This window comes from Seriola lalandi, unplaced genomic scaffold (genome assembly GCF_002814215.2).
Source record: "Seriola lalandi dorsalis isolate HSWRI2012SDOR001 ecotype SW California unplaced genomic scaffold, Sedor1 jcf7180002054694, whole genome shotgun sequence".
Lineage (NCBI taxonomy): Eukaryota > Metazoa > Chordata > Actinopteri > Carangiformes > Carangidae > Seriola > Seriola lalandi.
In genome coordinates, this window is record NW_019525247.1 from 992,696 (window position 1) to 1,064,582 (window position 71,887).

A 71,887-nucleotide genomic window follows, 5' to 3' on the forward strand; every position below is an offset into this window, starting at 1 on the left:
ATCTCAGCAGAGCAGAGCGAGGGCAGGAGAAATGGAGACAGGGACTGAGATAATGAGCTCAAGCTCCAACCACGTCCTGTGGGTACCAGCAGCAAGGCATGCTGGGAGGACGCACACACCCCTGCAGTGCAGGTTGAGGAAACCCCGCTCATTGTTGCTGTCGGATGAAAACATTACATCTCTAAGGAAGTCGACTGTTTCCAGCTGGAGCAGTTTAATGTTTTCAAATCGGCTATTAATTATAGGGTTATTCTTAAATCCACTTGTTCCTGGATGTCGTCGGCTCACAAGCTGAAAACTGTGCTGTACTGGAGTTCAGTTCAGGAACAATGGAGCTCCAAGTCCCTTTCTGCACTGCTGTTGTAAACAGCCTGAGTTCTGTGCATGATGGGAATTATTATTTATTAATAAACACTAACTGCTAAATAAACATTCAAATTATAAAGGAAACGTACAACTGCAGACATCTAGTGGTATTAAATATTTGCGTAGTGATCACAGCGCTGAAATGAACCTGATTTGTCAGTTGGATGAGAGGAGCAGGCTGGTGGAGAGGGAGAGCCGACAAGCCATAGACGCAGGTGCAGGCAGGAAAAGACCGACTGAGCCAGTGAAGAAGAAAAAGTACCACTTTCAGCCACAGTGGGTGACGCAGTGCCCATGTTTGCGGTACAAGGCAAATGCTATGCTGCATGTGTACTTAGACTCTAAACTTGTTACAGGGTCAACACAGTTTGAGTTTGAAACTTTGGCAACAGCAGTGCAACTGAGAAAGTTGGTAGCACCACTGCTACCAGTGGAAAAGGTAGAGCTTGCACTACAGTATTTCCCCTTATATGTGTCTTAGGCTACGACCACACTACTATGTTTTTTTTTTGTTTTTTTTTCTAATTCTCTTTGCCTACATTTCCTCCTGCTGTCCACACGACTCCAGAGGTTTCAAGCCCCGAAAACTGAGTTTTGGAAACTGCTGAACCCGTTTTACTTTGAAAACTCTGGGGTTGGTTGAAAACAGGGTTTTCAAATGAATAGTAGTGCGGACGTAGCCTTACCCCCTCCACAGACACGGCACAGAGCAGAAGTGAGACGGTTTGACAAAAGTCTTAGAAATCCCTCTGAAACCAGAGAGACAGACGTTGACTCCAAGTGTCTGAAAGCCAGGACAAATTTAAACATACACAGTGTGATGACAGTAGGCGAGGATGCTAGCAGCTCTCCTGTAGCTAACTCATTTGACCAAGATTGGGATTTAAACACACTAAATAGGGGGTCCTATATAACGTGTGTTCCCATTAAACCAGCTGAAGCACTGAGGCCTGAAACGTCCCGGAGACATCAGCCCACATGGCTCCTCCACCACTTTCACACAAGGCTTTTTCAAATACCAACTCCTTTCCTGTGCAGAGGGAAGAAGTGGCAGCCCAGCATTACATAACCGCCTTGTATAGAGGCTATTACAGGACATGCATGCAAACATGAAACGGGCATCTACAGCTATGTGCCTCTCTGTTATTCTTGGCTGAGAGACGCCAGAGGAGATTTATGGCGTGTGTTCATGTTTTACTGGGCCAAAGCTGCAGAGTAGGAGGGGGGGGGGTTTCTCCCCCAGGCTGAGCTCAGACTTCTTTCAAGTGTCGAAGGCTAGTACTAATATTTTTCTGTTAAAGCAACCACTTGCAAATAATGTGTATTAAACCCTTGAAAATGACTCAGTTCTCTTTTAGCTGTAGAGAGAACCAAGTCTTTATTTGGATCAGATTTAGCACTTTACAAGACATCACATGGAAAGTCTTGGACGTGCTGTTCTGCCTTTGTTTTTGTTTTTTTTAAATGAATAAAATAGAAGGTGATGATGATATTTCATTGTAGGCCAATCTGAGCAAAACGCCATCAGTCTAACCCCCCTCCCTTCCTCCACCTCTCTGCAGTCAAGGATCTGATCCACTGGCGAGACCCCAAGAAGTCGGGCTTGGTGTTCGGTCTGTCCATGCTGCTGCTGCTGTCGCTTGCGGCCTTCAGCGTCATCAGTGTGGTCTCCTACCTGCTGCTGGCCCTGCTCTGTGTCACCATCACCTTCCGCATCTACAAGTCTGTGGTCCAGGCCGTGCAAAAGTCTACCGAGGGACACCCCTTCAAGTAAGACCACAGAGATACTACTCAGTACCACTGTCATGTGGATTTGACCTTTTCTGGCGGGTTATTTGGGAGGTTTGATCAACCTGGGTTTCATAAGTCCAGTAAAATACTTCAGTGTTTCTGTCTGAATGTTTATATTCCCTCAAGCAGAGGATTCTCAGCGTATTCTGTTTCTCCCTAAATTTAAGGTATCAGGACTGTCATGTGTTGATATCTGTTGTCCATATTTAGTAAAGTTGTTCTGATACCAATGCTAGAACCAGAAATGATTAGGATACTGCCTAAAATACTGGATCGGGTATCAGCTAGTACACGAGTCTGTGCACCGTTCTGATACCATGTCACTCATGAATAAACTTTGTAGTTTCACACCTGGATAAAATGGCACTTATCCTGGAAATCAACTCCTCTTCACCAATTTGGCAATACATTCTGGAAAGTCCCACCAGTAAAAAAGTAACGTGTAAAGTGTTTTATGGCCTTAATTTGGCAGGATGTTACTAGTGTAGCAAGTGTTATTCGTTCCCAGATTCATTTTGTTAATGAGTGGCAGTCAGATTAGATAATAAAATGCATCCTGCATCCATAGAAGCATCTATATTCAGATATTTACATTTAAAAGCTCAGTCTCTGCGACCCACACCACACAACCACACATGTTAACTTAAGCTAGCATGCTAACTGCAGCCGGAGACAGCAGTCCTTGTTCTGCTCTGCAGCCTCAGTTCTTCACCCGAGCAGAACAAGAACCACCATCACCAGCTGCAGTCCAAGATGGTGGTTCAAGTGACTGAATTTTCAAATCAAAACGCTTAGATATATACATATATCACCTCCATAAAGAATTAACAGCACTGTCCAAATGAATACTCCACATGAACTAAGCAAGTGTTTGTGTGGTGTGACATAATCCGAACATCTGAAAGAAGCAGCAGAAAGATACAAATCACAACTTACAGTCAGGATCTTCACAATAAAATCAGCGTGGAAACAGGAAACAGGATGCAGATCATGATTAAGAGTATTCAATTGCAATTCTACATAAAAAAAGATGGTCACATGATCTTGTTGTCAGATTGGCCACCCCTATTGGTACATCTCTACTATTTACTGCCTCTTGTTTTGGCATTAGCGGAAATTGCTGGTGATGTTTAATAATGCAACAACATGAAGAAAACTGTATTTAAACACATGAATTAACATTGTGAAACACTGAGACTGAGATGAGTTCAGGTTCAAGTAACAGATATACTCATAATGATAGGAAGGTTGTTCAGTGCTGCAGGCTACACACATGCAGAACATGTTGCTGCAAAGCCTGCAGCTCTCCACCCCAAGGAATTCACTGTATGGAATAAAATAAGGAGCATAAAAGATTGATTTGAGTATAACTGGTTCCAGTGCACTGAGCCGTTTTGCTGCCACGAGTTTTATACCACTGCCTCATATAAGACGTTAAACTACACACAGCTGTAAAGACCAGAAAGCCTCTGAATGTGGCCCTCAGGCATCGCCTGATGTGACCTCTGCTTTTATTATTTTCTGCTGAAGCCAGTTAAAGGCCTCATAGATCAGAGCATATCTCCTCCTCAGAGGCTCAACACTAAATCCTCCTGACAGCTCGTCTGAGCTTCTCAACCAGCTGATTCACAAAGGACAAAATGAAAAATGATATGTTAGTGTAAAACAGACTGGAATAAAACTATTGACCCGATTATTCCATGTGATTGTGTTTAAGTTTATAAAATGTCATAAAGTAAACTCCCAGAGCTCAAGGTAACGTACTCAAACTGCTTCTTCAACCAAAGGTTCACAATAATATAATATGAAACGCAAACATGTTGAATGCAACAAATGTTTGGACTTTTTGCTTCATTACTTACAACAAATAATTGATCCTTAAAGCTCCATATTTTCCTCTTCTCCTGCGTCACGTATAATACGGGATCGTCACGTATTTGAAAATAGTATTTTCCTTTATGTTATGTCCTCAAGTGCTGTGTAATGAGTCAAGTAATAATTTTGCATAAGGAATTGGACTATAGGGCACGGCAGAAACACAGATAACAACTTAAAGTTAAAGTTCCTGGTACTTTTTGGTCGAAACGCGACTAATGTTCCAGAAGTCCTGACGGCTGGTTTTAAGGCTCAGTTTCTCAATATAGGCTGTGTGCATTTTCACTGAGCACTTTGACAGTGTTAATATAGAACCTAGACCTGCTTTATAATCAAACAACACATGGACATTTACCTTTAGACTGGATGGACCTTTGAACATCAAGTGATTGTTTAATAGTTTCATCTCTTTGCAGTGAATTCTCAAATAAAAGACAGTGCTGAGATAATCTTAAATGAATCACAGCTGCTTCTACATTGCCAGTTTTTCAGTTGATGTTGCTGTCACTGAAACCAACTCCATTTCAAAGTAAAAGCATACCACAGAACTTGTGTCCCTGGAGCTGCTGAAAAGCTTCTAATGTGAAATATCTGTGCAGGAACAGTTGAGTTTCATTGATGGTGGAGGCAACTGGAAATAATTAGTGAATGAAAACAGTGTTTGTTTTCAGCAGAGTGGTGAGTCTGACAGAAAACAGGGAGGCCTTTTACTAAAATATGATGAGCAGGACTATTACAACATTGGGAATTCAGAATAACAGCCTGTCTCTTATTTCAGCCAGTTTCTAATAAAAGTCTGCAGTCTCTAAATAAATCCTTCTGATAGTTACAGTAGGTGTAAAGTAGAACATCTGTTCAGTTCTGTTTTGAAACAAATCTTAAGCCACAAGTTTCAAAACATCATGTCTGATGTCCTGAGAGACAGAAACTGAGTTTTGAAACCTGAAATCTCTTGACTTGGCCAAGAAATGATTGAGCCACTGGTCTCTGTCAACACCCCTGTAAACTGTCCTCAGATTGTTATGATCAGTTTGTGCTACATGGTATAAAGAAATTAGTTTAAGCGTCTGAAGTTAAATGAAATCCCCCTGTTGTGGTTGTATGGTACAGGCTGGTTACATCTACGTTTTCCTGCAGCACTCTCAGCCCATACACTTAGCCTCGTTTTGTGCTCACCTTCCCCTCCTCTCTGCAGAACCCTCATAGATAAGGATGTTAGCATCCCCCCAGAGACTTTCCGCAAGCACGTGGACGCCAGTCTGACCTACATCAACCGAGCCCTGAAGCAAATGAGCCGCCTCTTTCTGGTTGAGGACCTTGTGGACTCCCTAAAGGTGAGCAACTTTCACTCACTGTCCACTGTCATCTTGAGCTGTGGTCATTTTGTCTGTTCCCACCCTGCCCATAAAGACTCCTCCCCTGGGATCTCCTGATTAGTACGGTAGTAACAACATGAGGAGGGAGTTGGACAGTTTATTGACACAATCAACACAGCAACTACATCATAACATCATATATTGTAATCAGATTTATCATCACACTGAAAACTACACATTTGTCTCTAGAACCACACAGTCATCTGATTCTGAGGCGTTCGACTCAAAGAAATGTGTGAACACCACGAGTGAAAGATTTCGATTTGAATAGAAAAAAATAATCCATATCGTGTGGACATTAGAAACCTCTGAACATGTTACAGTATGTTGAAACATCTGTGAGAGATAACGAGATCAACCCAAACGGAGCAAAGTTAAGTTTGTTGCATCAGCAGTCTGTGGTTTCTAAGTGAGAGCAGACGTGGACTGTGATGTAATGAGTAAATAATCAGATGGAGGTCAAAGTGTAAATGTAAAATGTCATCAATCATCAACAGTGAGCCTCCTCTTCTTCTCTGGCTCATCTTCTCTGGCATTTTAAACATATATATATATAGATAGATAGATAGATAGATAGATAGATAGATAGATAGATAGATAGATAGATAGATAGATAAATTGATTTGACCATCAATATCACCAATGTGACACCTAGTGACAAATTTAGTGACTTCTTGGACAAACCTTAGCTGCTTTTCATAGAAGAAAGTCTCCTGTATTACCCCACACAGGCTTTCCCTCAGCAAGCACACCTCTAAGCTGACGACACAACAGGTGATGTGAATGAACTTCTAACCTTCTCTCTGAATGATCATTCAAGTACATATAGCCAAAATCACTTTTGACCTGTAGTGTATATACAGTGTTACACTTCTACAACATAGAAGTACAAGGAGGTTTCCGCCCCAGTCCCCAAATCCAAAGTCAAAACACTGACTTATGAATAAAGTGAAGCAATTTATTATTACCAGGAAAAGAAGTATTAGAAACAACAACTTCAGGGTGAAACAAAGGCTAAAACCATCCTTCCTCCTGAGCCAAAGTCAGAAGCTCCAGTGCTCTGCTTCCTCTGCCTGGCCCTTAAGCACCTTCTTGAGCCTGGAGCCAGTAACTCCAACAGACTTCAAGAAGTGATGGATGTTCCAGTGAAGCCTCTTCATCAGACTTCCACAGGATCATCTCATTGCCCTCCTTCTTCTTCTCAAAGGCCTCCATTCCCTCTTCTTATGGGACAGTCAGCTTAGCTAGGACGTCTGTCCTAAAAGAGGTGGACCAGAGGATGACATCTGGCTGTAGAGAGGTTGTGGTGATCTCCTCTGGCAATTTGAACTGACTGTTGAGGTCGGCTCTCAGGTTCCACCTGTGTCCAGGTGACAGGAGGGACCGGTCCTTCTGGCTGCTGGTCTGTGCTTCACCCTCTTGCTTGTGGAAGTCTACCTCCAAGACCTCTTTTAGCTTTCTTAGGAGCTAGTTGTGATCCCTTCTGTACTGGCCCTGGGTCAGTGCTGCCATGCAGTGACGGATTCGGCAGGTTTCCTCTGAGCCATACCAAAGGTGGAGGTTTCTGAGACGATGAGAAAGCTCAGTCATGCTTGGGGAGTCTTCCACATGTCAGCACATGTTCCAGCCCTGTTGATCACAGCTACTCACGTTGTCCAGTTTTCATGTTTGTTCCTTGAAACAAACAATCTCCTTATGAATCAACAGGTTGATAGCTGATATTTATAGATCAGAATTGCACTTGCATCCTGTGCAGACTTGTGTCTTGCTGTTAGACCACTTGTAGCCCAAGTTGATGGATTTCAGTGGCATTTCAGTTTTCCTACAAAACAGGGCTGTACTGGAGAGGCACAGAGGAAGACCCACCCATCTGTGTTGTAGTTGTTGGCTTTGGAGTCCATCTACTGAGCTGTAGTTGAGTTGATCTCACACAGTTTCAGGGGCTACATCAGATGTAGGTGAACTGGTACCATCAGACCTTCATCAGGATTTCCCTGTAAGATGACTTCAGTCATTTTAGTCCCATCAGAGCCGTGTGTTTGTCTGAAAGGTCAGCCGGGCATATTTTTCTGCTGTTTCAGGAGCCATTCATTTCCCAACTTCTCCTCTCTTAGTGTTGCTTGGATCACTCCCATTCTGATCTGCCTCTTAACCTTTTAGCCCAGAAATCAAGCAGAGATGACCACCACCACAAACCCCCCTTCTTTAATGTCGTCTTACAGTTACCAGAGAGACTGTTGTCTCACAGTTTTGTGTCCACTGTTCTCCACCTGCTTTGGGAACAAGAGGTGATGGTAAATACTAGTTTCAGGTACTTTTGGCTTTGGTGTCACTGTTGTAAATGATCAAGATGATGTGTCATCACATCACTTAATCAAACATTAAGTCTGGCCTTTGGCAGATGTGGTGACACAAAACACAGCAGAGAAAGAATTTGAAAATAGACAAATAACTAACCACAAAGCTTCAAGTGGAACAAACTGAAAGACTGCAAAGTGGTTCAACCTCATTTTGAGCCACCGACTGGTTTGTGTCAGCCCAGCTCTGCCCTGGATTCACAGCTGACAGACAGACTCTTATCTCATCTCATGTTCACATAAAAGAAAATCAATAACAAAATCAGCACTGTCTCTGCTTCTGTCTGCTGATGTAACTCACCTGTCAAACGGCACATAATAATGAGGACAACCTCACTGTGGCCTTTGTATTGACATTTATGTAAAATGTCCCAAATTGTAAGATACAGTGAAAAAACAAGGAGTTCTTAGAATTCAGGTTCTGGAAAGTTCCTAGTTAGAGGTCGTTATTTTGACCTGGAAAAAAGTTCCAGTTCATCCTTTAAAGTCTCTTCACACCCACACAGAGTCATTCTGACTGATGAAGACTGGGCTCAGATGAAGGTGGGCAGAGCTGTGCAGGAACGTACAGGTTGCCACCAAAAATCAGCCTCCAAAGCTGGAAAAATAAAGCCAACACTGAAGTACCAAAAACTTTTTGAATTAGCTGGGAGTTAGGGGCGGAGTCCGGCACTGCCAAGATGGTAATGGTGGAGCAGCCCACTCTGAGCTTCAAAACCGCCCTTCAGAGACCTGTTGGAGGATGTTTTTGTGTTGGTGTGAAGAGACATGTTTACACCACACATACAGCTGCATGTTCTTTTCACTGTTCAACCTCAGTCTCATCAGTCCATCAAACATGTTCCAGTAGTGTCAGTGTCGCTAACCCACAATCTCCAGTGTGGTTTCACTGACTGACTCTGAGCCTCTCTTCATGTCATTATTGTAACTTAGATGAAGATCTGATCATATTTTAAGACAGATTTGTGCATAAATGCAGATAATTCCATTATGTACAAGTGATTCCACCATCAGTGTTTTTCTGACCTTTAATTAGCTTGTGTGGGCCTCTGTTATGTAACACATATACAGTGGGATTATCTCAGCTATCGGCTAAACTAATGATGTGTGAAGGGTGTATGTGCAGTGTTTGGATGCTGATTCTCTCTGTGCCTCTGTCTGTTCCCTCCCCAGCTGGCTGTGGTCATGTGGCTGATGACCTACGTAGGAGCCGTCTTCAATGGAATCACCATCCTCATCCTCGGTAAGAGCCGTGGGAACCAGGCAACACTCATCAACTGACTGTTTCTGTTTTACCCACTGAAATTCTTACATTCAGGATAATCACCTGTAAACTCCATAAATAACACACACAGCTACATTCTCATCTCAAACATTTTTCTTCTTTGCTCTTGGTCCACTGAGAACTGTAACTCGTGAAGCAAAGGTAATGCTAACACTAACATATGAGTGGTCAGTAAACACTTGAGTTTATGACGCTGTGTTTGAGATTTGTTCTTTTTAATGTCATGTTTTGACCTAGTTCATTATTTCCCTCTGAGAGCAGATTGTAGCCTCAACTGGTCTCAGGACAGTTTAACAAACCAGAGAGGACAGAAAGTAGATCAAAAAAGATTCCATTTATTCATGCAAAGTCGCAGAAAGGCCATTAAATTGACCCGTTGAATTGACTTGTTTACACTTGTGACAGATTCAGACTATGGTTGTTGACACAAGCGTACAAATACCATAGTGCTATTAATGAAGAGCAATATTTAAATTGAAGTGATCGTCCTTTCATTCCTTTTACTCTACTTTTAAATCTTGGAGTAGCTGCACAGAGATTGTTAAAGTTCCAAGATTTTTTTCCTTGTCTCTTGTGTTTGAAGTGTTGATCCATAAGAAAATATATTTGTGGTTTTAAGAACCAAAAACCATCTCGGTGTAGTTTTACATCTCCTCTCTCAGGCTTCTCTCTGGAGCTGTAGTAACAACAGGTCAGTAAGCCAATCAGAAGAGAGGCTCAGAGCCTCCTCTCTTCTGATTGGCTTACTGACCTGTTCGGCTGACTGAGCGGGGCCTGAGAGGTTGGATGGTGGGTCCATGTGGGTGGAGCTTGGTGACTGCTTTGTTGTGACATCACAAAGTTTTGTGGTTTTACTGGAGGGAGACAGATACTGTACTGTACAAAAACAGATAAATATCAGATAAATCAGATAAAATACATGAAGCAAAAACTTTAAGACTGAAACAGTTTTAGTCTCCAAACAACAGAAAACTGTCCTGTTGTAGTATCTTCATTAGAATAACGTTTCACATTGTCCCCGTGCAGAAATCAATCAAAAATATATTTCTAATGGTGTCTGATGTGCAGAGTAGTGACATGAGTTTTTAAAGTGTGGGGTATTGTCTGCAGAGGCTCCACCAATCAGGTGAGGGCAGCCTGTCTCTGTCCTGAGAGGGCAAAATGTCCAACAACCACTCACCACTGCTCAGAGCTCGTCACTGTGAGGACACAGTGGAAACTGGTGGTTAAAAGAACTTGGCCACCAGACCACAGTGTTTGAGATTTTAGTGAAAAGAAAGATTGATGACCTCTGTGGTCGTCATAGTGACTGTGGTGGATGCTGTTGTTGTGTTCACTGTATTGTGAGGTGGCTCTAATATTGTATTCTTACATGTCAGTGTGTAAAATATTAAAAACAAACTCAGACAGCTGACGTAGGTTTTTAACGCCTCATGTGAAAATGAATTTACTCTTTAACATCTAACTCGTCTTTGTCTGTCTCCAGCCAACATTCTGCTCTTCGCTGTGCCTCCAGTCTACGAGAAGAACAAGGTGAGAGTGTGACCCTCCATCCCAGCTCATGATGAATGTCAGATGACACACACACACACACACACACACACACCCTCTGAGAGTAGCACTGACAACACACCCGTCAGCAGTGAGCTCACTGGATGACTCCGGTCCTGATCAGACACTGAAGTCTTTCTGTGTCCCCCTTGTTGCTGCTTAGAGTCGAGCTACTGAGAACATGAAGTCATTGGGGTGTGGGGTCAAACAAAATGGCTGTCAGCATCGCACATGAGTGTGATTTGAAGCTTTGTTTTATTTTCTGTGACTCTCATCGGTCAGTTGATGAGCTGCTCTGTCAGTAGATTCTGGTGCAGAGTTGACGCTCAGACTGATGATCATCATGGTGGTTAAACAGCTGAGGTTCAAACAGTGAGTGCATCACAATACCTGCAGCTCCTCACTTGCACCACCTTGCATAAATGGATATGACACAGAGGTAGACGGTAGGTTTCACTCTCCCTCCGTCTGTTCCTGCTGATCTGGGTTCAGGTCCAGGTGGGATGTAAAGTCCTGTCCTCTGTGTTCTGCTGTCTCTGTGTCCTCTCCGTTGGAGGTGTCTATAATGCTTCTAGGAGGTGTCCTTCTCACCCTGGCCCTGAAGGCCAGAGTTCACCTGCTCTGAACTCAGTGTGGCCACTTGTATCTTTGATCTCCTTCTATTTCAGTTATGTCGACAGTTTGAGGTCCACATTACTCCTTCAACTAGTTTCCAACATTTTCTAGACTTTCATCCATCTGCTGCTGCAGACTGCCAGCAGTGCAGGTCAGAGGTCACAGGTTGATAAAACCAGCGGAATGACCTCAGCTGAGATGAGATCCTGAGGTCATCAAACTCTCCAGACCTCTGATCCTCGTCTAAAAGCCACTGAGAACACAGACTTAATGTCTCACTTTTACACCACAAGGCTTGTGACAGTAGTATTGGCGAGTAGTGAACTACATGTAATTAAACATGTAGTTTAACCACATTTTGCACTAACTTGCTGGTAGTTCAGCTACAGCCATATGTGCATCAAGTAGTTAAATGACTTCTTGCTATTTTTCTGTAGTTAAAACCGAAACTACAAAGAGTTTTGGGCCATAATAGGAAAAGAATGATTTTATATTTATTTTACCATTGCTCCTCTACTGTAATCGACCCCGCCCCCTTTCACCAGCCCCGCCCCCTTATTCTTTCATTCTGACCACTGTGAAGACAGACACATGCAAAAGCCAAGGGTGGTGGTGTCCTACTGAGACAGGATTGGGAAAAAAAAATCTTATTGTGATATGAATTATCCTTTTATAATTTTCACTGAAAGTTTTTTAAAATGATGATGTGATGTTTGAGAATACGATTTGTAGGCCGGGGTGTCACACTGTTTATGGTGATAACAATGCACAACAGTGGGACACATTTTACCTTTATCAGAAAACTGCAGCTATTGTAAACATAACCAAACTGACATTCTTTGTATTTTCCCGTGAATATTGGGGTGTTTTGGTACCACAGAGTAGTAGGGCTGTACTTAGGGTAAAAAAAAATCCAAAATTTCAAGAGTAAAGTATTCATATTGAAAGAAAAAAATTATTATATTATGAGAATAAAGTTGTAATTTCAAGTTGCATGTTGTTTTAGAGGGGAAATATCAGAAGCTGAAAATGAGGAATGTGGAGCATCCTGTGAAGTTTAGCAGAGGTTTTACTAATAAGGAGAAACTTCATCTTTTGACTCATCATCATCATCATCATCATAATATTGAAAAGATAGTGAAGAAACTGAGGCTATTCTATAGTTAGACAGACAAACAGCAGCTGCCAGAAGCAGCTCAGGCTGACACTGACTGTCCTTTCAGCTGTTTGATTGGTTCATGTAATATTCGTAAAAAAAAGTTTTTTTTCTCTCAAAATTTTACATTTTTAATTCTGTTCATATTATGACTTTTTTCTCACAGTAATACAACTTGTATCTTGTAATATTCTCGTAATATGACTTTTTTCTCAAAATTTCAGAATTTTTTTTCCTTGTCTTCGATGTGGCCCTAATACTCTGTTGTAGTTTTGGGGAACAAAACATATCACATGTACATTGTCAATTTGATCAGTTTTACGAAGCAGTTTGAACGACTTTCTCTCAGTGACTTTAGATTTTCTCCACAGTGTAGCTTTGCTATAGTTCGACTTCCTCCACTGTGAAGTCACTGGTAACTCACAAAGCTCTGTTTTCAAAGCAGCTTCCCTAACACTTTGACAGTAGCTCACATTTCACTAGTAGCTAGTAAGACTTCATCTTTTTTGTCTTCCAGACCCAGATTGATCAGTACATCGACGTGGCACGTACTCAAGTCAACACCACAATCGCCAAGTAAGTGGAGCTAAACTTCAGTGAGAGGATGTTGTAGATAATCACCAGCAGTTTTACTGGTTCACTCCACAGATGGTTGTCATGTCTCAGGCCTGTTGTGTTTCTCTCCTGCAGGTTGCAAGAGAAACTGCCCGGAGCTGTGAAGCGCAGCAAAGCTGAATGATCAGCCCCCCCCTCCATTAGAAGCCTCCACATCACCATCATCCTCATCTCCATCACCATCTTAAACCCTCTTACCTCCCCCCTACCCCTCTCCAGTTAACCCCGCCCCCAGTCTAACTGCCCCTCCCTACTCCATCTACCATCACCACCCTACTACACTGAACCTTGCTAGGTAGAAAATCTCTGAGCTACTCGATATTCAATGTAAAACTACTGCGCAGCTTAACTTGCAAGCATTAGAAAAGAACTGTGCCTGTGCAGACAGGAAGCGCATCGCTAGCGAGGAAGTGATGTAACGCCGCGCCCGGACCCCGCCTGTCTGTGGGCGTCGCCACAGGGGAATGGAGGCAGGGTCGAGTGAACTAGACTGAATCTATGACCTGGTTTTCGTCATGTACAGCGAGCAGGGGGTGGACAATGGCTGTTTATGTCACCAAAAAGCAAATGTCTGTACTTAAAACCACATTTCCATGAACGTAAAAGGATCATTTAAGATGGAGACGTTAAAGAAAAACAAAAATGTAAAATAAAGACGAAAAAAAAGAGAAAAAAATGGAATAAAGCAACCTTTTGGGTGTTATTGTTGATAGTCTTATCCTGCTCTCGTGCTCTCCGGCTGTTGTATGGATAGATATGAGTTCATTTTTAGGAGCTGGTCAATGGGTTTGCTGTTATTGATTGGCCTGTTTTTGAGTTTGTTTCCATTCACCTTACAGGCACTTGTGTATGTAAGTTTCTGCAATGCACTGAACTTTTATTTTTCAGACCTTTTTGAGCAGGTTGAAATAAAAGGATTGGAACACTGAGCCAGCTGTGATAATTTGGTCTAGTTCACCCTCTTCTGGAACAGTTACCTGTTTGTATATATACACCTGAGGACGACCACAGGCTCTCTGCTGTATGGAACATGTTAGCCTCGCTTTTTATATCAAAGAAACGTTCCCTCACTCACAGCAGTCCTAACTCCTTTTTGTTCAAGCCACAAAGTGTTGAGACTTCACATTTTCACTTGTAAATTTTGATTATTCTTATCACTACTTATTACTATTATTGATATTAATTAGGATGGCTGCTTTGACTCCCTACTAGCTTGACAACAGCTTTGTAAGACTTCCATTAGTGTCATTGAGCTTCATCATTTGAAAGTGAAGGTTTGATAGGTTGAAAAAATACACTCTCTGATGTGTTATCCCCCCGAAATCACCAAAATGTCCTCCCAGCGTAAAAGTATGAAGTCTAGAGTGTGCCAAGACCTTTTTACATTATCATTTGACAAAAAACACAATGTCAACTTACTGTTTTTTTCCAGAGCTTTGAAATAGTGACAGAGTTGACAGCTCTTACAAAAGTTTTTATATCAAATGACTTCCAAGGTCCCAAAATACCCCAAAAATATTATTTAAAAAAATGTCTTTAAGTTGAAGAATTTAAAATGGAATCACAAATGTTTTATGTTATTTTATGGAAGTCAAGCCAATCGAAACTCCTGTTGCTCCTATATGGGCGGGTCTTGAATCAAGATAATTATTTTGGCACAGTTTAAATTCCATACGAAGCTCAGCAGTGAGCTGAGGTATTTTGGAGGTCAGGGGTTAGAGGGTGATATTTTGGAGAGTGGTTATTATAGAGCTCTGTGTTTGTCACTTTGTTTTTCTCTGACGGCCATGAAGCGCATGTCATAGTATAAACTGGAGAGACTTTCACCCTTTCTATAGGCTGTATCATATTTTGACCCTGACTTTTGTTTGATATGATTATTACTTGTGATTGTTTCAATGGTGTTTTTGAATTCAGTAAAAAAACAAAAAAAACAGTCATATGTTAGCGCTAATGCTACATCTCCATATTGTTTTAAGGGATGAGTTTGTAGAAGGAAATTAAATTACCAGTATGTTAGTGTTGCTTTCAATTTCCAGTACATGTCCCCTGAATACTGAATGAACAACAGTGGAGGATCCTCCTTCACTGCCTCTCAATGCAGTAACGCCTCAGACTACTCAGACATCCTCCTGTGTGCTGAATGTTTTCTCTGGTGGAACATTCCTCTCCATGCATGCCCTCTGCTGTGTGTCTCCCTGATCACCTCACACACACACACACACACACACACATACACATGTCCTGCTTAACTCCTCATGCACGGTGTCTCGCTCGGCCTCTGGGTCGTTCAAACCAAAATGCAACGATCCCGTCCGAGATGCTAGCAGTTAGCATCCGTGCAGCCTCCACAGGCGCTAAGGAAGTAGATTGCGAGTGTGAAAAGGGGGAATCGGGCCTGAATGCAGACACTGATAATGTTATTATGCATCCTGTTTATTTATTTGAATGTGAGGAAGTTGCATATTGTAGCTTTTAAAAGTCTACGTTTGCAAACCACTGGAAAACATTTGTGTTAAATGTTTGGTTTATTTAAAGGGACAGTTCAATCAAATTATAAACATTATCTCTGGCTGTTTTCCAGAATTCAGACAATTGTAGTTACATTTGTAACTTTTGCTTTCGCCTTGAAAACAGTAGAGGTAAATAGATTTCGTCACAAATTTTTTTTTTTTAAATCCAGAATTTTCCAAAATCTTTGTCCTTGTTTTTCTGGATAAACAGTTTTTTGAAGGACTTTTTCTTCTGTTTAAAATGGCTCCAAGGAAAACTTAAACTTCCACTGTATTACAGTGGGGGTGAAAATCTCTGAGGCCCTGAATTTAATCTGAAAACTGAGGTGAATGAGACAAAAGTTAGAAATGTAAACGCAGTGGAAGAAGAATATAGAACCAAATCTATCTGTGGGTTAGAAACCAGTGGAAAGTGTGTTTTGTAATTTGGGTTGAATGGTCCCTTTAATGTTCAAGCTGTCAGTCTGACCTCACCCCACAAGTGTTGTGCTATAACAGCTAACTATGCTAATTATGCACTGCACCTTTAAGTGAAACTTCAGTTCAGGAAAGGCCGTGTTACCTACGTTAGCGTGCGACCAAGGCTAAATAGATCACTGCTACTCAGAGTCGTAGTTAGCTTATTTCTTTAGAGTGTAATATATAATATGAATAAAACATGACACGTTTGAACCTGTTCCCTCACAGCATGTTGCTTTTCTCCTCTTCCTGTTTGTCCCTCTGTGTTTTCATCGGTGTGGGAGTGTGTGGCAGGAGTGTATTTGACTTTGTCTCTGGGGAGTCTTGTTTTGCTTTTTGACTCTTTACTGGTATCTAGACGTTGTTCACTAACATCAGCTTTGTTTTGTATTAGCTATGACTTTGGTTCCAATTTTTGAAGCTTTGGGAAAGATGTTGCAGGAAAAAAAGAAAACCTGAAAAAAAAAAAAAAGTATGTGGTCTCTGTACTGATGTCAACGTGAAATTAATAAAAACACGTCAAAGGATCATGGCTGAGTGCATCTGTTCACTTGGGTAAAGGGCACGTGAGCGCTTTGAGAAAAACACGTATTTTCCCATCATGCCTGCAGTGTGGGAGAGCAGAGGATTTAAAAACCCAGCCAGATGAAATATCCAAAATAAGAAGATTTGACTTTGGAGGCTGCTGTCTGTTATGGTGTTTGGGTGGAGAGATTATAGCTTCTAATTTTAGCCCAGGCCAGAATACTAAAACCAGTAAGTGTTAACAGTCACATGAACACTTGACATCCCATTTAAAGCCTATGTGGTAATTCATAATAGAGCCACATAAATACTGAATGAATGTCAGAAGTGTTAGCTGCTGTGTTACACATGAACGAGTACACTCCGGTTAGCAGGGTGGTGTGATGCTGATCTTTGCTCATCATATATGGGCAACAGCTAGCTTGATTTGATTAACCTGGATTTTAAGGTTCTGGAAAATCTGCAGTTGTTCCTTCAGCCCAAACATCCAGGAAGTGCATCTTATTTACACTTAGCTGCATCATGAACCCTAAACATGAAGAGAACCAGGTGGGATGAGAATACAAAGGATCATTTTAGCTAGCTAAGATCATGTGAGCCTGAATTATTTAAAGGTCCATATAGAATAAAGGTAGATGTTTGTGTGTTTTTGTATCTCTGTGCCGATGACAGTCAGAGCCGGAGGCATATTGTTTTCATGTTGTCCGTCCATCCGTCCCATTCTTGTGAAGGTGATATCTCAGTAACTATCTTCATGGAACTTCTTCATATTTGTCACAAACATCCACCTGGACTCAAGGATGAAATGATTAGATTTTGATGGTCAAAGGTCAAAGATCAAGGTCACAGTGATCTCACGTTTTTGTGAATGCAATATATCAGGAACACCCAGAGAGAATGTCATCACTTCTGGCACACTGTGACCTCACAAAACATCTTTTTAGCCATAACTCACAAATTCATTCACTAATTGTGACACAATCTAACTCAAATGTCTATGAGGATAAAATTAAGTGATGACATTATATATCTTAAAGGTCAAAGGTCAACTTCACTGTGACATCATAACTTTCTATAAAAACACTTCTGGCCATTATTTAACGCTGTAACTCAGGAAGGAGAGACTGAGAATATATATCCAGATACTTGACTGGTTGGAAGAGGAAACAACCACCAGGGAGGTAATTCCAGTTTGATTATAGATCAGGTCTAGGTTCTATATTAATACAGTGAAAGTATCAAAGCCTCAGTCCACAGAGAAATGCACACAGCCTGTATTCAGAAACTGAGCCTTAAAACCAGCCGTCAGGACCTCTGGAACTTTGTGATGTCACAACCAAGCAGTCACCAAGCCCCGCCCACCTGGACCCACCATCCAACCTTGCAGGATTTGGTTTCTCGTATCTGAAATCTGCTATAATTCTATTGGCTCACTCAGAAAACAGTCAGTGACTCACTGAGCTGTTGTTACTAGAGCTCCAGAGAGAAGCCTGAGAGAGGAGATAAATCTACATTGAGATGGTTGGAGCTTTAAGTGATATTTAAAGTATTTATCAAAGTCAAAAGTATCAAAAATATTCAAACGGAGACCAGTTTTTTAAACAGAACTATGAAGACCTGAGGAGCCACAGTGAATTTAATTGGATTAAGATCCAGGTTAACATGATCCTACTCTAGTTTAAAATCCTTAAATCCTTTGACCACTTGCCAGTTTCAGGCCGTTCCTCTGATGACCCTGTTTATTCTATTCCACCTCACTTGGACTGTCAAATATAATAAGACAATAAGACAGTGATCAAGACCCTGTTCTTCTTTCCATCTCTAATGAGACTTTATCCAAGTATTAAAGTAGAATATAAGGTAGACTTAATTTTACACACACCTTATATTGAAATAAAGCTCCCACTCAGGCAAAGTGCATTCATGTAAAATGTGTGGGATATTGGGGGCTTTGACAAGAGGGGTGGAGTGTGTTGTAGTTTTTGTATATGGTCAAGGAAGTTGGGTTTCTTCGGGGAAGTGACATAGTTTTTATTGTTGTCCATCTGCTTAGCATGGTGGCGTGCCCGCTATATGCTGCCTGAAAACTTTAGCATTGATGAGACCTGCAAGGGATTCCATGGCTTCCAACAGAGTAGAAATGATGGCATGGGAGCCATATTCCCCCTTGTATTACATCAGAGCTGAACTGGATGGGTACTTCAGTACCAGTGAGGAGGTGCAGCCCGTGATATGGGAGCCATATCCTGCTAATTGTTTGAGTGGTAGAGCACATCTCTAAAGAGCCAAACATGTTGAGACATGCATTAGTGGACAGGAACCTTAAGGCATTAGTTGTTTTAAACAACACCACAGGGCGTGTTCAAGAAAACACCCCTTCTCTACCCCACCCTTCAAGACCATTTGGTGTTTAGTGGGAGATACAATAGCACAGAGCTATAAAAACCTGCATATATTGTATCTATGTGGATGAACTGTACAGAAGACAGTGTCACTCATGTGTTGATGTACTCCCCTTACATTGTCTTGAAGGAGAAATTAAGAGGGAGTTTTTTAACGAAAATGATACAGTTGCACAAAAACGGCTTGGTGTGTTATCATCTTCTCCACACAATATACAAGAGATTGCGGAAGCTATTTTGCAGAAGTGGCCGACAACACCAACATCTTACTACAAGACTAAAACAGATAACCAGTGGAAGTGAAAAACTTAACTCTTGTTCAAGAATCTCTGAAGATCTGGAGACCAGTTGAAACCACTTTAAAAAGTACCTTGTAAGTTATTTATTTAATTCTTTCTCTGCATCTGTTATACTTTTGTAGGGAGAGGTGGAACAGTGTAAATCGTCTGTCTGCCATGTTTTGATTTGTGCATACATTTACGAGACACGATTAAACACTACGAATAAAATGGGTGATAGGGTTGATAATGTTCCACCACTGCTCTCCAGTCCGGGGTGTCAGGTTCTGTAGGCCTTGACGAATCCTGACCTTCAAAAGAGCGGGATCCTGGACTTGTCTTCAGTCAGAATAGGACTGCACAGAGTTGTAGGTTCTGGGATCTCTGTATGTCTGAACTGTAACCCTGTAAAATATTAGGCAAGACAAACATTGGGAATGTACTTAACCATATATTTTACCTGCATCAGCCCGGTCACTATATGCAGGAGGTTTCACCTGAGCTTTCTTCTTTGAGGATAGTGAAAGAGAACGTCTGTGTCCTCTTCTCTGGGGAATTTCATCAACCAAATGTCTCTCCTCTAGAAAATCAATATTGTGCGATTACTACGTAATTAGACGAACAAATAAAATGACTTGTGAAATAATGTTACAGATTGTACAAGAGACATTACCTAAGAATACAGCTCTCCTTCTCCTGAGGTGTCGTACCTCGGAGCTCAACACGTCTTTGTTAAATACATACATACAAAGATCTTCCTGATGCTTCTTTCTAAAAAAAAAAACTTCAGAAGGTACAGGAAAGAATTCATCTATCTATCTATTTTATTGATTTATCTTATTTTTGTTAAAATAAAAGAAGACAAACCTTAATAAATCCCTGATATTTTTCTACTAGAAAAATGTATTCACTCTAACCAATACACAACACAATGATCAGGATCACTCTTAATAACAAACTGTCATACTCGTGATGCTGCTGAACTACAACCCACACACTGAAGACTATTTTAAAACTTAAGAAGGGACACGAATAAGAGATTCTGTCTCAGGAAAATTGACATCCTCAAAGTCTTATTTAATTTTATTTTTTTACCTCTTTGGAAAATACCGTCCCACCACCCCACTACTTTACCCTCCCCGCATACAGTCGATTACTACGTAGCTCCACAGTTTCCTGATGAGAAACACCTTTAGTTTTATGATACCACCTTTCCTTTATCCCCTACAGCTGATTACCATGCAGCACCCCTTCACCTTTGTATTCACCATTTACAATCTCATTTAAACAACTTCCTTGACAACACACACACACAGACATCTATGCAATAAAATACACAGTGGTCTACACTCACACATAACATTCACATCACACATGCGCATGCTTGTCTACCTTGTATACTATTTATTCATTCTTATCCAGCAAACTTGTTTTTTGTTAAATATAATTAAAGGTTTGGTTTGTTAATCTTGGGTGAAATGAATTTGAATGGAGGGATAATATTGTGTAAATGAGCAGACGGCCTCACAGTGTTGAGTTTTTATTCAAAGATCATAGGAGGAGAGAATGCATATCTCACATGTTGGCCATGTACAGATGAGAGGTGAGCCGACAAAGTTTAAGTGAAGAATGAGAGGCTGGTCATTCACACAGTATAAACACACACACACACACACACACAAACACACACACAAACACAAGAAAATTCATTATCACATCGTCATTCCACTGTATCTTACTTCATTTTAAATAATTAAGTGCTATGTCAGATTTCTATAGTGAGCCAAAGTGGACCAATGAAATGTAAATATGACTGTGTCTCTGCTGAGTGAAGCAGGGAGAGTCTGCCTGGGCTTTATATCCACAAGTCAGGTCTGATCATTCTTCAAAAATTGAACTTTTCAGAATTTATGTCGTCACATTTATGTACAACAGATTGACCGGGCCACTGCTCCAAATATTTTGAGAAAATGTAATGTTAAATGAACAGAGTTGCAATTATTATTTTGAATTTAAAGAGACAAAAATCACAGTATTTCTATATAAAGTTGTAATTTCTTAAGAATAAAGTCATATTTTTTTATTTGAGTATGAAATGTCATATGTTGTGAGGAGCCTGGATTGGTTAAATTACATGTGTTTTAGTTTTCCTCACAGTCTTTTATAATATATTTTGTAAAAATCACAACTTCATTTAGAAGTATTACAGTTTATTCTCAAAATATAACGTTTTCTCATGTTATGATTTTTTCTTTAAAATAACTTTTTCCTCAAAAATAATACAATTTTTTTCTAGAAATATTAAAGCTTTTCCTAATTACTTAATTATTCTAATTGTACAACTTTTTTTTAAATTACAATATAACCGGTTTTCCAAAATATTTCCTTTTTTAATATTATGACTTTTGCTGTAAAATTACAACTAAAACTTATTTAAACCCCAAAATTTTTCTCAATATAAGTTTTTTTCTTGAAATATTGAGGCATTTCCTTGTTATGACTTTTTCCAAATTACTTATTCTTATTGAATGACTTTTTAAAAATCAAATAACCAATTCAAAATATTTATTTTTATATTATGACTTCTTCCATAAAATTACAACTTAATTTAAATCAACTTTTTTCTCAAAAATATTACAAAAACTTTTTCTTGAAATATTATGGCATTTTCTCCTAATGACTTTTTCCAAATAAATTATTATAATTTAGAACGCATTAAAAAAAACAAAACAAAATATAACTGGTTTTCCTTAATATTTACTTTTTTAAATTATGACTTCTTCCTTAAAATTACAACTTAATTTAAATCCTCAATTTTTTCTCAAAATAATTAGTTTTTTTCTTTTAATATTACAGGATTTCCTCATAATAACTTATTCTAATTGTATGACTTTTTAAAAATCAAAATATAACCGTTTTTCCATAATATTTACTTTTTTATATTGAGACTTTTTCCTTAAAATTACAACTTCATTCTCCTAACATTATGAGTTTATTCTGGCCCTAATACAACCCACAGCAGACACGTGTATATATCTTAAAGATCACTGATGAAATGTTTGTGGATGAAAACAGAATCCCTGAGTTACATTTTCCAGGTGAAGAAGTGACATTTCATGGCAGACCTTTCTTTCACAGACAGCTGTTTTTCTTCAACTCCTTTTGTTGCATAAACTCTGTACAGTGAATGAAAAAATGAAGCCGTACCAAAGCTCTAGTAAACGTTTCAAAGTGAATGCAAAAGTCCAACAAGCTACTCTCCAGCCATCAAAGAACGACACAGTTCAAATCTTGAATGAAGTAGAAAAACTGGACATAATTACAAACATGTTTTGTAGAAACCAGGGTGCATAAAAGTGCTTGTATAAAGGAAAAATAATTCTAATTTTTCATATATGTATTTACATATTCTTTTTTGTGCAGCTTTTAGCTAAAATGAGTTGTGGATGATGAAGAGGATGATGATGCAGGCAGGTGTAGCAACAATGCAAAATGACAGAGATAACATATCTCATTATAATGAATGAGAGGGAGGAGGACGTCCTTCTCCTCCACTGTAAACAAGGAATTAAATACACTAGAGATCTGAACTCACTGACTGCACGCTGGCATTCATTGTCTTCAGCAATAACATCAAACACAGTCTCATTCTATTAGCTGTACACAAGGAAAACTGGGGTTTAATACATTTTTAGGGCAAAGTGCTGTGTTGTCTTCAGACACATTATCGTAAAACTAGTTCAGCTCAGCCTCGCCGAAGACTCTGGTTCTAACTTCCTGAGAGCGAAAGACTCTGGCCCCAACCAGAAACCAGCCCCAGGCCCCTCCTGGACCTGAAAGATCATTAGGTAGACATGAAATGTGACTACAAATATTTCAGTGTGCCATTAAAAACTAAAAGTCCAGCACTAGGTGTTTTAATAACTAAAGCCCCATTTTCAGTATTAGTCCTGGTCAGACACGAAACTGATTCAGCAACATTCACAAGTTTGTCCTCCTGAAACTTGCAAGCTAGCAGGTTAGCTGCTGTAGCTACTGAGCTAACAGTTTACATGCTAGCTAGCCAGGAACATGGTAGTGCTAGCAGAAACACAAGAGTGGAACTTCTGGGTTTTGAGGCCAGGCTGCTAAAATGACCTCGTATGCTAACAAAGTGATCCATTAACTTTGTTAAAATTATGACACAATCATGCTAAAGGACGAGCAGCTAGCATGAAGGTGACGACAGCGCTCTATAACCCGCCAAGCTAGCTGGCTTGCTAACTGCCGGTTAGCAGACAAGAAGTTCAAGAGACGTATTTGTACCATCAACTTTTTTCACACAACTGCAAATAATGCTTCTTTTGTTCAGAGGGTTATACAGAGGAAAACTTCCTTCCCAGCTCTACGTTTCTTCAAAAGTCAGCACTGTCAAGACAAATCATTTTTGGTCAATTTGCAAAATTGACCAAAGTTCGACCTCATGCAAAAACTAAGATTTAAGCCACTTTCATGAGAAAATCTGTTAAATACAAATATGAAAGTTTTGCTGTGAAATCATGAATGCAGGTCTGACCAGGCCTTTAACTGGGGCGCCTGTGTGATTAATTGTGGTGTTAATCTGTAAAGTAACATTTCTAATGTAGATGTACAGGCTGTAATTTGCCTGTTTGAATCAGCATCCTAAGGAAGGGTAATGCATTGACTTGTGAAAAAAAAATCCGCTCTGTTTAATTATCAGAATTCTGAGATAGTCATCTCGTTAATTCAGAAAAACAGAGCACAATTCTTTTCTCAAGTGAATGCATTATGCCCACTACAGCACACTCAACACGTTTCCTTCTGGTCCAGTATACACCCGGTTCCAAAATTGAATCTGGCCCATATACAGCGTGACTGTCAGATGCCACTGGACTATTCTGGTGCGCACACATAATAGCCTGAATCTGCCCAGATGTGGAAGTATATGGGCCAGACTTGGGCCAAGGACCAAGGCATATGTTGGGCCAGAAGTTTATTTAGCTGTCTTGGTTTCATGTATGGTCTGTGTTAATGGAACCTATAAAAGCTTGGTGAACGTTGTTAGGACTTGGTAGATATATCCATGTACGTGTGCACATAGAGATTTGAGTGATAAATCCTCTGAGGTCCTCATGTAAAACTGTTCCTGTGCAAATAAGGCTTTAGTTTCAAATGAGTGTCTGGACTTTTATTTTTTTAGGCCATGACGTTTTTAGGTTGTTGTCATTTCCTTTGCAGCAGTTGCTACCTGCCACATTATCCACAGCAGTGCTCAGATTTAGATTTCAAGGGAAATTCCAGTGTTTCTCAACCTTGGTCTCACTCTCTTATGACAACTGGGAACATTTAACTCAGCACCTGATTGTAGAGATTAAGGAAGTCAAAGAGAGGGAGGAGCAGGAAGAGGAGAGTAAGACCATGTTTGATCTGAATTTCCCTTTTAAGAGAGAAAGTGGAGGGCTGTCTCTGAACACGGGCCACGTGAGGACTGAAGCCCTTTCTAAGTGCCAAACTGTGCTGGACTGGGAGCCAACTCTGTGTGTCCGTGGTCCTGGGAGGAGAAGCAGTCGTCAGAGTGGATGAAGTGCAAGGCGGTCTGGTTGTAGCTCAGCAAGGCCTGCTGCTTCTCCTCCGGGCTGTAGTCCAGGGAGTGGGGGTGCACCTGCTGGATGTGCCTCTTGATGGTGCTGACCTTCAGCGTGGCCAGAGTGGCTCCGCACACGATGCAGATCAGCCCGTGCCTCCTGCAGTCGTAGTCCATCAGGTACTCCATCCGCCAGCGCACCTGGTAGTTTCTCCTCTGGTCCTTCCCGGGGTAATGGCCGTGACGAGAGGGCGTGGCCGTGGCCGCGGCTGTTGCTGTGGCGGCGCTATCCCGTGCTTTACCCTTCCGCCCGCTACCACCCTCCTCCCTCTTCACCATTTTACTGGGCGTCATGACATCATGGGTGGCATCCTCATTCGTCTCTCCTATGGTCGCCTCTATCGGGTTGATTTCTGCTAAAACAATAAGTTCAGCAGAATGAAATGACCTTACTTTAATAAACCGCATATATGAACAAACAAAGCTGCTTCCTTATATCTCTGTATCTTAAAGCTGCAGTGTGTAAAGATTTATATATAAGAAACTCTGTTTCATCAGCTGAGACCGGCTCCACTAGGACACACTCACTCATCCTGGACTCATAAATATGAACCAGCTGCAGATTCTTTGCCTCTCTCAAATGCATGCATAAATAAACTTTGTAACTGGGGTCAGTGAGCATGTGTAATGGTCACATGATAACTCTGAACACTCTGCTCTGACTCTGGTTTTTAACAGAAAAATGTTTTTATTCACTCATTCATCACTTTGCTGTTAAGCTACTGTCAATGTAATCACTTCATCACTTCCTGAAAATGTTCAAATTACATGCGTGGAAGTCTCTCTTCTTAAAAAACACTAACAAAAATACAGCTGCAAACAGTGATTTGGGCGCCAAGTAGCCCAGCAGCCCAGAGTTGCCATAGAAACATGATGTGATTATGTCAAGGGCATGGTTGTAAGCACTCACAGCAAGTTTCATGTCAGTTGATTAAAGACTGCCTGAGATATAACTTGACTTCTTGTTTGGCCCCTCTGTCGCCATTTTCGATTGGTTGTTATGGGTTGAATGCTTTTGTAAATTAAAAATCCATGTGAGTCTTGGTCTGAAGATCATCTGTGCCAATTTTGGTAAAAAGACTGGACAAAGGTTGTCCAAGGAGCAGCAAGAAAACACTGAATTCGGTTGGATCCAAAGATTACAATGGCTCACAGTGAACGCACCTCCAAATTTGACCTGTTGGTGGCGCGGTGGTGAGGCACAGACATGAAACTTTTTGGAAAGCACCGTGGGAGTGTCACCAATCAGTGTGCCAAATTTCAAATCACACGGTTCTAGGGGCTGCAGAAGAAGATTAAAGGAGATGATGAAGGACAAAAGGCTCAGCTGCTTGGCCCCCAGTAACTTGGCCCTTATACCACACTTTCTAACACTTTTAACTTCCAGCTTCAGTTGACTTCCTGCTCCTGTTCTTATCAAGTTTGAATGAACTTATTTCAAGTTACACCAAACAAAAGTATGAAACATCTGTGCAGGATGTGTTGAGTTTTAATGACACAAGCTTAACATCTGGAGAAAAAGGCAACACAAGCTATAGGAAATAATTAGCGTATGAAAATTGTGAGAGGTGAGTATGAATCAATGTGTTGTTGTGATGGGAAACGTTTGGAATTATGGCGACTTTATCAAGTAAACATGAGAAATAGTTATGTAATTTAAAAGTAAACCAAAGCAGAGCAGAAAACAGTGAAACACAGAAGTTTGCGAACATCATCTCACCATCTTGACTCTGCATCCCTCCCCCAGAATAATCTTTGGTCCAGGCGGCAGCCATGGCTTCTCTTTCCTGCCGGCTCAGGGTCGTGGTGTCAGGGTGACATTCCTGGATGTGGCGGCGGAAGCTGCTGACCTTGGTTTCGTGCAGGACCTGAGAGCACACCATGCAGAACGTGTCCTGGCCCTGAGGCCCGTAGGCCACCAGGTAGTCGAGGCGGAGCCGCCACGGGTCGCCCCCGCGCAGCCGCCGCTTCTTCGGCTGGCGGAGGGGCTGGGGTCCCTGCTGCGGAGCTCCGACGCCACCGTCCTCACCAATAAGACGAGTGTCCTGAGTTAAAGTGCCATCGCCTTCTGGGTACAAGTCCGTGTTGATCTGGATGGCCTCCACATCCTGAGCAAAGAGGTCCACCCCGCCATCTTTGGTGCTGGGCTCTGATTTGATTGAGTTTTCTGACTCTTCTGTCATGGGGCAGAGAAACATACAATGTTTAAGATAAAAAAGGATATGAAAGTTCATCTCTAACAACTGCATTTCCCATGAGGCTTTGGGGGTCCAGGGTGCTTGGCTCACCATGTTACCAGGGCAACACTGATCCAGATAAGCAGCGATAAAAAGGGTTGTTGGGTGCTGGTGGGTGGATGTCAATACATCTCAAAGGTCAGACAGATAAGACCAAGTGATAAGATACTTTGTTTACTTTATATAGTTTTTCGGCAGTTAACCGAACCAGTCTGGATCAGTGGTTTTTGGAGAACATGTCAGGGTTAAGTCGACCTCTTACTGTTTACTTCCTTAATACCAACTGCACATTTCGTTTTTGAGTGTTGTGCTGACTGATCTCACCATGAGTCTGAGCCCAGGCCTGCAGGATGCAGTGCTTCTCCTCGGAGCTGTAGACCAAGGAGTTGGGGTGGGTGTCCAGCACGTGGCTCTTGATGTGGTCCAGGTGAAGTGAGGGCAGTTCTCCTCCACACACCATGCACAGCAGCCGGCCCGCCTCCGCCTCGTACTCCATCAGGAACTCCTGGCGGAACCAGGCGTGCAGCGAGTCGTTCAGGTAGCGCTCCAGGGTCCGAGCCGACGGTCCAGGGAGATCCTGCCCCTCCTCCTCCTCCTCCTCCTGAGGCTGCGGGGCCTCGACCTCCTCAGACTGGGGGGACAGACTGAGGGGCTGTTGTGGCTGCTCTTGGGGTGTCACAGAGTCAAGGGGTTCTGCTGAGAATCAAGGAGGGGACGTCTTTACAACAAAAAAAATAAAAAGATACAAACACAAGTCTTTTTGATACCACCACCAGGGGGCACTAAAGTCAGACATTTCAGTGATCTGTGGAAAAGGACTCTACTTTATTTGTGCTACACTAACTACTATTACCAATTTAGTTATTATCTCTTCATTACTTACTTTTATATTTAATTTAATGTGGAATGATGCTTGTGTGCAAACTAATGCACTTTCTCTTTAATGTACAGGAGGGTTCATCAGTGAGGTGTACAGTGGCAGGAGGTGTGGGAGTGGTAACCCATGCAAATCTACAGAGAACATGCAAAACATAAAGGAGAACGTAGGCTATGAAACGGCTTTATTTTCATATGGATGTTGTTGACCACGAGTAGAGGAAACTAGCTTTCAGGAATGGCAGAGCAGTTAGATGAAAAGAGAGATGATACAAGTCGAGGTTGTTTCCACTGTCGGATATTTGACTGTTAAATTAAGACACTTTCACACTGTGGGGAACATGCGCTCTGCGTCCCTCTGTTCTGATACAGAAAGAAAATGATGTGCACGTGAACACCGTCTATAGTTACGTGTACTTAAGTAACAAGTAGCAAGAATGAGATGAGAAGATCAATATGAATCTCATATCTGTGTGTTTAGGGGGCGCTGTGGTGGCTCACCTAGTAGAGTGTGTACCACGTCGGCTCAGTCCTTACCACAGCGGCCTGCGTTCGAGTCCGACTCAGGCCCTGTGCTGCATCATCCTCTCTCTCTGTTCCCTGGCTTTCCTGTCTCTCTCTCACTGTCCATATCATAATAAAGCCAACAATAGCCAAAAAATGTCTGTGTGTTTAATAAAAAAAAAATGTCTGTGTTTAGTAGAGAGCTGGAGCCAGGACGTGGTTAACCTATCTTAGCATAAAGTCTGGAAGCGGGGGGGACAGGTATCAAAATCACAACTACCAACACCTCTAAATCTCACTGATTAACTTCATAGTAAACACAGGCAACAGATAAAACTGAGCAGTTATACTGTATCAAATATTTTCCTTTAAACTAATTCTTGTAATTAATAAACCAGGCCCATAACTAGAAATGATGTGCATGTGCTTCCCAAGAAATATAATCGGCCACATAGTGGCACTGTGATTAAGGCTTGAAAATGCAATTTTGGAAAGGTAACGCCCCCTCACAACATCAGTCTGATGTTAGAATAAGATATTGACAAGTAACTTCACAAAGGGCGTGGGTTAGCAGGAAAATTGCCATAATTCATTAATGATTTGTCCAATCAGCATCAGAAAATCTGAGCGCATATCTGAAGTCAATGTTTGGGTACATGTCTACCAAAGCATTTTGAGCCCAACCTGCAGGGGGCACCACAAATACCAAAAACGTGTACCTCAAATCCCAGCCCCAACTCTGGGAACTCAATATCTGAAGTGTCATATTTATCGGTGCAAGTGGGCGTGGCCTGTCACATATTTGCTCAGAACTCAAGAAGCCTTTGAACAGTCCTTAAACTAACTAGATAACTGGAGACTTCCTGAGATATCTCGTGAACATACACTTAGGGATGGGAATCGAGAACCGGTTCCAGTTGAGAACCGGTTCCAACTGGTTCGATCCATCAACATCATATGCCTTTATGATTATCGATGCCCTCCACTTTAGTTCTGCTTGCCTTGCAAAACAATGATGCCACGCCTTAGCAAGAGGCAGTCAACGCAAACGACAACGAAGGATTCGAGGAAGTGTGGATTAATTTCAAAACAAACATGAAAAATTTGTAGATGCAGCACAGCATTAAATATCAGGGGTGCCATGTGTTTGACGCTCCATGCTGCCGGTCAACGAGTGCTTCCCAGTCTCAGCAGAGCAGTGAAGGTACAAATGAGTGATGTGTCAGTGGCGAACGAGCCGGCTCTTTTAAGTGAACGATGGGGAGACGTTTTTCTTCTTTTTTTGGGGGGGGAATTGATACAAGGCAGACCTAAAGAGGCAGACAGCAGCCCCTCCTCAAAGGATTGAGCAACTACAGAGCAGTTATCTATCTTGTTCAGTGTTCAGAGACTCATAATGATATTTGCATTGTTGACACTGAAAACCTGTATTGGCCTACTTTTTCCACACAGAAAATCCACAAGAATTGATAAAGAATCAGATCGATAAGCAGAATCGATAATGGCATTGGTATCAATAAAATCTTATCAATTCCCATCCCTACATACACACCAAGTTTTGTTCAAATCTAATGAAGGGGGGACAAATGGCTAAACATTAGATCTGCAATTATTGAAATGTTGCAGGCTGTGTGATGATGAAACAAGTGTGAGCTTGTTCTCACTCCTTCTTTAAACAGAATTAAACTACCTGAAGTGACTTTGCTCAGCTTTGTGAGGCCTGAAAGCTGCTCATTGCTGCTTGTGGCTTTAATTTAGGCAGATTGAGCTTCTTCTTTCTGTTGAGCACATAAGGTCTTGAATCTGGAATCACTGGCTGCTGCTATATTTTACTTTTGTTTTGCATTCATCTTGTGGGTTTTAATTTCCAGCAAAGGTCCTGTCAAACCAGTGTCATTTTACACTAAAGTTGGAAATCTCATATTGAAATGTCAACACTTCACAACAACACTTCTACCTAATCCAGTCCAGGTACAGTCCTACCCACCAGCAGCATGTTGGCCTGAGTCCAGCTGCTCCTCTTCCTCCTGAGGTGAAGGCCCAGCAGCAGAGCTGAACGACCTATGACCTCCCCCCAGGCTCAGGTGGTTCTCCCAGCCCGAGCGGATCACCTCCTTGTCGGCGGCGCTCCACAGCAGGGAGTCTGGGTGCTTCTGTCTGATGTGCCTCTTTATGGTGCTGAGCTTCAGCGTGGCCAGCGAGCTGCCGCACACCATGCAGATCATCCCGTGCCGCTGGGGGTCAAAGTCCATCAGGTACTCGCTGCGCCAGTACTCGTGGTAGTAGCGGCGGTGGTCCCGACCCGGGATGCGGCTGAGGCCCGGACGCGAGGCTCTCTGGACCCTGGGTTTTCGTCCAGAGGGCCCAGGGACTGGGGAAAGGAGGAGTGGGTGGTCAGGGCCCTCTGTGATGCTCCAGTAGGTGGTGCCTGGAGATGTGACAGGTGTGACCATACCAGCCCCCGATTCCTCCTCCTCACCTCCACCATGGCCATTGGCAAGACCGTCCTCTTCTGACAGAACAGGACAGAACAAAGATCAGTCTCATGAGATCAATATCTCATTAGTATGAATGAATGATCCTACTCTTCCTCTTTTGACACCAACACCATCACCATCATTAGGTTTGTTATACTTGAAGGATTAAAAACTTTTTGCTAATTTTTTATATAATAAGAGACTGTATCTAATGTGGATCTAACCAATGACAAACAACTTAATGATGTCACTGCCGAGGCAGAAGGATCAGTAGTTAAAGTCACTTCTGTGTGGTGGCTGACAAGGGCAAATGCGTTGCAATGTCCCAAAACACTTCCATTAGCAGACATGAGCTGCAAATACAGAAATGATGCAGATTCAAAAATACATATGAAGACACAAAACAAATACAACAATGGAAACGTGCTGCAAATGAAACGACGTGCTGCAGGAAGCCAAAACAAACACATGAACAACAAACACGCTACAAAATAACGGATGTGTTCCAGGCCTCTAGGGGGAGCTCTAAGTGGAAAACCAGCATAAGCTTGAGCTTCGAACCAAGAGTCTAGACTTATGACCAGACCTTTGACTTTGGACCAAATGAGAGAGTATGAGGGAAGAAAGAAAACGTTTGTGTTCTTTTTTACATTTGGCCATAGTTTTTACAATATTATAAAAGAGCAACAGTTAACGTAGCAAGTGTTAGCATTAGCTTAAATACAGTCTATGGGTTTTCCACTTAGAGCTCCCCCTAGAGGCCTGGAGCTCTTCTGTTGCGTCGTCTGGATATGCAGTGTTTTTTGTTTTTGCATCGTTTCTGAATTTGCAGCATGTTTCTCCTAATGGAAGTGTTTTGGGCCATTGCAGCGCATTTGCCCTTGTCAGCCACTGTACTTTTTTACTTGTGCACCACACTGTTACTGTCAATAGAAGACAGCTCTATTAGATATATGGTTTGTAATAAATTTGCCAATACTACTGTATCACAGACAAACAGGAATATGTTAAATAACAAGAAATAAAAGTAAAGTATACAATACATATAACATCTATGTGCATATATTGTGTATATGATTTTTGTGTATTAGTGCGCTCATACTCAGATCTGTCTTGGTTTCAACTGCCAGATGAAACACAGGATCAGCTACATCATGAGAAAGAAGCATAAACATGAAGAAGGAAACATATTACATATATGTAGGGAGATTTTCTCAAAATGTTTTAATGTGCTACTGTTTGATTGATAGCTGGACATTACATCACTCTTTATGAAGCTCAGCTTCCTCAGGTGTTTTCACCTGTCAGGTGAAGGGATTTCCATGTTATCGATTATCTGATACAGCCAGGAGTGGACAATAACGAAGTACATTTACTTGAGTACTGTACTTAAGTATACTTTTCCAGAATCTGTTCTTTACTTGAGTATTATTCTTTTTGTAAAATTCTGACTTTTACTCCACTACACTTACAAGACAAATATCGTACTTTTGGCTCCACTACATTTCTATGAAGTATTCTTACTTTGAAACAGAGCTTTTTGTCAGTGAATGGATTTTCTCTTATTTTGAAAATGCGATAGCCCGTACACTGTGTTCATCACAGAAAAACCAATCACTGCCAACTCCTCCACTGTCAGTCATGTTTGAACCTGTCAGTGTCCTAACCATGGCGTTAGATAAAGATGAGGCAGAAGATTAATTTAGTTTGAAATGTTTTCTGTGTTTACCACAACTAAACTTCATCACTGACTAAAAACGTTGATGTCCAACTTGAGAAAGTGTGTCAAGGGACAGTAAGTAACGTTTGTTTTATTCCACTTTAAAATAGACAGCTTGTAGTAGGTTGGTCAAATGACTTATTGCTATTTCTATAGGCTTATATTCAAGCATTTTATTCTACAGTAGATTCTACAGCTGTTATCACACAGTTTGCTGAAGTGCAGTCAGCAGCTTGTTTCAGAGTCATATGGTTCTGTAAATGACAACACTGTGTTGACATAAAAAAATTACTTTTGAATACTTCAGTATTTTTACAATCAAGGACTCCAGTACTTTAACTCCACTAAAAATCTGACTTAACAACTTTCCCTTGTATTGGAGTAATATTTGACCAGGAGGATCTGTACTGTGACTCAAGTAATGGAGCTGTGTACTGTGTCCACCTCTGGATGCAGCTCATTTCATCCAACATCCTTTAGTATTGTTGTTGGTTCATTGGTGTTACTCGGCCTGTGCCGCCGCTGCCCACTAGGTGGCAGCGGTGTGTCAGTCCGCCTGCCTGCCTGCGTGCTGTTGAGCCTTTGTTTATAGGAGCCACAGAGACGGAGGGGCCATGCTGCTCCATGGCATTGTCCCTGACACGGAGTAACTGGCTGCTTGACAATGGCCGTGGCTCTGACAGCCACGCAGACCCACTTTGCGATGGGAAACAGCAAGAATAATAACACTAGTTTTTTTCTCTTTACCTCCCAGGTCACTCTCCTCTTGCGTCGCTTCCTCCTCTCCGCTTATTATTAATGAGAGCAGCTCAGCCTGCTCGGCACACCGGAGGTCCACGGGCTCCCCGGGCTGGTTCTCTTCCATCACTGCCCGGCTGCTGCTCTGGTCGTGGCTGCTGTTCCTCCTTCACTGTAGCGTAGCGCTGAAGCGGGACATGTCACACACACAACAACATGTCACAACAGTACCACGCTCACGCCGCTCGGCTCCGGTCGACACGCATCTACCCGCCGCTCTCTCTCTCACGAGCCCATCGCTGAGGAGCCCGTGCTCTACGATGTCCCCCCACGCGCCCCGCACGGGAGCCAAGTTAACTTTTCATATAATCACACAATCATGAATCCGGCGCGACCAGAGCCCACTCCTCGTCCCGCTCAGTGGGGAAGCGCCTCGGCGCAGGCCTCCAGTAATGTATTTTAAGGCTCTTGCTTGTCTTCAGGGTGGGGAGCCGGACTAGGGGCCCCTGGGGCTCCTTAAGGGGCTCCTGGGTAAATTTAAAGAGACAGTAGCAGCGTCGACAATGCACACCCACCCCGTGAGGGAGGGGGTTGGGGATGGTGGGGGTGGAGGGGCAAACGGAGCAGCAGGCGCTAATACAGATAAGCTGCTAATACTAATGCTGTTGTTCTCACAAAATCATGCGGTGATGGAGGCGGTGTGTCGCGGCAGAGCAGCGGTTAACACACGAGGCGGGTCCACTACACCTCAGGGCCCCACCAGCTCCAGCTCCTAATGTTCTGTGATGGGGATCCCATATGGTATTTACATAAACCCTGTGTTTACAGTGAGGGTCTACAGCGGATAATAACCCGTGTTATTATAGCCCATATAAGGCTGCAGCTAACCCATACAGAAATATAATATAACATATATGTCTCTATATCAAGAGTGATGTTGCCATATACTCACATATATACATCCACTGAATATATGTTATAATATATATAAAATACCCACGGTAAAATTTGATGTATGTATATTAAAAATATCTATATGATTAATTTTTACATGGTATAAGATGTTTCGACCATGTCTTTTCTACTCATTCTGTGAAAGTGGTCTCAGACTTTTGAACCCTACTTTATAATATCAACATATACTGACAGGCTTTGGGATGGATATATATTATGTAACATATGTCTACAATATAAGCATACATACATCAATATAGATATTTGTATGGGCTAGACATATACTGTATATCAATATATGAAATTATTACAATTTGTAATAGGTTTTGTATATATTTTTTACATATGTGCTTTTATTGTATGTGTATATGTAATATATGGAAAGTCAATATATGCATATATTACATTTGCGTATGGGTAACAGCTATATTCATTATTGATTGATCTGTTTAATAATGGCTGGATTGATCAATCAATTATCTGTTGACATGTTCAAACTAGTGGTTTTGTCTGAACAAAGGCTAAAACGTAAATATTTAGTTTATCAGAGAAGACAATGAAAACCATACAGAAATGTAATATATGACATAATTATATGTTCGTATTTCAACAGTGATGTTGCCATATCTGTCAGCTGTAAAGGGAACATATTATTATCACATATATACATCCTGTGGTTACATGAAGATATAATTTTAAAATGTATGAAATATCCAAAGTAAAATTTGTGTATTTATATATTTCAAAAAGGATGGTATATCATGTTACCACTATATATGATAACGATGTATTTTTAATTTATATATGCAAGTTTATTAAAACAACATACATATAAAAACTCTACATGTTTATATATGTTTTTAAAAATTAATTTGTCATTCATTTTCAACATGTCTATCTTTCCAGTCTGGGAAAGTGGTCACAGAGTGGACTTTACTGTATATAACATATACTGACAGGCTTTGGAATAGATATATATGTTTGTGCAACATTATATAAGCATACATACATGAACACATGTGTTTGTATGGGTTAGGCATAAATGTCAATGTATGAAATTGTTCCAACTTCCGTATATAATTTTTATATGAATGTTTTTCTTTATATGTACATATATTGTATATATATGGAAATTCAACATATAGGCCTACATATATTACATTTGCATATGGCCCAGCAGATGTGCATTATTTGGTGATCAAAATTGTTCTAATTAATCATCACATTCTATTATTCGGTGTTATTTATTGTAATTTGAGATGATACTGAAATGAATATGATTATTTCATATTCTGTTGGGCATCCCATCTCTCCTGAATTAAGGTTGTTAAAAAAAACGTATGCTACTTCAAGCCTCCTCCTCTTCCTCCTCGTCTTCTTCCTCCTGCTACTTTTGGTTCATCAGACTCAGCTGTAATGATGCACATTTCTTTATATTATTGAAACCATAAATGATGTTTCTTCGCCCATGTAATGGCTCCCCTCTGGTGGTGGTTTGGGATGACTGGCCTTAAGGGATTAATTTAACTTTTTTTTCAAAATGATTATTTGTCTTTTTTTTTTTTATTTCTCTTTCATTATCTTTGATGCTTTAGCCCTGTGTTCTCCCATGTACACTGCTCTGTATTTTGGAAAATTTAATAAACAAATTGTTCAAAAAAAAAAAAAAGGAAAAAAATTACCCTGCAGCTTCTGCACAAAACCCAATATCAATTGAGGTCATGTGTAGAAAAAGCCAATAAATCAATGGACCTTTGTCCAGCTGCTCCAAGCTGGAGAGGACTGTAGCTACATCCTCTGTCACTGGATTTTCTTTTGATCAATAATTGAATTAGTCTCTTCTCCCAATATCCACGCTTCACCAAACAGAAAAATGACAAATGAGGTTTAATTAGGAGCTGTCAGTCACATGGACACATCAGCTCATTATCAAGTCATTGTCATGGGTTATAGGGTCTAAAAAGGAAAGGGTGGGGGCGTTGTACTGTACTGTGTATGGTTTCTGTGTCCACACACACACACACACACACACACACACACACACACACACACAAGCAGAGCGAGCATCCAGGTCCCACATCCTGGTACTTTTTCGCGTTGTCAAGGCAGCCTCAGCACGGCAGGCAGGCGGAAAGTAGCTGCAGTGTCCTGGCAAAAAAAATATCTGTCCAAAAAACGTTCACTAAACTGTCCCGGGAAAGTTAGGTGTAACTGGAAGGTAACGGATATGCATGTTTTTCTTCCACATATTTCCTCTCGTCCCGCTTGGACACAGTAAAGCGCGGGTTTCCTCTCGTCTTTTAGACAGGCGGCAGACTCAGACAGGCGCCAGTCCGTGTGGACAACAGCAGGAAGAGCTTGTCCATTGTGCCGCTGACAGAGACACGGCGCTTTAGGCTCCATTCACGCTCTAATGTGGTAATTTTTGCACCGAGTTTTTTGTGTGTGTTGTTCGTTGTGTTTCGGCCGAATCGTTTCGTCGCTTCTCTGATCAAACAGAGTGAGAATAAAGAATAAAAATGGCTCTCGACAGATATAATTTGTGATAGAAAGGGACAGGTTTAAAGAGACAGTGTCGCTCCGCTTCCTTCCTGCTTCCTGAAGCTTCTACATTTCCCATACGCGACGTGTCTGTGTCAGCACACACTGCGGAATCAAAATGCTTCATATTTATATTTTAATAATGTTACATTAACATATATTACCAACTATAAGATGTAGTTTGTCTCAAGACGGAATCGCACTGTGTGTGTGTGTGCGTGTGTGTGTGTGTGTTGTGATAGAGCAGTGGGCGTTTTGGTCCCTGTGCATTGTCTTGATTTGCATTTAATCTAATTTAAAGAAGCTTCAGTGGAAATGGAAAGTGTGTTTAGGAAATTTAATCCAGGAAAAAGTTACCAAAACAACGTGTGAAATGTCCCAGATCATGTACATATATGTGAATTCATGTTTCACATGTGCTGAAATGTGAATTTATCACGGATCTGAAATGTGATTCACATGTGATATACATACAAGCTTTGATCACATCTGAAATACTAATTACATGTTGAATTTTATGTTGTTTTTTTTTACATTTTACATGTTAAACATTTGAAAATAACTTGTGCCTTTATCATGTAAATTTCACATGTGAGAACTAATGTGTGTTACTAAATCTGTTTTAAAAATCACATCAGCAGGTAATGAAGGATCAGCTTTACCCTCATTGGCTGATGATGTGTCTCAAACTGGAGCAACCTCAAAAATGAACAGATAGTTGAATGAACTCCTCCCTGACAGTGACAAAAGACCTGAACATTTTAATCTTTCTAAAGGTAGAATGTATGATGAGTTTTATTGGACTGTGTGAGGTTGTACCAAATACAGTGGCACCTGAGTGTTTAAAACAATTTAACTTAAATGTATTCATTGTTGCCTTAAATCACTGAGAAGTTGTCTCATGAAAGCAGGTTTATTACAAAGTAAGATCCAACTAAGACTTGTTTTCTGTTCCTCAGGACACCTGCACACCAATGTGATGTCAGAGATTTGGCAGCTGCTCAGTGGAGCGAAAGCACCTACTGCAGCGTCATATAGGAGGACGGCATGTAAGTTAATGGCAGTGAGGAATCTAGACTGAAGGGCTGAGCCAACCAGTACTGTTAGATGAGAACTGATGAGCTGTCCAAGCTGGCAATAGCATGCCAACTGCAAAAGGTAAAGGTGGGTCAGCGTCCCACCGCTACCGACCTGCCTCAGAGTACGATGATAACACCCTCGCCCAAAAGAGAGAATACTGGAGGACCAAGAAACGAGAGCAGAGGGCCCGACTGTCAGAGCGGAGGGGAAAGCCAACAAAAGACAGTCGAGGGGAAAAGCTCCTACATCTAACTGCCCCTGCAGCGGTGAATTCCAGAGTATCTGGTTCCTTTGCTACTGCCTCTCTTCCTATGCAGAGTAATCATGAGACATACAAAACAGTCAAGGTCTCTCCTGCATCAAAGAGTGGAAATACAGCGGGGGACAGTTCACTCGAAGCCTCCGAAAGCCAAAAGGAGAAGTGGTTCCAGACAATGAAACTCAACAAGGTCTCGCCTCCGTTTCCAGCATCATGTTCCATCTCAGCAAAAGCTGCCGGGGGCAACAAAGCCACGGTGAAATGCCGAACAGCAGGGGGTGCTGTGAACAGAGCTGTTACCTCACCCACACCCAGTGGAACCCAGCTGAACACCAGTCCCTCAGTGCCTCCAGTCAGAGTGACCAGAATTACCAATGGCAGCTCTGCCAAAACAGCACCTCAGCCATGTGTGTCTATGCAGGGCACATCAGTCCCCAAAATGCAACAAAAGGCACAAGTTGCATTACGCATTCAGCCCAAACTTTTACCCACCAATGTGACCACAGGAGGGGTTCTTGTGTCTTCTCCGTGTGGTCCCGTTTCTATTAAAACAGAGGGCAAAACAGCGAACACAACACCTCAACGTGGAACAAAGAGTGCCTTGGTCACCGCACAGAGGGCTAAAGGTGTTGGCAGCTCCCAACCTTCCATGGAGTCCGAGGAGGAGAGAGCGGCCAAGCGCAGGGAGCATTGGAGGATCAAAAAGCGAGAACAGAGAGCAAAGCTGGCAGCTCGGATAGCCAAAGCCAGAGAGAGGACACAGGGCGCGGAGACGATGGTCCAGAGGCAAACAGCACAAAAACCAGCACTCGTGGGTGGTACGGTCCTTCAGCATCTTCATCTCAGTCGTTTTTGAAAGGAGCGGGACAGAGGCAGTGTCCTGCTCGGCTCAAAACTTCAGTTACATCTGCCAAGAGGGAAAATAATAAGCTGCAAAGTGGGGCAGCAGGTTTAGCTTCAGTTAACCTCCAAGTGAATCAAATAAAAGTACAAAATCCACATGAGAACAGCATGACACAGACAGAGACTGCATCCAAAATTATTCCTGTGAAAAAGACAGGGGAGTCACAGAGAAAGCTTCCAAGTTATGTACATCTTTCAAACTTTACTAGAGGGATCGCACGATGTAAGACACCTAGACAGAGGTTCATTGAAGCCCAGAAGAATTTCATGAATCAAAGAAGCATAAGATGTAAATCGCCGCTGCTCACTTCAGTTTTTGGTACCAGAAATATCCCCAGAATCGACCCCAACGACACACCGGAGCAGATAATAGCCAAACGGCGAGAGTACTGGCGGATTAAAAAGCGTGAACAGCGAGCAAAGCTGTCGATGGAGGTGAAGGCTCGGCTGAAGGAGAAGGACTCTCTGATGCGAAGGGTGAAACGCTACCAGAGAATCCTAGAGGAGATGAGAAGGGCCAGAGCGCTGGCACAGGCAGCAGGAAGCACGCTTACCCACGCCTCTGAGACCATTGGAGGGTTCATCAAAGAGGACGGGACAGTGACCATCAATATTCCCCAGGGTCCAACAGGTCCCAACACAGCAGCACATAAAAGTGAAGACGAACTTCACGTAGGATCCAGTAACACCTCGATTATACAACCTCAACATCAGCCCAATACAAAACGGAGCGGTATCACTCCCATTAGGATAAACCAGCCCCCCACTGCGCTCCGCTCAGCTCAGGTGAAAGTGTCTTTTCCTCTTTCCGGACAGCTAGTCAACAAGTCTGCAAGACTTCTGTCAGTCAGACCAAGGACTCATCTCGAAAGCACAACTGCTCCGAACTCACACTCAACATCACCAGTTGGTCAGCTCACGCTCACTCATCCTCAAACCCGTCAAAACGCCGTCTCTGGAGGATCAGCGGCGGGGTCAAACCTCGGCAGCTGTGTCATGAAAATGGCCGTTTCAAGCAGTGCACCGTCACTGTCAGCACTCTCTCTGGATCCAGAGCTGACAGAGGAGGAGAGGATGGCGAAGAAGAGGGAGTACTGGAGGATAAAGAAACGTGAGCAGCGAGCAGCTCGTGCGGCGCGACTGAAGCAGGGTTTCTTGCAAGCGAGGGCCAACGCAGCCTTACAGAGGAGGAGGGCCCAGAGGCAAGTCGCAGTAACCACTGTACCACCGAGCAGGATTCTTACCAACCATACAGGAAGTGCACCACCTCTCCCCAGTGACAGCGTGCCTGTTACACCAAATGCAAATGAGATAAAACAAGAGATTGAGTCTGTGCCAGCAGTTGACCTAAATTCTCAACCAGAACAAGCCATCTGTCCAGATATCAAACCCCCAACCTCCCCACCTCCAACTCCAGCGCCCCAGCCAGAGTCTGACCCAGCTCTGAGCGCAGACAGCCAAGCTACCACTCTGCTGGCCGTGGCCTCCATGAAGAAACTCCTGGAAGAATCACTCAGCACGGTGAGGGAGTGTAAGAGTGAGCAGCCTTGCGTTAAAATGGAGACAATGGAAGAATCTTCAGAGCAGGAGATAAAGCCAAATTTACCTCAGCTTTTCTTTGAAAAGGACGAGGTGGTTCCGATTGCTGCTGACCTGACGCTGCAGATAAAAAGCTGGCAGCCAGATGATGATGTCTCGGCACACGAAGGTTCACCGAGCCCTGATCTCAAAGATTCGTCACAAACTAGTGAGACACTTTCACCTCTTCCTACCTCCAGTGAGGTAGTCCTGCATCCCACCTGTGAGCACTCATCCCAAACCCCTTCCAACGTCATAGTCAGCCCCTCCATGGAAGCCTCAGACAGTCCATCCTCACCACGCAGAACCCAGAGGCTTCGCACCAAAAAAGTCGGCCATCAAAACTGCTGCTCCCCAGAGCCACCAAAGCTACATCACCTACCCATCGATCAACTACAACCGCAGCAACAACATGTTGAGCCACAGTGTCAGGTGCAAGAGCAATGCCATAACAGGAACTTGCCATCAGCACAAAGATATCGCAGTGTGGGGACTGAGCAGAGCGGCTGGACCAGCCTGCAGAGGAAGAGGGAGTACTGGAAGCTGATGAAGCGGCAGCAGAGGGCCCGGTTAAAGGCCAGGCAGAGAGCGAGGCAGGGAGAATGCAGCAGTCACCTGTCCCCAACAAACATCCAGGTGAATTGACACAAGGGAATAATGTTCATTCTGTAGATCTTGAGTTGTGGTGAAAGCTTTTAAAACTGTTTGTCTATGGAAGTTACTTTTGATATTGGTTTTGTTGTCGACCCTTTTCATATTCTTAGTGTGAAAGAGGAAAAAGGGAACAAGGTGATGTCCACTTTTCTCATCATTCACTTTGCAACAACGTTCTCAACCCTTAAAACACGTAACGCTACGTACAGTACAGCATGAACATGTTAAAAAACCACCAAGTTCCGTTTGATGGCAACAATGATTAGCTCTCAAGAGACTTTAGCAATGGGTCACTGGCTGAGACTCATAGCACTGAACCAAAAAGTACTGCACCGATTTGCACCAAACTTGCTGGAAGGGTGGGACATGGGCCAGTGACGAACCCATTACATTTTGGTGCAGATCCAGTCAAAAGGGAGGATTTTATCACCTCCTTTTAGAATGCAAGACAGGACATTTATCTACAATGTCATCAGTTTCTCAGGAAATAGTTTTTGGATCTTGATGTAAAAAAACAGACATATTTATGGTGTTGAAATCTGAGTTGGTGCAGATCCAGATGATAATGAAAATGTGGTGGAAGAAAATTCTGCATTACACACAGTACTTACAGTGTAAGTACTTATATTTGTACTTGCACTGCACATGGCTGCAGCAGGAGCCATTCAACTAATGCGACTAATAAAATTGCACAACAACAGCGGTTGCCACATAGCAATGAGACAGTTCATACAGCTGTAGAGCTCTATGAACTCTATAATGCTGAAATGTCATAAAATATAATAAAACCACACAACTGTGTTTTTAGGATTAAAGTTATAATGGAGAACAGAAGACATGGTCTGCCGAGTATCACTCTAGTTGTTGATAACATTTTTGCTCATTTCCGCTTAGGTGCTTGATACACTCCGTGTACTGAGGTATTTAGATATTTTTTCCTCCAAACTTAGTGACCAGAGTGAACAAGAGTGAAAACCTTTCCCTTCTTACTCATTATGGATGATAAACCCTGATTATACTGAATTCAGTTTATTTAAACCAAGAACTGAAGTTATCTAGAGACAGACCTTTGCATCCTGTTTCGGTGGAGCTACAGATATTAGTGTCTACACTGTGAAACCTGGACAGTTTATGTCAATTTGTTTGTAAGGCTTAGCACATTTCAGGGCTTATAGACTTGTTCAGTGGCCCTGGCATAACAGCAAGAATAGAGGGGAGCGTGACTTTTCATTGCCATGTTGTGTTGTTGTCTTTCAGGCTCCAGGTCTTGTTATCATCAACACTGTTAAAGGTGTAAATCCTCAAACAAAACCAGCTCTCCAACCCAAGCCATCGATTGCCTCTCTAGCCGCAGTCACCAGTATCCCCACCGTCCTGGTCGTCAGCCCTGCAACATGTAATGCTGAACAGTCGCCAGACACACTCCAGGTCAACCTGCCCATCACCAGTGTTTCCTGTTCACCCAGAAGTGAGCAGAACATGAACGCCGTTCCTTCACAGATCATGTCCGACTGTCTAGGAGCTCCAGAGAATCAGCACCAAGCAGTGCCAGTTTCACAGAAGTGGATGTTCAGCAGCACAGATGTAGACTCATCCGCCTGCCTTCCTACTCTGAGGCCCCCGGACAACCCGCTGTCCAGCATCAACCTGCAACCCATCGAACCCCCCGGTCAAACTCCAAACTCCAGCCTCAGTCCAATGAAAATCCCCAGTTCTCAACTTCACAGCCCGACACATGTGATACAACCACAACCTCCCGCTAAGCTGGCTCCTGTGAGCACCCTGGTTCCACCAAAGCCCATCCCCGGCGAGTCCGAGGAGGACTTTCTGAGGAGGAAGCGTGAGTACTGGAGGATAAAGAAGAAGGAGCAGAGAGCCAGGAAGGCCATTCGTGACAAGGGAATCCCCCCGAGGAGAGCTGCCAACAACTGGAGGCCAATCCTACCTGCACATGACCTGCCGACACAGGTGCAAGCTGCACAGGTAAACAAACTTATTTCATTGATCATATGTTCATTCTGAATGATGAAGAACACAGATTACTCATAATTAAACACCTCACAGGTCGCGTTTCTTACTGAAAACTGGTGATGGTACGACACAGTCCAGCATGATGTCTCTCTGTCTGTCCTCACAACACACAAATAAACTTTAAAACTGAGTTATAAATCCAAAACAAACCTTAGCTTTATTTACTCTGTATATTATTATTGTTATTTACCAAATTAACCAAATACTGACAGACCTGCTTCCATGAATGGATTACAGCAATATACTGCAATATGGTTGAAATGGAACATGCATGTGATTGGAGAGAATGTGTGGACATTCTGATTAGACAAACTGATTAGATTTTGGAAGTCAAAGGTCGAAGGTCAAGGTCATGGTGACCTCAAAAACCTTGATTTTGGCCTTTTGAACACAATATCTCCGTAAGGCCTCCAGGGAATTTCTTCAAATTTAGTACAAACGTTCACTTGGACTCATGGATGAGCTCATTAGATTTTGGTGGCCAAAGGTCAAAGGTCAAGGTCAGTGTGATCTCACAAAACACTTTTTATCCATTACTCAAGACTTCACACATTTATGATATTTCACACAATTGGTTCATATTTTTATGACTCCGGATAAACATGGATGTGACCGGAAACTCGTCTGAGTGGAGGAGGGAGAAAACCACGAGGAGGTGATTCTAGTTTTTAAAACATAAACATTTTTATTATCCAAGACCACAATGACCCATACTTCTATAACATCTGTAATATGGATACTGCCATTTAGTAATGTGTTGATATGAAGGCTATTTTTTTTTTTTATGCCTCTCTGCGACAGTCAGAGCCAGAGGTATTATTGTTTTCAGGTTGTCTGTCCCAATACTCATGAATGTGATATCTCAGTAACCTTGATGGAACTCAAATTTGGCACAAACATTCACTTGGACTCAAGGATGAACTGATTAGATTTTGGGGGTCAAAGGTCACTGTGACCTCACAAAACATGTTTTTGGCCATAACTCACAAATTCATTCACTAATTATGAAACAATTTAAGTGAAATGTCTAATAGGATAAAATGAAGTGATGATATTTAATATCCAAAAGGACAAAGGCAACTTCGTTGTGACATCATAATGTTCTGCAGAAACTCCTCTGGTCATTATTCAACACTGTAACTCAGGAAGGAGAGACCGTGACCATATTTCCTGATACCTGGCTGATTGGTGGAGGAAGCATCTTAATTTATTGAAAAAAAAAGAAAAAAAAAAGAGCCATGTAAATTACATTTACTCTATTGCCATGCAGTAAAAAGAAAAAACAGAATTGGGAATCATTAAGTTCAGTATGAATGTGTTTGTTGAATCTTTTCTTGTCTCATACCTGCAGGACTCGGGTCAGTGGGTGAGCTCCTCTGATGAGTCAGAGCATCTAATGAGGTGGGAGAGGTGTTTTGTTCCCTCTGGCATCACTGCTCCAGGCTCTGTGCAGGATAATGACTGTAACTGTTCTCCTTCTCTCATAGCACCTCAGTGGACACAGATCAGGCATCGTTTCCATACTCAAGCTACACAGTGCCGCTAGAAGGTGGAGTATTAGCTCTGTCACTTTGAAATGAAAAGAATGCACTTTACAATTTGCAGAAAACTAACTGTCCTTTCCCCGTCTGCACAGAAGAGTCGGAGCTCCTGTTCTCTGACTATGAGAACAACAGCGGTGAGGAAGGTTCTGTCTCAGACGCCGTGTGGAGGAACTGCTACCTCATGGACTACGACCCACTCAACCAGCTGCTGGTGTGCATGGTTTGTGGGGAGCTGCAGTACTCCCACACCCTGGAGGGAGTGAGTGCCCACATCGACGAGGCCCACCCGGACACCCTGACCCTGGAACCCGGGGAGAGGCAGAGAATCCTGGAGGCCTGGGACGAGCAGGTGTCCCAGAGGGAGCGCTTCTTCACCAGCCAGCTCCAGCAGCACAGCGGGTCCCTGGCAGGTACATTATGACCTGAGAGAGAAGACGAGGTGGCTGTTCAGGTATCGTTTATATTAGAAAAAGAAATAAGAAATAATCCTCTTCTGAAATTGAAAGCTGTTTTCATAAAGGATGGGTACATTGTTGTTTGTGGTGTTATTGCTGGTGAAACCAGTAGGTCATGGTGGCTAATAGTTAAAGGTCTCATATAGTCTAAAGGTCTCTGTCCATGTGTAGTGTGATTATAGATCAGGTCTAGGTTCTATATTAATACTGTGAAAGTATCAAAGCCTCAGTCCACAGAGAAATGCACACAGCCTGTATTCAGAAACTGAGCCTTAAAACCAGCCGTCAGGACTTCTGGCACTTTGTGATGTCACAACAAAGCAGTCACTGCCCCAAGCCCCGCCCACCTGGACCCACCATCCAACCTTGTAGGATTTAGTTTCTCTGAGTGTTTACCTGAAATCTGCTATATTTTATTGGATCACTGACCTGTTGTTACTAGAGCTCCAGAGAGAAGCCTGAGAGAGGAGATGTAAAACTACAAATATATCTTCTAATGGATCAACACTTCAAATATAACACAGGAGAAGAAGAAAATATGGAGCTTAAAACCCTCCGAATAAGAGCTTTTGAACTGCAGGAAAGAATGATCATTCCCTCTCAGTCTGCCTCACTCTGAGAGACCTGATGAGTATTTTATGAGCAAAAGACAGATATTAGAATAAAAATCCTGTTATCCTGTGTCAACTGTATAGGAGCATCATCACAATGTTCGCTCCATGCATTTGTTTCATTTACCAAACGTGTCTGACTTGTTTTGCAGAAGCACACAGGAACTGATCAGCGGAGAACACGACTGCAGGAGTCGCCTGAAGACCATGGACCAGGAGAAAAAACCCACACTTTTTATTTATTCTACTTTATTTTTAATCCATGTTTTTACCTTCATAGAAAGTCACCTGGACAGAGAACGCTGCAGCTTTACCTCATTTCCTACCAGGACTGTAATGTGGGTTCTTGAAAGTCAGTAAGGACATTTTTTTTATACTAAAGCTGCCACAAATGAGATTCTGTGACACTATTTAAAATATTTAGACCAACATTCTGGGAAACACAGTCTCTGTGCTAAGCTAGGCTAAATTCATCCTGACCTATCTCTGTAATGGACACACAGATATCTTCGATTCTTGTTCTGCTTGCTAAATTCTTATTATCATAAATCATATTATACCTTTGAATTTCAAACCTCAACAACTATAAACATCCAGTGTTTCCCTCAGACTTGAATCTGACAGAAAACTATGAAACAGCATTTTGGCCAAAACCCCTTCATTTAAACAGACAGTGCCACTGAGGCCAGAATAATAGACATTTTCCTTCATTTTTCAAAACTCTTTTAAGACATCATTTAGTGACAGAGCGAGTAGACTTGATCCACAAGCAGGAGAGAGCACAGTCCAGCTGAGGTGCGCTGTGATTTTACTTTGATAAAACCATTGAAAAGTTTATTGGCGACATGCTAAAACATTATGTTTTTACAGTGGGTTGCATCGACAAGTTTATTTTGGGTAAATTTGTTTTAAAAAAACTCCCAATATTTCAGATCTTTTTACGATGCCGATTACGTTAAATTTTAGTCTAGACGGGCAGAAAACTGAGACTTTATTAAACAATGATGCAGATACTAGCGTTCACTTCATGATTGGGTCTTATCAGTTATGACATATCTTTCCCTGATTCGTCACGGTCTATATCACTATCACGTGACCCTTTTCCGTGACTACCATGACCACCTTGTTCTTACTTGCTGTTGCTGTTCTTCATTCATAGTATTTTCTGCAACAAAGCAACCAATCCGCTTCAGTGGAAGTCAAAAGGTCATGTGATGTGTGTTTCCAGGTGTGTCACAGTTGTTAAACTGCAGTGTAGCAGGGAGTCGTAAAGTCAGCACACTGAGTGAATAACGTCCGTCAGCTACACGGCACCATCTACCTAAAGTTTGCTAACATCGCTAACAGTAGCCACCACAAGCTACTGGTCAACCCAGACCACGTAAGGCTGTAGCAGTGAAACCCCTGAGTTTACTGATTCAAGCAAAGGTTTGTTTTATTGTTTATGACTTCATCTTTTTATTTGTAACAGGAAGATGGTGTGTTTTTTTTCTTCAGAGTTTGGGGTTTAGCGCCCTCTACAGCCAGAGAGACCCAACTACCCGTTCAGTGATGAGCAAACTAGATGATATAAAACATTGTTCAACAGAGAAATAACTTGGATGAAAAGAAATAAAAACACAGTGTCAGGTTTTGAAGGATGTGTTTCAGTCAGAATCATATCAGACGTCTTTACAATAAATTATACAGTTAATTCAGATTTAACCCCCAGTGTAATCAGCTATGAGAACGACAGCACAAGAATCAAACTCTTTATACTGAGGCATATTTGTAAGAGCTGAGAGCTGCTGTCAGTTTTGTATAAAGTTTGTCCTGGTCTGGATTCAGGCTTGCATTCAGGTCTGAGACTGTTCCAGACCCTTGTTAGATACGTGGGCATCTGAAACTGGTCCACGTTTTTCTACGTGATACTGTCCTGCGCTGTTCAAACCCTGAGCTTTACATACGTGTTCCTTTTGGACGACTTTTTGTATTGACAACTTTTTACAGAAACTTTCTCACCTGTGTAAAAACCTCCTGCGGTTCATATCAGCCTGTAAAGTCTTCTCACTGTAAATACACAAAATACTAAAGTGGTTATGAGATGCCAAAATTTTCTTTGATTGTTTTTGATCAACTTTATTTATTATTTATTGAACCTCCTCTTGTATAACTGATGCATTACTCATATCCATAGGTAGTTCGATGTTAGAGAAGTGTCTCGTTTGTGAGTATTGAGGATCCAGAGGTTTTCCTGCATGAGTAGTAAATGGATGAACAGTTGTATATCACAGATGAGCTCTGGATGCATCCCCATGACTTTCTTTTTGTATAATTGTTCTTAAGAGTAAAACTTATTTTCTGTTTGAGCACAGAGCTGTGGAGGTCAAACTGCCTGCGCAGTCACGACACTGTAAATAGCTGGAAGTGACCAAGCTAATTTACCTTCTGAGAATGTAACTCTGACTTGTTTACCAGTTCAAAGGGAATGTTCAAATGCCTTTTAAGTAATAAACCTTTTCTACCTTTGGGCTTCTTCTTTCACATCTTTATTATCTCATCAGCTTCCTGTCTGCTCTGTGTCAGTGTCAGATGAACCTGTGCAGAGGCATGAAAATTAAAAGTGGTGGTCGTTACAGACTTTTACTGGTGACAGGATTTTCTGTTTTAAGTAAAAACCATTTGTTTTTATATTTACCTGAAGCATCTCAGTGTAAAAACAGGTTATTTCACTGAGTCTTGTTAAATCAACACAACTCTTCAAACTCAATTCATCTCCATTTGCCAATAAAACTTAAAAGGAAGCTGAATGTTGAGTGGATACACAATGAACTAAGACCAGACTGGTTTATTTTTGCTAATTTAAATGACTCTCCTAATATTTATTCTTGTAACATTACAACTTTATTCTCATCATATTATATTTTTTGTAAAATTACAACTTTACTCTCATATTATTACTTTTTTCTTGAAACATTATGATTTTATTCTCAAAACAGAGCATCAAAACATCAAAATAGAAAATAGGAGTGGGCCCAGGCAGCTACTTTGTGGTACTCCCCAGCATCCATCTTTGTTTTCTGAAAGGCCTCCATTAAAATACACCCATGACCAACATATTCATACTAGGGATGGGTACGAGTACTGCAGTACTCAAGTACTCGAGTAGCGTTTCACTACTTGCGCACCTGCACACGTATTGTTTTTAGCTACATTAGTTCAACTCAGTGCACCATGGCAACCGTGACTAGCACAAATGATGTCGGGAAATACTTTGATTAAAAGATACTACACTGACGTGCAGTTCAAGATATGTGGCGTTAAACTTGCATATTATGTCAATTGCACAAAAACACACTAACCCAATGTAAAAAAAAAAAGAAATATATATATATATATTGCAAGTAATCGAGTACTCCTTCATAAGGTAATGAGAGAGTACTCATTGTGTTACTTATGGATGGAATTTTATTTCCCTTTTTGCTGGGGACCCTCAGGAACCCACTCAAGGACCCCTGGGGGTCTCCGGACTTTTCTTTGAGAACCACTTCCTTCGATCATTTAAACTGTAGACCTGATATACAACCTCTACACAGTTAAATGAGAAAGCACAGCTTAGTTTTCATGTCATTTATTTGACTCCTGAACTTTATCAACATTAGTAAGAGTCCTCAGGTTCTGCTGAGTCGGTGTGTTGCCTAGTTCAATTAACCTCAGAATAGTTAACCTAACTAACTAGCCTTGGACATTTACCTCTAAGACAGTATGTCATGATTTCTTTGTCAGTCTTTAACCACAGTCTGAATGTTCACTACTTCATCCTCTGACTCCTCCTCAGCTCCTCCTCCTCAGATTCTTCCTCAGGCTGCCCCTCCTGGGTCTGGGTCTCTGGTTCAGGCCTGTGGGTGTGGCCCGACTCTACATCAGCCGGCCCCTGCAGCTCTCGGGGCCCAGTGTCCAGACGAAACAGAGTGGGGACCCGACCCAGGACGGGGTTGTTCTGCTGGAGGCCGGAGATCCACTGGTTGAGGTTGGCCTGGTCGCCCTGACTGGTCATACACATGCCAAAGACCGGACCCTCGTCCACTGGACACAGGAGACACACAACAGCTGCGTCACACACTGAACATGATGGTTTTCTGTTACACAAGAGCAAGAAAAAGGAAGGCTGTTAACATCTTACAGTCTTCTACATCGAAGCTCTCATCGTCTCCAAGGTCACGGTCCAGATCCAGGTCCAGCTGCAGAGGATAGTCAAGACATCTCTCTGGATCATAGGGCTCCTCAACCTGCGTGGAGACACACATACAGCTCAGTAAGAGACAAATGTGATGCAGAGAGATTTCAGTGCAACTATGAACACAGAGGGGTTATACCTGCTGCATTTCTTTTAGTGTTGTAATGTTACGCAAAATTCACATTTGGGTTTTTAGTTCCGGGTCGGTATGTTTTTGATACAGTAAGGAAACAAGGCATCACAAACATGACATTTCTTTTTAACTTAATGAATTCAACTTGTAAACATAAAGGTGTAACTGCAAACATGTAACCCAGAGACGAACTGCCCATAATTTCAAATTAGATGACTTTCTTGAACATAACAAATGCACATAAAGGCACATTTCTTTAAAAGAAAACAAAAAAAACACACACACCTATGTCATCTAGCTATTATTGATGTTGCTGCAATCCACTAACCAGACTTAAGGTGCTTCAGAAGGTTATCAAATAAATAAGAAATAAACAATATAATAAAGTAAAGATCCGTTAAAGTGCGGCATGTAGAAAATGATTGATACATTTTTAGCAGAGAGAATGATGTATCCACATCGTCTTTATTCTGATAGCCACAGTGAGAGAGAGACAGGAAATTCAGGGACAGAGAGAGAGAGAAAGAGAGAGAGAGATAGAGAGAGAAAGGGGATGACATGGATCCGCTGTGGTCAGGCCTAAACCTTTATGGTACACACTCTACCAGGCGCGCAGTATGAGGAAACATGTGCTCACTGTATCTGTCTGACTTTATTCACCAACGTGTCGTAGACTGACCATCAGAACACAAAACGTTCTGCATGTAACCTGCACGGTCAAATCTGAATTATATTCATTTGTATCACAACACGAACCGAACTGGACTTCCTGTACCGCACGGCACGAATACATGAACCATTACACCGCTAATTTCTTCTGATTAAAATATAAGAAATCATGAGGTTTAATGATTTCAATCCCTGCCAGCCAGCAGGTTCATTCCTGTTGTGTTGGTTTATTATGACATCCAGACTGTCAGGGTCAGACAGAAGCAGGATGTCGATGTTGTTACAGTACCTTATTTGATCTATTTAAAATCAGTGACTGATTTAACACTGATTTCACATTGAGATCGACAATATCTCTTAACTGTAATGAACTTAAAAAATGGTTAATAACAGGGTTCTCCCACCTTCTCCTCGGGCGGTGTGGGGTCGGCTCTGAGGACGTAGTAGTACACACACGTCCTCCTCAGCCACAGAGGGAAGGGACCCTCCACAAACACCGGCCTGCTCGGGTTGTGCTTGGCCAGCAGCTCCATCTGGTCGGGGCTCTGGATCCCTGGTGTCAGCGCAGGAAGGAGAGGAGACACAGACACTGAGATTTAAGTCTGGGAAATGATCCCTCCAGTGCACTGATACTAAAATAATAACTATAATAACTATAGCTATCAGGGTTAAGATGAAGAAAAGGCAGCTTCCTGCTTTGTTACTGTTGGTTCTCTGGTTTAAAATCATCCACTACTGTTAAGTTGTAAAGCACATGAATCGTTTCCATACCTACTATATGTGGAAGTTTTATCTCTTGGCCGCTCTCTGTGACATCTGTACAGGGCAGCTGGTGGGAGGAGCAGATGAAGAGATTGATTGATAAAAGCTGACACATCCTCATCCTCATCCTCATGTCCACAACACAGCACAACAGTTCCTCAAAGGTTCTGCTCCTCACTGTGTGAGAAATTTTGGTGTGAAAGTTTGTCATAACTGCTATGTGAAGTGTTGAGTTATGGCTAAAAAGTGTTTTGTGAGATCAGCGTGACCTTTGACCTTCGACCACCAAAATCTAATCAGTTTATCTGTAATTGTTTCCCCCTGTTTTCAGTCTTTAAGCTAAGCTAGGCTAACCACATCCTGACCGCAACTTCATATGTCACACACAAACAATCCAAGTCCAACACAAAGCCCACAGCTGTACCTGGTAGATGGTGACTTTTGCGTCCAGGTCGTTAGCGATGCGTCTGAGGCTGAAGCGAGCCAGGTCCACCGGGTCCTCCGGCAGCTGCTGGGGGACCGGGAAGGGGTTTATGTGCTTGAACTTGGGGAACCAGTACATGATGCGCTGGTACTTCCTCATGGGGTGGCTCTTCTCTCCAAAGATCTGGACCAGCAGGACTTTGGTCGTCACGTTGGGCATGATACCTGAAAGATGATCATTTAAAATGAAGACAGACAGACACATCTAGAAAAGGATGGATCCAGATCCCTGCCTCTCCCGGTCTGGAGTGACCCTCTCTAACAGACACCCACCGTAGTTCTCCATCTGCTCCAGTAGCTGCACTCCACACTCCTGCTGTCGGGGATAGTGGTTGAACATTCGCTGGATGAAGTTTCTGGGCACAAACACTTCTTTGGGGAAAACGTCCAGAAGCTTGTTGTAGACGGCGAGGTCTCTCTCCACGCCGAACTCCGGCATCTTCTTCAGAGCGGCGTAGATAAACTCCACGTGACCCCGCCGCCTGATGTCTCTCTTGGTGAAGACATCCACCACCTTATTGAACGTGGCTTTGGTTCTGGCCTCCTGGGCCACCCGCTCAAACAGGTCATCGTGGGTGATCAGAGACTTGTCCCTCTTCTTGTTGTTCTCATGATCAAACTCTGCAGGTATGTGCTCACTCTTGGCACAAGCTGGGCTGGTGTGGAAAAGCCTCAACACCTGCAGGTGAATTATACGTGCATGAAACAGTAATACCCAACACAACATACATGGTATGTCTACTTTTGTAATTTCAAGCTGGTCACTGTATGTTTTTAACAAACGTTTAGAGGAAAGAGTTGCATTTGATGGGGACTATTTTCAGTGGTGGATTAATCCACATATGGTCATCTAATGAGTACCTGGGCAGCAGGAGGGTGCATGTGGGATTGAGTTATAATAAAAAAAAAAACAATGTTTTTTTTGGCACAGAGGAATAAGATGCATCAGCCTATGGATGGACGGACGCACGGACGGACAGACAGACAGACAGACAGACACACACGCACAATACTTGAGAGTAGGATACATTCATTGTTGGTGTGGCTCTGCACATGTGAGTTTCTTGGCTTGGATTCGTTTAGTAAATCCTGCTTAGTGGACTTAATGTGTCCTGCTCCTGAAGACTAGACTCCCATGATTCACAAAAGCTACCAGTCACTCTTATGAGATGTGCTGCCTTTGCTAATAATGCTAGCATCACTACGTGACCAATATTTTGAGCAGAGTCACCATGTAGACCTGTATGTTGTGCCTCCATTCAGCAACCTGCCAGCCTCTCATCCAGCTCCATATTATTGCTATGTTTACCTCATGCTAATAATGCTAGCTTCACTAAATGACCAATATTTTGCGCAGAGTCTGGTTTGCTATGTTTACCTGGTGCTGGGCGTTATGCAGCACGCTGGGCTGACTGGAGGAGGCTGTCTGAAGCAGAGCACCACACCGGGCAGCAGACCGGGCTGAACGGCCCACCAGGCTGACACACTGCAGCTGGAGCAGGCAGCGGGAACACTTCATGGCCGAACCATCACACTGACCTTCAGCGAACAGAACAGCGCAGTGTTCAGACATAGTGAATTACAATCTTAAACCTGACAATTGTAGACAGACTCAATCGTGCCGGGTGTTGTCTGTTGTGGAAGATGACTGTACACTGTGATGATGGCTGAAGAACAGTTTAATGGTGTTTAACTTATTGAATTTGTGCAACCGGAACTGAAGAGTGGCTCTGGTTTGTTCATAAAACTTCTTCATTCAGCCTCTACCACCAAGCAATATTTACCACAAGATACGGAAACATTAAACGGCTACATTTGTGTATGAAGTTTCGCATATGTCATATAAGAGGGGCTGTACTAAGACAAAGTGTCAAACAAATTATTATTAAGAACTGTTATTGTGTAACACAGGACATATGAACAGCATGTAATGTACTAACATAGCTATACAATCTTTTGATCAGTACCCACCATTTAAGACGACGAGGGTCGGAGAAACTAGTCTCCTTCACAGTTCACTCTCTGTGGGCGCTTCCATGTTGAAAAACCGTGTCAGAACCGAACATCCTGGTCCTGCACACATTCGCTTCCCCCAAACAACAGAAACATGAGCGCAAACTTTCGTTCCACAAACCGCTGTTCTGTACATTTTGTTGAATTCTTTTCTACATTCATCTAAAATTGATAAATCATGTTTTTGAAATAGATAGTAAGTGCCATGAAGTTACCTCGTGTTGTGGATGCCAAAACATTTTTAAATTGATGGATTTAAACTAAATTGTGAGGAGTGGAAGATAAATAAAACCCTTAATTCAACCCAAAAAAAAAAAGAAAAATGAGGGAATGAGGGAAATCTAATTTATTTGACTTGTAAGTCTACAGTAATTCAGTAAGACTACTAAACAGCTTTATACCTTTCTCTTTTCAAAACGCTGGTTTTGTCCTAAATTGTGTAATACTGTTTGGAGGCTTTATAATGATACCAACAGTCGAGTGCCTGGTAAGACTCCCTTTTACCAGTTATAAATAAAAGTAACTCGTTAATAAATGCTGATGTGTTATACACTTTACAATAAGATTCCTTTTATAAATGTTTGTAACTGATAAATAAATGGTTGTAAAAAATGAGATGAAGAAACATGAAGATGGATGGAGGGAGAATCACAGAGATGTGAACAGTGGGACAAACAATGGGTGAGCAGTTCACCAAGAAAAGGAAGGTTACCACCTGTGTTCTTACCTGGAATGCTAAAGTCCTTAAGAAGAGAGCAACCAGCAAAAAGCATCTCCATGTTATGTATGCATGTATTTATATGTTATAATAATAATAATAATAATAATAACAACAACTACTAATATTATTATTATTATTATTATTATTATTACTGAGAAAGACCCAACATTTCATCTGAGCGCGTGCAGTACACGACCGTGCCGCGTGATGGTGACAGAGGCCTTCTGAACAAACTCACTCATGGTGTGAATGTGACAGCCGCTGGGATGGAGCCTGAAAACGTTGCAGAGAAACTTTCCTCTGGTTCACTACATGTAGATACTGAGTCACAGTGAGCGGACACAGTAACTGTCGGAGAGAGCTCACAGACTCCTGACGTTCATAATATATCTCTGCATGGTGTTTTCCCGCGAATAGTATCAAGCTAGGCACAATGAGGTATCTGACTTCCGGATGACACTCAACTAGCGTGTTTGTTTTTTTATTTCGTTATATTATCAAACTTTATTCTCGTAATTATATTAATTCCACTCTGTATTTTGGTTTGCACGTGATTGAGGAATGTGTTTTTAATGTTTTTCATTATTTAATACACAACAGCACTTTATTTACAGGAAATCTGTCCACGTTTCCGGTATTTATGTCGTTAAAACTGGCAGTTTGACAGTTGGAGTTCCCAGTGTGTGACTTGTGACACTCCTCTCAGCATGGAAAACACACCTCAACTCAGACTTCACATCTAGACTAACTTCACACAACTTAAACTGCGGATTATGAATTCCTCTACAAACAGCCTGGGTGAGTAAAGAGACAGAAAACGCCTTTTGCGCACGTCTTTGTGATTTTTCTTTCTGAGCATGATGGAAACTTGTTGACTGTTCGTATGTGCAGGGAAAACTTTGCCAAACTACGTTCAATAATTGTCAGTAATTGTCCTTCTGCTGTTCGGCGAACGTGTCAGTGTGTGAGACAACACCACACACATCGTTTTACAACAATGTGACAAGTTCCTGCTCGTTCGTCTGTAGCATCTGTAATAAAGTCATGAAGCAGCTTTTAATTTATTAAATAAAGTTGTTCCAGTTGTTCCGCGATGTTTGCTGCCGCATTCCGTGGTGTATTCTGGAGGAGGCGGAGGAGGACTGTGGGGATAACAGGCGGGCTCCTCCGAGATGTTGACAGTGTTACTGTGGTGGTCTACTCCGAATTAAAGAATGACTCTTGCTCAGTTTGTGTTACGGTTTATACACATGTACAGTCTGGCAACGCCCTGTAAAAGTCTTATTGTTCAAACAGTGATGGAGGTGCTCGTTGCAAGCTGTGTTGCAAACTGACAGCGGCTCTTGTGTAAAGTGTGTAGGTGTAGAACTTGTCGCATATCCTGAAGTGTTGGTAAACAGCTGCTGTGGGTAAAAACTCTGCTGCTAACTAGTTACTGTTAGCACGCTGTGGTTTAGCTTTGTGTTCAAACAGCTGTCTTTATGTTGGCACGAGCGGGCGGGACTGTGGCGGGAGTGTCTCTTCATTTGTCACGTTCGCTTTTGTTAAAATGAACATGTTTGTTAATGGAGTTTTGAATTGCTACCAGATGCACCATGCCTTTATGTTTTGAGGAGACAACCAGCAGAGCTCTCAAAAGATTAAATGAAAGTCTGTCAAGTTCAAAAACACAATATAGAATAATATTTTGATTGATTGATTGATTGATTGATTGATTGATTGATTGATTGACATTATTGTCCACCTCCGTGGAAATTTGTCTTCGGCCTCCCTCAAAGAAAGTACAATAAAAATACATAAAATCCACATGACAATAACACCATTTTTAAAGTTTAGGGACTACGCAATTTAACATACAGTAGTTTCAAAACAGGGCATGAAACTGATGTGATGCATAGAGTTTATAGCTGTTGCTACTTCTCCACTCCTGTCCCCACTTGAGCTTTTACATGTATAATGTAATTAAAAGAGTCAATAGCAAAAACAATGCAACACAGATAACACAATTGATAATATCCTACTATTAGCAGGTACAGACTAAAGAGAGACAACAACAGCACAACAAGAAGACAAATAGTCAAACAAAATAATTAACAATAGATACAGTTGCATAGAAATTAGTACAGCTCTGGTTACTAATCTAATCTAAATGAACTCTAATCTAAATTAAAAAACAAAAGGTACAACATACAATCATGCAAATGAGCAGGTAGCAGTAGATAGGTTAAATAAATACCAGAGAGCAAATCTTATGAAATAACAAGTAACAAGTGTTCCCTGGTGCAGTTATGTTGTGTTCAGTGCCTGTATAACATAGGAAATAAAATACTTCTTATATATGTTGTAATTTTATCTTTTAATAGACAGGCAGTTGACTCTTATATTTAACAGAAAACTGAGTTTTCAAACCGACTTTGTACAGAGCTCCACCTGCTCTGCCTCCACAATGCTGACTGTCTAACAGCAGTTATTACACTGTAGCACAATGCTGCTTTTGTTGCACATCTGTAAGACCCGCTGTCCCTCCTTATGTGCTGATGTTGTGTTTACTTGTCTTGTAAAATGGTGGGGCGGCGAGGCGCTCGGGAACAGTAAATATCACATGGGGACACTCGCCAGCATCTGTGGGCAGAGGTTTCTGTGGCTCGGTGCAGAGCACAGTGTAGAGGCTGCTGCTTGTCTAAGTGAAGGTCTATGTCTTTAATAGTAATCATCCTCTCCTCATTTTTAATTACTGTGAAAATGTCTTATCTCTTAAACTGCAGCCTTGTTTCACTGCTCCTGCGTGTGTCTCACTGTCAGATGACTGTATTGCAACATATCATGCTCATATCATGATGGTACGTGATACACAAACACCAATCTCTCCACCCATATCGGCCGAAATATGATGCACAGTTTAGTTGTGAGTCTTTGTACAAAATGCAGGTCAGGCAGTTGCACATATCTCGAGGCAAGGACATGCTCTGTAACTGAAGCAGTTAGGTTCTGGGTGATGTGGCTCAATATGATAATACTAATGAGAATGTTATTTCAATAGCAATATATGAAGTATCACAATGTGGTAAATGTATGGAAAATTATATATAAAATAGTTAAATTGTTGTGTATTCTAGTAGACTGTTCCATTTATAAATATAAACTAATAAACCTTTTTAAAACTACAGTTTGAATCAATGATCTGGACGACAGCAGAATTATGGTGAACAATAACAGAACATCATCCTACATCTCAATATGTTTGCCCAAAAGTCTATATATGATAATAGTGAACTAACACTCTTTCCTTCATATACATACAAGCATACACAAATAAACAACTCCTTTGTTTAACAGCCTGGTTCCCTGTAATTATTGCAAACAAACAGGAAACTCAAACGCATCACTTCCTGTGAACCAGAGAGTTTTCCCAGAAAAGAACCATAGATACCAGACATTGAAGCTGTGTCCCAGCTTCATGCTAATATTTATACTGTACATGACATGAGAGTAGTGCATTCACACCCACATCATCTGAAAACATGACGCGTTTTTTTAAGATGCCAGCAGAAGGAAATCTATTGCTTTAAAAAATGTGACGTTGATGGACACTTGTTGTGCAGTGCAAAACAGAAATGGAGCTCACAGGCAGAGCAGGGGTGTCTCTCTCTATCTTCAAGAATCTGTTGAAGACTGCACCTCATCTCCTAAAACCCTAACATGTCTAACTAACTCGTACTATGAACTTTACCTGCTCTTCTCTACCTGATCTCCTTCTCTTAATCAATAAGTGTAGCACCTCGGTGCACTACTTACACCCAGGTCTCCTACTGCACTAAAGGTTGACTGATGTCCCTCACTGTAAGTCTCTTTGATAAATGTGTCTGACAGATGAGTAAATGTAAATATCATATTGCATGAAATTATGCAGTACACCATATGTACTAAATGTCAGTTATGCTGCATCTTCCACTGTGGCTTTTCTTCATTCACCACCATCTGCAATTTGTCAGAATGTTTTGCAGCTGTGAGGAGCTTCTTTATTTCCTTTGTGCATTGCATTGTGGGACAACAATGTCCATCAATTGTCTAAAATAACACTGCAACAGGAAATCAACTTACTGTACATGATATACAGCATTACTTCTGTAAATAACTTATTATTAATTCAGTATTTATTCCAGCATTCTTTGCGCAACAACCTCTAACAACATGACCTGTGTTCAGTTTGTTCATCTCTTGCCTGTAAATAATATCTACATGTGTAATTTTGCTTGTATCTGTAACTGGACTTATCCTTTAACGTTTTCTGGTTACGGTGTAAAATTAGCACAGTGTGGATTTGGGACACAGTGCAGCTTGTGCAGAGATCAGCAGGAAGTTGCATCAGCAGATGGCAGCTATTTCAGTGTTTTTCCCAGAATGTTGTAATACTGCTTCTTTTCTGAGGAGCCTGAGATGCTGTTTTTCTACAGTCACTTTCTGTCAGCCCGTCTCTCAGGGCTGAATATTCACTATTAAAAACTCTCAGGCAGTAAAAGCTCCAGCTCAAACCTGTGGTCAGATTTGCAGTTTTGTTCTCTCCAGATGGTTCCTTATTGAAATATAAGATTTCAATTTTAGAGCATTCTACTTATTTGGAGTTTTATTTAGTCAAATTCTTGTGCAGCATTTTCATTCAATATTTGAGAACTTGGAATAAAACTGTCAAAAAATTAGAAATACCTCTCCACTGCCACCAGACATAAATCTGAGGGAACAAAAACAACTCATTGTGCAGCTCAGTCCCCAAAGATAAATGAGCTCTGGTTATTAAATCAGTAACTGTAAACCTCGTGGAGCTGCAGAGATTTACTGTATGTTCCATAAGCAGTCGGGACTGGCTCACTGTGTTGTTATCTGTATGCAAAGCAAGTACTTGCATAATGTTTACGTCTGCTCGAGCCAGATACGACCGTCCCCTTCTCCCCTGGCTTTTTGATAGTTATTTTTAGACTCTTTTATCCTCTGAGGCAATTGTGCATTTAACAGGCACAACAGACGGGCTGATTTTAAATCTCTGTCTGCTGAAGAATCTAAATTTAAGACGCTCGGCTGCTGTTGGTTAGAAACTTGTTTACTGCAGCCAAAAAATGCTTTTGGCGAGAAATGAGAGTCTCTTCAGGGTTTACATACCACGGAAATCAAAGTCTGTTACTTAAAGGACCAGTCGCGGTTCAGCAGGGCCGGATTATGATTTTTAGAGGCCCCGGGGCCAAACTTCTTCGTTGAGACCCCTGTCACCCTCTGCCTGATTTTATCTGATTGTTTGATTAAACACAGTTTTATTTCACAGTATCAAGTGAAATAAATCTCTAAAACCAGCTTTTGATTGGAAGCTGCAACTTCTATAACTTGAGAGCCAAACTTCTAAAAGAGAGAAATAAATAAAAGAAACAAAACAAAAATTCAGGTTGCTGCAGCAGAGACAGAGATACTCTCAGATTCAGACACACAGCAATGGATCCTGGGTAAACTAGTGCTCAATATTACTGAATAGAGACATCACGAGAACCAATGGTTCAACTACTGCTTGCACACTGACTATATGGAGGTGTGTGTGAGTGCATGCACTCGTGCACTTGTGCATGTGTTTTAGCACACTGTGTGTGCAGCAGCCTCTGTTGTTGGTGTTTTTTTCCACATGAATTTCATAGCCGTCGTGGCCCCTCCCTTTTGGCCACAATGCCCTGAAAAAATTGTACGCTCTACGTCCACCACGGCCTTTGTGCCCATGCTACTGTCAAAATGTCGAAGTTGCTTTAAAAGCGTCACTGCAGCGGTCCCCACAGCTTGGATTGGTTGTACTGCTAACTAACTGACATGAAATATATTTACATATTCATAGTTTCTGGTAAATTGATACTGTACATGATTAATGGACTGCATCTTAAAGCATGTCTTTTTTAAGTGAATAATTTATGATTTTCATGTCGTTGTTGTTATTTTCTTTTTTTTTTTTTTCTTATCTGAAAGTCGAGTTATTTAATTGTAGACATCAAATCATTCAATGGCCTTCGTGCCCTAAAAAGTTTAGTGTCACACATGTACTGCCCCCCTGAATCTTTCCAGACATTTATCTGAACAGCTGTTTGTGAGAATGCAAATGTCGGAATCAGTTGAAGCGGACATTAAAGGGACTTTACTCTGCCAGCTCCCTGGAATAAAGTCTGTTTAATGTCAGACGTGAATAGATCATTGTCCGCAGGATTCACAGGGAGTCAGTGGGAGCGTGTTGATGATGTTTCTGGCGTCACCCCTCGCCTAAACTAATTTAGTATTTCCAGTGGGTGAGAAGGCATCTCACGCACACAATCTCCAGTTGTGTGAAAGGGCAGCTCTGGACCTGTGTGTGTCTGCTGTTTGCCACTGACCCGTGTCTTGTACAGTGGGTTTAACAGCTTTTCTGCAACAGCTGGAACCAGGTTGATGTAGAGCTGAGCTGAGCTGTGGGCCAGGTTCTCACATTACACTGGAGTCTTTTCATCCACCGTCCTCATTTGATATTAAATGTTAACTGCTCCTTCTCACGGAGCAGAGGAAGAGAAAGTGTTTCTCAGAGATGATGCTGCTCTCTCTCGTTTCACTTCTCACATGGGACCTCAGACTCCGGTGCAGGGGCGTACAGGATGTCGAGCAGTGGCGAGGCGTCAAAATCAAAGAGGAGCGCTAAGAGCTGTGAGCGGTTTGCTTTGGGAGAAACGGCATCCGTAGGTGGTTGAGGTCATTATGCAGCACCCTAGGGTGAGAGCTTCAGAGAATGAGTGGGTGAACACAGAGTACGCAGCGTGTAATTGTCAGATACGTTTGCTGTTTGAAGGCTGACACTGATATTTAAACACACATTACAAACAAATATAGAAATGATCTGTTATTTTGGTTCTTTGGTACTTTTATAAAACACGTGGAGTGGAGGCAGTAACCCAGATTACCAACTGTAAATAAAAAAGTGAAATGGGAACTCGTGCCAGGCTAATTATATGTGCTGCTTCCACTCCTGGCTGCACTCAAGCCGGATCAAAAGGGAAGTTTTTGTAAACCCGTACATCAACCAGTTTGACAAGTAAGACAGTGTGGATGTGAAACGAGACTCAACAAAAGACTTGCATCAGTCCAAGAGAGCGTGGCTGTGCAGCTGTCAGCCAGCCAACCTCCCACAAGACCTGGAATGACCCCGAGCCTTTTCACAAACCTGAAAATCAAATAGAGGATTTGTATTCCACCAAATTCTTTCAGATCATTGGATGCTTGTGGTTTTTCATATGAATACCATCAAACTCTCCGAGGCCCCACACTCACTTATGATTCACCAACTAAATATGTTTTTTTGTTGAATTGATCTGATTCATTTTCCTTCATAACCTGGACCATAAATTAATAATTTGTGACAGGATTATTGGTGTTTGATGAGCCCCCGTAAAATATGTTGAATAAACTGGTTGAGTTTACTGCTGTCGGGGCTGGATTAACCCGTTAGGGGGCAAAAATGACCTCTGGGACCCTACTGATACTTATGCACCATTTATAAAATAATAAAACGATATGACAATCGGCATTAGACATAGAACTAATGTTGTTTTTGATTACATTAAAGGTGCTATATGCAAGTTTTCTCTGCCCTGAATGTTGCTCGCTTGCCAAGAGCTTCAGCCATTGTTGGTGTTTATAAGACGAGGTTAGGATATGTTGGTTAGTGCTATGTCTTCATCCTCTCGTAGTGACCTGAGGGCAGACTGGATGCTACTGTGACTCAGTATCACAAAGTTGTATTCAGTCTGGGTTTCGAACTTCAGTATTTTTATGGACTGACTGAATTGGTTTTTACACTATAGAGGATCAATGACTAAATGAGTAAATGAGTAAATCTCATCAGCATCAGTGAGCCAATCAGCATGCAGCATGCTTGGACCAAGATCTAATAATGCTGGTGATTGGCAGTTTATTTACACAAACACGTAAAACTGAATAAAACTAACATTTGTACTGTAATATGTTGTAATTTTCTTTTTGTTAAAATGGATTTGATAAAGTTGGTATTGAAAGAAGCATTGAGAAGAATCAGAATCAAAGTCAAAGTCACTGAAGCTAGCTTGTTAGCATGCTAACTTCAGCAGAAGAAAACTGATAGAAATAGATGCAAAACAAGAGCTAACAATGGCTGTTCTCTCCACCTCTGGAGACAGCTGTTGGTGAGTAGAGGAATGATGTTTGATGTTGAACTCTCATTTCTTCCTGACTAGCTGCTAGATAATGTAGAAATAGCTAAAAGTTGCATATAGCTCCTTTTTAAACAAATTTAGAATTTTAGTTCATTTAAATCATATAGAAGAAAAATGTTGAAGCTTGAAGTCACACTTCAGCTCAGGGCACCTCTGTAAGAAGAGGCCTGTAGATTAGGTACTAATGCAGGCGTTGCTTGGTCTTGGGTGCATACAGTGTTAACAAACACACTTTTAAAGATGCTAAAATATGTGGCTGTTAGTTTGTGGGTGTAACCACAAACTAATTGGCGAAACTGAATGCACAATGAACCTGGATCACTTCCCCTCAGGGTCCTGGACTCCGGTTGGTAATCCAGTCTCTCCCGATCTAACAGTCTTTAACAATAAACATTAAGTGTGTGAGGAAGATGAAATAAGAGTCTCTTGTCTGCTGTGTTTGATATGCATGCATCATTTCCTGTCAGTTCTTCTGCATGCTGGCACTTTTTGGGCAGGAATGTCAGATGCTGCACGCCTTCAGTGGAAACTCGCACACAGAAAGATCACTCACAGGCCAAAAGGTGTGACATAATGTGCAATTATGCAATTGTGAAATACCATGTGAACACAGTAGCTCTATGATCTAATGAAATTTAAATATTAACCTTAATACCTATTGCAGTTCCTGTGAAATAGAACTTGGATTCACTTCCCGCTTTCCCTGAGCTGCTGCCAAACAGCCATGAGTCAACCACAGTACTGGCTTGTTACTGAAAAATTAAAACAAGAAAACCAGATGCTCAGACGAGAGTGGGAAAGCAGTCATGCGTGCAGAAGTGTGTGTGTGTGCGTGTGTGTGTAGATGCTCCACTGTTTTGTAATAGGAACTGCTATGGTGTCTGTTAATAGGTGCTTGTGTCACAAATTATAAATATACTGTACTATTATCCTCTAATGAAAATATGTTAACAGTCTGTCATTGATTGATTGATTGATTGATTGATTGATGGCCTCATAGTGGTGATATCTGTCCATTCAATACTTTATTTCTACCATATTTGTACACTAATTTAGGACTTACCACAAAAAATGTTAGAAGTTTTTTTTTTTCATAATAGTGAAACAGTGTAGAGCTGATTCAGAATTAGTCTGATTATCCATCATTCAGTAACTGATAATGATAATTATAGAAAACTGACCCTGGATCTGCTGTCAACGATCCAGTCACTGTGATCCAGAGCTGTCGACTGACTGTTTCAGCTTTGCTTTGGTATGGTGTAAGAGTCCAGCTGTTTCCTTTGGTTGACATGGTTATGTTCAAGTTTAACTATGATTTATGGTCATAAATAATATAAACACTGGCCTGTAGTCAGAGCTCGTTGCAGTGAACTCGGTGAACCAGTGGCTTTACTGTGAACACTGCAAACTTGTGGGTGTCCTGGAGATGGAATTGGAATATCAAGAGTTGCCCTGAAGTATGGCAAGGTGGTCCAGTGGTTAGCACTGTTACCTCACAGCAAAAAGGTTCTGGGTTCGAACCTGCCGGCTGGCTGGGGCCTTTCTGTGTGTTTTTGTGTTCTCCGGGGGCTCCGGCTTCCTCCCACAATCCAAAGACATACAGGTTAATTGGTGACTTTAAATTGTCCGTGGGTGTGAATGGTTGTTTGTCTCTACATGTCAGCCCTGGGATAGACCGGAGACCTGTCCAGGTTGTACCCCAGCCTCGCTCAATGTCAGCTGGGATTGACTCTGGCCTTTTCCCTTCATAAATCGCTTCCTGCTGTTTTGGTTTACCTTGAGTGATTTCAGGCCAGTAGGTCACCTGGTTTAAATGGTGGTTTAGTGTTTTATAGGTCTGATGACAGTTTCTACTGGTCTCATCAAATTTGATTTAAAGTGGCAATAGACATGTTTTTTCTTTTGAGTGAATTTTGAAGTAAATGTTGATTTCACAATGTCATAGCTAGAAAATAATGACACCATAAGCCTCAATTATGACACTATCAGCCACGCCTTCACACGATTTCACAGAAAAATTAAGGCTTAATCTACAGCACAAAGGAACCACAACGGTCCCTGTGCAACCAAAATGGAAAGGGGATGGTGCTTCGGTATCTATCAGTAGTTTTGCCCAGGTAGTGGAAATGGCAGACGATGGAACAACCAGATTAACTGTGGAAACTTTGCAAGGCAAGAGAAAAAGAGCCCCATTGTTGGAGGAATCAAAGTGGGTTAAGATGGAGAGCGATGGAATCTGAGGTAAAGCAAGAGTGAACATTGGACAGAATTGGACAGTCATGGTTGGACTGGGACAGAAATTCACTCCTGGTCACTCCTGCTACGACCAGAGAGCGGGCCTGTAGACAGACTGCGAGGGCCAGTAAAACCATGGGTTTTTCTACGGCCCACTGGCCAACCGACGCAATGGCCCACCAGGATTTGTCCTGCTGGTCCCGATGTCCAGTCTGACCACGGAGAAAGCTCCAAACCGACGTTCAGTTGGTGGGTGGGTGTTTAACTCTGCCTCTGTCACAGCACTGAGATCAGGGTTTCTAGGTCAAATTACCTTATATCTTATGGCTGTTTCTTGCTTTGGACAGCAGCCCGGCTGATAGCGGTAGCCACACTGCTAATGCTTTCATTGGCAGCCAGAAACCAACATCTATGATTCATTGTCCATTTGATGATCTAAACAAACAAAACGTATTTGAGCATTGGCCTTTCTAAAATCAGTGGTGAAACTTTTTATATTCTGTCATATTCGTCCCGGTCTTTGCGACAGCATTAATACCACTTTGAATCACAAGGGGGGAAAGTTGAAACGTTGTCTTTTGCCACTTTAAAGGTCCATATAGTATAAAAGTATATATCCATGTGTTTGATTATAAAGCAGGTCTATGTTCTATATTAATACAGTAAAAGTATCAAAGCGCTCAGTCCACAGAGAAATGCACACAGCCTGCATTCAGAAACTGAGCCTTAAAACCACATACGAACAAATCATTTTGTCACAACAGAAAAAGTCACAACAAAGCAGTCACTGCTTTCAGCCATGCCCATGCCCCGCCCACCTGGACCCACCATCCAAACCTTGCAGGATTTGGTTTCTAGGCTCAGAGCCTCCTCTCTTCTGATTGGCTCACCGACCTGTTGTTACTAGAGCTTCAGAGAGAAGCTTGAGAGAGGAGATGTAAAATTACACTGAGATGGTTTTTGGTTCCTAAAACCACAAATATATCTTCTTATGGATCAACACAGGAGAAGAGTTAAAATATGGAGCTTTAAAATCAGCTGCAGTGATATAGCAATGTAGTTGAGTAAGCTAAGGTGTTAATAGACTTACAGACTTATTGCAACACATGACCACATAGTGTGAAAGTCAGACTGAAAGAAGAATAGTACGCCCAGTCTGAGTTATATTTATAATGACCTATATATTATCTGTGTCTCACTGTGACTGTCCTAACTTGCACTTTAACACAAACAGCAAAGACTGAAGAGATGAGACTGGATGGTAACACTTACACAACCATTTTAATTTGGACACTGGAGTGTTGGCCCTTCACATTACCACCTCTACCTCTAGTAAAACCAGACAATAAAACACTGCATTCATCCAGTCCATGTATAAAGGCAGCTCAGGCCAAGTACAGGGTCCCTCTGCCAAAAACACATCTTGTGAAGAAGCTCTTTTACAGCAGCAGTGGGTGTGGTGCCACCAAACTGCTGCTCGGCCTCACCATAAATACAACAAGGACTCTTTTCCCAAGATAGATTCTGTAGTTCTGAGCGCGTGCTGTGTGTTGACTAAAATATCACAGGGCTTTGAACCCCACTAGTTTTCTTGAAGGTCCACTTTTATTGTAAGTGAGGAATTTATATATGTGAGAGCAGGAGCTGCAGAGACCCAGGCTGTGTGGGGATGGTTAATAGGCTTTGTCCCTGTGGGCAAATTCAGCAATAAACAGGAGGAACACTCCGACTTCCTGTTTCTGGTCTACCTTCCTGTGGAGAGCTGACCAGATGTAGACAGTGTGATGTCACACCCTGATTTTTCTACGACCGAGTCTGACCGAGTCTGATTTTTCTACGACCGAGAAAATGTTTCTTAAGCCATTTTTGAACCAGTGTCATACAAGTGGAAATGACATCACAGATACCAGTTTCTCTGCCACTGACCTGCAACATATTTACAACTTTTCACATCCAGCAAGACGAGACGCTGACACCGAGCCCGCTCCGCTCTCAGGTCTCTTGTCTAAGTTTTATATAGAAAGTTATTCTGACCTGACTGACTCCTCTTAGGGAAGTGGATTTGTAACAAATGGCAGTGATGTTTAAAATTGAAAATGAAAGGAACAGTAATTTTCGTTATATAAACAAAATGACCACTAATGTCTGTGGTTGTGTGTGTGTGTGTGTGTGTGTGGGGGGGGTCAGGTTGGGTGAGGCTTTCACATGTCTGTGTGCAGGGCCCATTATCTGATAGTCTGACTACAAATAGCAGCTATTTATTTATTTGTTACTCATTTATTACACTTAATTGACAATAATATTAAAATTTAGTGCATTGTTGGCAAGAACCAGGGTGTTGAATTTGAGGCTTGATATATTTTCACTCAGTTCTTGAATCTAGCCCCTTATTCAAAAGTTAAACCTGCTTCTACACAGCTGATGAGGCTCATTTGAAACCATCAACATTCATACAGATATCAAACACACTAGAAATAAACTTGTTAAATGTGTGTGGTTCCCACTGAGAAGTTACTAATTAATTTTATTTTTATTTTAGTGAAACACACAGTCTGTAACTTCTGCCTCTAGGTTCCTCTCAATCAAAACAATGATAAAAGATGGCGTTGGGTGGTGTCATGAAATAGCGTGTGTTACCAAATTACCATAAGCTCCTCCTGGTTTGGATCCCTTCAGTGTCAGTGGTTCAGGAAATCAAACAGACCCACTGATTCTAACCGTTGAGTTTGACAAATGGTTTCTATTTCATGTCTCCATCTGCTTCAGAGGCATGACGGCTGCAACAGGTGAATCTTTACCTCTTGGTAGTGCTGATACTGACTCACCGATCCTCCTCCTCCTCCTCCTCCTCTCACCCTAAGCCTCGACTAGCTGGAAGTCAGTGTCTGAATCTTCAAAGTCATTGTCTTTGTTAGTTTCATCCAGCTGCTTCAGTGTCACTCCCCTCGCTCAGGTCGTCAGCCATTGTCCAAACCGCCACGTTAAAAACTTTTTTGTGCTGAAAAAACAAATGAAATACATTTCCCATAATGGATTTCACATTCCTGACATGAATTTCAGCGAATCACCATGCATTTCATTGGTCACGTATTAAAAACGACATTATCATGTACATCATCATGTATGCAACTCCCCAACGCCAGTTTAAATTCTCAATGGCTCCAACTGCACATGAGCCAAATGCAAAGAGAGAACATGTTTCCTGAAGGAAGGACATGTGACCGTTGAATCTTTACTGTCAACAGATCATCCATCACTGTCTGACTGTTGGGCTTCATGTGGGTTTCAGAGTAAAACATCTTGATTTGTTAATGAGGTTCTGAAGGTCTTTGATGCTCAGACTGATGAGGAGGGAGGCAGGAGGCCCACAGCGGGAACCAGCTCCCACCATGTGTTTCTGCTTTTCTCAGCCTTTCTCATCCACGTCTCCTCAACAGCCTCACAGAGGGACCACTGTGCTGTTTTAATTGTTTATCATCAATTAGTAATCAGTGAGGGGGAGGAGGGGTCAGGGTGGACAATGAAACTCCTGCCACTTTCTGTTAAAGTTAACAAGTCCCACAGTACATACATATATGATACATATTTCCAAAGTACATATGTGCTATGTATGTGTCTGTACTGTATGTATAGTCAGACAAAAATTAAAAAATATTCCATGTGACCAAAATTGACCTAGAATTGTTAAAACCTGATGAATTGAAGGCTGTGGACCCATAAATGAATTTAGTTAATTAATGACAATAATGTTTAGCCTGTAATGAGGGTTGGACTCAGCAGCAGAGCAGATTGTTTACAACTGCAAAGACAAAAAACAAAAAAAACAAAAACTTATTTTTTTCCAATATTATGAAAAATATTATTTCAAGCAGGAAAGATCACCACATTTAATATTATAGAATAACAGTCCAAGCTTAATGCACAGCTCAGTGTTGATCATAAAGTCTGAACACAGCACCAGTAATCACACTTATTACAGTGTGTGTATGTTACAAGTGTTAAAGTGTGTCTGTCAGTATGAGGCTGATACATTATAACGACCTTTTAAACAATAGAATTACATCAAAGTCTAAACACTGGCTCTGGATCAGGTCTCAGTATCATCAGAGAGTTGAGTGTGTGTTGTATGTAGTGCTGCATTAAACCGTGAGTGTTGGCACGTGTTGCAGTCCACAGGTCACATGAACAAACACGGAACCAAATGTGAATAGACTCAAAAACCAGCTGCTTCTTTTGTGTGTGTGTGTGTGTGTGTGTGTGTGTGTGTGTGTGTGTGTGTGTGTGTGTGTGTGTGTGTGCATATGTGGTCTCACTGGAAACTCCCAACGCATGTCACTTCATCAAACACTTCCTTTTTTCTGTGCTGGACACTGGTCAGAGGCTGCAGCGCTGTAGACACCAAACACGTCAGTGTAAAGAGAAAAAGATTTGTGCAGGTGTTGGTCACTGGAAATTTCAATTCTGAGCAGAACTACATCTTACTGAGACTGTTAATGTTGGTTTGTCTCCATCTGTAGCAACAATGCTGCTAAAAGGGGAGAAAATCTCTACTCTCTATAAATCTCTATAATAGTAAATAGTAAAATGCAAACAGAAAACAACTAATGACTGAACTGATGCATGTACAGTTTGCACAGATTTACATTAACCAAGTAACTAGTACTGCTTTATGTGAAAACTTTAAACCAAGTGAAAGATAAGTAAAAAGTAAGTGGAGTAAATAAGTAAAATAAGTAAAAATCCTTCACTTTTATTCCAAATTAAAGATATTCATGAAGTTTCTTATGACTTGCTCTAAGATTTAAAGCGCTCCAGACGTCTGATATTGCAGCAGATAACTGCAATAACTTTTTAGATGTGAATACAAGCACAAACAAACTTGTGTTATCCCTCTGGGGCCGTTAATTTGAAAAATGCCATTAGCCACATGAAATTTCAAGACGGCCGCCATTTCTGAAAATAATATTTTACCACAGAATTTTACCCATGGCACAGATTTCAGTGATTTTGGATCGTAATCCTGTATTTTAGAATATGAGGATGTCAAATTCAAAACTCATTTCCTCAGAGCTTTATTTGCTCTATTTCTTATTTGTCATGTGAAAAATTCTGTATAAAACACAATGTATTTGCAAACCATTTATTATATATGATATCAAATGTTTTGTAAGAGTCGACAGTCTACTTGTTTACGTGTCAACATTAGCTCACTAGGCTAATTCGTTTAACTTTTTTGTGAGTAATATTTCATTTCATTTTTTACAGTGTAGTGGATCAACTTATTGCCAAAAAAAACCAAAACATTTCCTTGCCAGAAATGGCAGCCATCTTGAATTTTCAAGTGGCTAACGTGTTTTATCAAAACGATAATACCCAAGGAGGATTTGTGCCAAGTTTAGAACCTTTATCCACATTAGAAAGATTTCCCAGAAATATACAGTTATCTGCTGAGCTATGAGAGATGTTTCAGAATGGTTGCTCCTTATTGGTCAATGTAGTGCTAAATTCTCCTCATTATATGGTTTTTTTATTATATTTTTTTTTTTTTTTTTTTTTTTACATCATGAATATATTAAATGTAGTTAATTTAAAAAAACGTCCCTGTGTAAAATTTTCTAAACTGTCGATTTCTTTTTTTAAAGACTCAACAGTGGGGCTGGAGTATGATAAATCCTTTTCTCTGATTGGCTGTTTGTGTTCAGAGCAGACATGTGACTGATAATGTGATATTTCTGCTGTGTTTCACTGTGAGTGTACAGTATTTCATGCAGAACCATGTTGAAGGAGCGTTTTCTCCACCACTGAGATGAACCAGTTCCAAGTGTTTTGCAACAGCAAAGTGATGATGAAATATCTTTTCTAGGCAAACTGTTTCACTGAAGCAGAAACTCACAGTGAGTCATGACCCCGACAAAACTTCCTCCAGGCCTCCTGCTGCTTTTATGTTGCTCATTTGGCAAAGACACTGACATGTCCTGATATTGACGGTCACCAGCTTGAAGCTGCACGCTGGCTGTTGGCAGGTGTTGACATCTGGATCCAGACTAGGTCACATTTACTAAAATCAAAAGGAGTTTTGTCTTTCTGCTGTGTACTAGAAAATCTTAAATACACTGTTGAAACTTCTCCCTCTAGAGGTCTCTCAATAGAAACAATAACAAAAGACAGTGTTGGTGATGTCATGAAAAAGCATGGGATCATGGGAGTTGTTGTCTTCACCATCATTACAAGCTCCTCCTGGTTTGGATTCCTTCAGTGTCAGTGGTTCAGGAAATCCATCGGACCCGGTGATTCTAACCGTTAAAAACTCTGAATAAAGCAGGTTCACATTTAAAGGCAGTGTTTGAGCGAAGCTGTACGGAGGACAGAGACTCAGGGAAGAGCTGGAGCTGAGATTGATGCTAAACTTTGTTCTGATTGTTTCTCTGATAACTTATGAAGCAGACGT

General features: G+C 41.6%; 4 protein-coding genes across 10 annotated transcripts in view; 2 read left to right on the forward strand and 2 right to left on the reverse strand.

Moving 5' to 3' along the window:
- Window positions 1-13,916, forward strand: part of rtn3 (reticulon 3) — a 32,327-nt gene extending 18,411 nt beyond the window's left edge. For both annotated transcript variants that reach the window (XM_023423891.2, XM_023423892.2), the window contains 6 exons: window positions 1,929-2,136; window positions 5,228-5,366; window positions 8,939-9,008; window positions 10,537-10,583; window positions 12,890-12,948; window positions 13,063-13,916. In XM_023423891.2, the coding sequence (XP_023279659.1) occupies window positions 1,929-2,136; window positions 5,228-5,366; window positions 8,939-9,008; window positions 10,537-10,583; window positions 12,890-12,948; window positions 13,063-13,111 (572 nt within the window). In that variant the 3' untranslated portion in view covers window positions 13,112-13,916. The remainder of the gene's footprint in view (window positions 1-1,928; window positions 2,137-5,227; window positions 5,367-8,938; window positions 9,009-10,536; window positions 10,584-12,889; window positions 12,949-13,062) is intronic.
- Window positions 13,917-20,691: 6,775 nt separating this feature from the next.
- zfta (zinc finger translocation associated) lies at window positions 20,692-33,872 on the reverse strand. 6 transcript variants are annotated; one of them, XM_023423786.2, is made up of 6 exons: window positions 33,370-33,872; window positions 32,005-32,049; window positions 30,413-30,937; window positions 27,370-27,738; window positions 26,529-26,984; window positions 20,692-25,164 (listed from the first exon to the last, which is right to left on the reverse strand). In XM_023423786.2, the coding sequence occupies exons 1-6, from the start codon at window positions 33,485-33,487 to the stop codon at window positions 24,665-24,667; spliced, it is 2,013 nt and encodes a 670-aa protein (XP_023279554.1). In that variant the 5' UTR covers window positions 33,488-33,872; the 3' UTR covers window positions 20,692-24,664. The 6 variants fall into 6 exon arrangements, with proteins under 6 accessions (XP_023279554.1, XP_023279553.1, XP_023279551.1 ...); XM_023423785.2 differs by having other exon boundaries at window positions 20,692-25,161; window positions 27,370-27,741; XM_023423783.2 differs by having other exon boundaries at window positions 27,370-27,741.
- Window positions 33,873-36,382: 2,510 nt separating this feature from the next.
- LOC111667960 (uncharacterized) lies at window positions 36,383-48,481 on the forward strand. Its single transcript, XM_023423829.2, is given in 8 exon segments — window positions 36,383-36,532; window positions 37,815-39,027; window positions 39,030-41,311; window positions 42,587-43,312; window positions 44,712-44,761; window positions 44,848-44,909; window positions 44,997-45,314; window positions 46,123-48,481. Coding segments are annotated over 7 exon segments (4,485 nt in total). The 5' UTR covers window positions 36,383-36,532; window positions 37,815-37,997; the 3' UTR covers window positions 46,140-48,481.
- Window positions 48,482-49,564: 1,083 nt separating this feature from the next.
- ecsit (ECSIT signaling integrator) lies at window positions 49,565-54,319 on the reverse strand. Its single transcript, XM_023423832.2, has 8 exons — window positions 54,205-54,319; window positions 53,612-53,772; window positions 52,507-52,912; window positions 52,175-52,398; window positions 51,760-51,817; window positions 51,393-51,541; window positions 50,133-50,238; window positions 49,565-50,035 (listed from the first exon to the last, which is right to left on the reverse strand). The coding sequence occupies exons 2-8, from the start codon at window positions 53,750-53,752 to the stop codon at window positions 49,761-49,763; spliced, it is 1,359 nt and encodes a 452-aa protein (XP_023279600.1). The 5' UTR covers window positions 53,753-53,772; window positions 54,205-54,319; the 3' UTR covers window positions 49,565-49,760.
- Between the last annotated feature and the right edge of the window lie 17,568 nt (window positions 54,320-71,887).

What these genes read in the sequence shown, in the direction of transcription:
- zfta (XM_023423783.2), bottom strand. Translation starts at nt 33,487, where the DNA reads ATGGAAGAGAACCAGCCCGGGGAGCCCGTGGACCTCCGGTGTGCCGAG. An exon ending in TGAAACCAAGACAGATCTGA is followed by an intron (nt 30,938 to 32,004) that starts GTATGAGCGCAC and finishes CTGTTCTGTCAG; the next exon opens with AAGAGGACGGTCTTGCCAAT. An exon ending in GGCCTGGGCTCAGACTCATG is followed by an intron (nt 26,985 to 27,369) that starts GTGAGATCAGTC and finishes GCCCCATGACAG; the next exon opens with AAGAGTCAGAAAACTCAATC.
- ecsit (XM_023423832.2), bottom strand. Translation starts at nt 53,752, where the DNA reads ATGAAGTGTTCCCGCTGCCTGCTCCAGCTGCAGTGTGTCAGCCTGGTG. An exon ending in AAAACTTCCACATATAGTAG is followed by an intron (nt 51,542 to 51,759) that starts GTATGGAAACGA and finishes CGCTGACACCAG; the next exon opens with GGATCCAGAGCCCCGACCAG. An exon ending in GAGCTTCGATGTAGAAGACT is followed by an intron (nt 50,036 to 50,132) that starts GTAAGATGTTAA and finishes TCCTGTGTCCAG; the next exon opens with TGGACGAGGGTCCGGTCTTT.